Source organism: Mus musculus, chromosome 5 (assembly GCF_000001635.26).
Source record: "Mus musculus strain C57BL/6J chromosome 5, GRCm38.p6 C57BL/6J".
In the NCBI taxonomy this organism is placed as follows: domain Eukaryota; kingdom Metazoa; phylum Chordata; class Mammalia; order Rodentia; family Muridae; genus Mus; species Mus musculus.
In genome coordinates, this window is record NC_000071.6 from 122,641,244 (window position 1) to 122,712,354 (window position 71,111).

The 71,111-nt window shown below is 47.1% G+C and overlaps 2 protein-coding genes, 1 non-coding gene and 1 pseudogene across 11 annotated transcripts in view; 3 read left to right on the plus strand and 1 right to left on the minus strand.

Annotated features, from left to right (window-relative positions):
- The first annotated feature begins 2,683 nt into the window (after window positions 1-2,683).
- On the plus strand, window positions 2,684-51,093 carry P2rx7 (purinergic receptor P2X, ligand-gated ion channel, 7). 5 transcript variants are annotated; one of them, NM_001038845.3, is made up of 13 exons: window positions 2,684-2,955; window positions 11,484-11,652; window positions 12,918-12,986; window positions 15,769-15,841; window positions 17,465-17,561; window positions 22,334-22,414; window positions 23,302-23,431; window positions 24,901-25,037; window positions 29,195-29,285; window positions 32,112-32,177; window positions 32,423-32,572; window positions 35,419-35,520; window positions 50,010-51,093. In NM_001038845.3, the coding sequence occupies exons 1-13, from the start codon at window positions 2,831-2,833 to the stop codon at window positions 50,046-50,048; spliced, it is 1,329 nt and encodes a 442-aa protein (NP_001033934.1). In that variant the 5' UTR covers window positions 2,684-2,830; the 3' UTR covers window positions 50,049-51,093. The 5 variants fall into 5 exon arrangements, with proteins under 5 accessions (NP_001033934.1, NP_035157.2, NP_001033928.1 ...); NM_011027.4 differs by lacking the exon at window positions 50,010-51,093 and adding an exon at window positions 39,564-43,046; NM_001038839.3 differs by lacking the exon at window positions 50,010-51,093 and adding an exon at window positions 41,932-43,046.
- Window positions 41,354-41,472, plus strand: Mir8115 (microRNA 8115). The gene has a single exon (NR_106195.1). It is a non-coding gene; the product is annotated as a microRNA 8115 (primary transcript).
- A 4,459-nt stretch (window positions 51,094-55,552) lies between the features above and the next one.
- Gm10064 lies at window positions 55,553-58,295 on the minus strand (annotated as a pseudogene).
- Window positions 58,296-66,274: 7,979 nt separating this feature from the next.
- P2rx4 (purinergic receptor P2X, ligand-gated ion channel 4) overlaps window positions 66,275-71,111 on the plus strand; it is a 22,222-nt gene continuing 17,385 nt past the window's right edge. For 3 of the 5 annotated variants that reach the window (NM_011026.3, NM_001310718.1, NM_001310720.1), the window contains exon 1: window positions 66,301-66,544. In NM_011026.3, the coding sequence (NP_035156.2) occupies window positions 66,411-66,544 (134 nt within the window). In that variant the 5' untranslated portion in view covers window positions 66,301-66,410. Of the gene's footprint in view, window positions 66,545-71,111 lie in introns of all 5 variants that reach the window. The other 2 variants (XM_006530196.4, XM_030254197.1) reach the window with 2 other exon arrangements.

The following is a 71,111-nucleotide window of genomic DNA, read 5'->3' on the forward strand; positions in this document are numbered from 1 at the left end:
GATAATGGACTAAGCCTCCAAACCCATAAGCCATCTCCAATTAAATAACGGCTTTCCTTTATAAGAGTTGCTGTGGCCATGGTGTCTCTCCACAGCAATGGAACGCAGACTAAGACAACAGCCTTCACGGACTGTTATAGTAGTGAAAGAAAGAGCCCCAAGGGATATACCATAGAAGATCCATGGGAAAGGCTCAGCAGGGGATGCAAGAGAAGCCATATACCGATCTGCTTGTTCTGGGCATTTCTAGAGATGGGATCATGAGATGTCCTTCTGTGTCTGGCTCCTTTCACGTCTCCCTAGGCTCATCCACGCTATAGTAAGCACCTGCTCCTCACTCCTTTGCATGACTGAGTACTGCTGTTCTGTCATACGGATGTGCCACGGTTTTGTTGATGCGTTCTTTAGCGGATGGATATTTTTTGGACTTGTACGCCCATTCGTTGCTATATCCCCTAGCTCCTTAGACTCCTGGAGGGGGGGGTGGTGAAGAAATGAATGCAGGGAAGGAACTGAACCGTCAGAAGCCATGGAGTTGTTACAATATGAAGCCAGGTTTGGAAATCAGGCAGCTAGCCCTCTAGTTCTACCCACTAGACTTTACTGCTCTAATGGAAGCCCTTTGGCCTACTATTTGTTACATTCATCTTTGGTGTGTGTGTGTGTGTGTGTGTGTAGCTTGCGTGACCACCTGTGCATATTTGTGCACAGTTTTAATGGAGTCAGTTCTCTCCAAGTATTCGGGTCCTGGGGACCGAACTCAGGTCATCAGGCTTGATGGCACCTTCGTCATCTCACTGGTCCCATTTATTGAAGGTTACTGTACTCCTCCGAGTTTTGAAAGAGTAGCGACAAAGGTCAGGGCAGAGTTAAGAGAAAGCGGTAAGAGTGTGCTGGCTAGGGGCTGGCGAGATGGCTCAGTGGTTAAGAGCGCCGTCTGCTTTTCCAAAGGTCCCGAGTTCAAATCCGAGCAACCACATGGTGGCTCACAACTATCCGTAACGAGATCTGATGCCCTCTTCTGGAGTATCTGAGGACAGCTATAGTGTACTTACATATAATAAATAAATAAATGTTCAAAAAAAAAAAGTGTGCTGGCTAGAGAGGGCTACAGAGGGAAGCCCTTACCCCTCCGGGGCCTCCCGAGTAAACAGAGAGGGTTGGGAGACGCATCTAGCATCACTGCCTTCTAGTCCCTTGAACTGGAGCCAACAGGGGCAGGGGCCTTGATGTAGATCATAAGGAGGAGAAAGTACAAATTAAGTTAGGCTGGAAACATGTAAGTCTGCCTGGCCCATAATGCAGCAGGCAAGACAGCAGTAGGTTGGGATGCTTGCGGGGAGATGGTTCTTTCTCCCTAGGGAGGGATAACGCCTGAGTGACTGTTGCTTCCTTTCTCTAACGTCTAACATCCCACTTGTGCCTGGAAGATTCCAGGTCTCAGAGAAGCAGCAGCCATAGCCACGTTAGGACAGAGCCTCAGACACCAGGCTCTGCAGGTGCCTCATTTGAGGACGATCGGGTCTTTATCACCCAGGACCACCGATCCACTGTGTAAACCGTGTGGGAAAGGCCTGCTTTATACATCCTGCTTTCCTACAGCCTGTCGGAGCAGGGTTTCAGCCCTGGTGTGGTCCCTCGCAACTATAGTCCCAGAATTTGTGAGCTGGAGGTGTGGGAAAGATGAAGGCTTAAGGGTCAGTCTCAGCCTCACAGTAAGTTACAGAGAAGTCTGAGTTACACGAGACCCTGTCTCAAAACAAAACAAATAGAGAATAAAACAACAAAACCGCACAGCAAAAAAAAAAAAAAAAAAAAAAAAAAAAAATCAACCAAACAAGATTTCCTCTCAACTCCACCTTCCTCAGAATTCTACAATGAGGCTACCTCTTCTACTATTTGGAGATAGCATTGGTCCTCTCTCATGAGGTGTCTCCATGGTCAGGAGGGATACTGGATGCAGCTTTGTTCTTGGTGGTCTAGGACTGACTGGACCATGAGATGACCTCCCGGGTCCCGAGCAGGATGAAGTGTAGATGGAGGAGAGAGTGAGACAAGCGTGGATATAATCTTCCCATCCCACAATGAATCTGATCTGGCAGCCATCTTTGGCAGACCAGAGTATCCCGTGGAGCAGCGGAGGACAAAGATGCCATTCAGTCATCGGGTGCACCTGTACATGTGGACTGAACAAAGGGTTGTCCGGAAAACAAAGGGATAATCTCTGTGGGGTGCGGTGGGGCTCACCTATAATCCCAGCACTCGGGAGGTGGAGGCAGGAGGATCAGAAGTTCATAGCTAGCCTTGAGTGAGTAACAAATCTAAGGTCAGCCTGGCTGCTTGAGAACAGGTCTCAAACAGGCAACAAAAGAAATGGATGGGTCTGAGTGGGGGTGGGGGGGCTTGAGGCAGTGGTCGCATCTAGGCCCTTGTCTGAGTCACACTGGGTCTTACAACATTTGAAGGACTGCCCTTTTCTCTCAAATGAAATGAGTTCCAAAAGAGCACAAGGAAAGGGGGTGGGGAGGGGGAATTTTAAAAATGCCCATCTTCTGAACACCATCTTTGTGCGGGCGTCTGGGGGAGGCTAGCGGGGCGGGGTCATCTGCCAGCCAGGCCTGTAGGACTTGGTTCTTGTTTATTCCACTCACATTCAGGGCAGTTGCCAGGACCCGCCCCCGCTGCAGTCACTGGAGGAACTGGAAGTTAACCGTTCCTGCTGAGAAATCGGTGTGTTTCCTTTGGCTGCTCCTAGGTGAGGGTTTGCTGTGGTCTAGCCTGGGAAGTAGGTCTAGCCCAAGTCCAGCCTGAACAGAGCGAGCCTGTCGCCATGCCGGCTTGCTGCAGCTGGAACGATGTCTTGCAGTATGAGACAAACAAAGTCACCCGGATCCAGAGCACGAATTATGGCACCGTCAAGTGGGTCTTGCACATGATCGTCTTTTCCTACATTAGGTAAGCGGGGCGTGGGATGGGCCGATCTCTGCAGCACTGTACAGCGTCGGCAGCCCCACGAGGCAGCTGCTGGTGCACTGGCTGGATTCTATGTGGGTCCTTAAATCTGAGACACACTCTCATAGCCCGCTGGGAGGAAACAGTAAGAGGAAGCTGTGCTTGGCTGTAGCTGGAGGAAGCCGCAGAGAGAGAGGGTGGCAGACTGTGTGCCTCCCTTTGGCCTTTTCAACTGCAGCCAAGGCCTGCCAAGATGAGCGAGCAGGGCAGGGCATGCCCGGGGAACCTGGGAGACACAGGCCAACACCCTGGGCTCCCACAGAGATAAGGGGATTTCCCTTGTGGGCTCTGAATTATCCTCCTGCTTAGGAGAGATAGAACCAGGTTTGCAAATGTCGTTTTTAGAGCATCTTGGAGGTCCTTTAAAAACCTCTTATGAAGGTACAAAATGTGTACCCCGGACTTTCACTGATTTACAGTGTTCATGTCCATGGCTTTCCATGTATTCGTCGAGCTGTGCAGCGGTCACCAAAATCAAGAACATTTTCAGCCCAGTGTGGTGGTGCATGCCTTTAGTCCCAGCACTGGGGAGGCAGAGTCCAGCCTGTCTGTCTACAAAGCAAGTTCGAGGACAGCCAGGACGACACAGAGAAACCCTTTTTTTGAAAAACAAAACCAACCAAACAAGAACATTGTTTATCAGCCTAAAAGGTTGTCCCTTAGATCAGGGACCCACCAATCCATTTTCTGTTCCTGTGGATTTACATATGTATGTATGTATGTATGTATGTATGTATGTGTGTATGTGTATGTGTATGTGTATGTGTATGTGTATGTGTATGTGTATATGTGTATGTATACACACACACATATATTTCATATAAATAGAATCACATGGCATGCGGTCCTTTGCGACTGACTCTTCCTCTTAGCATGTTTTCAGTGTTCAGGTATGTGTTAGAGCGAGTGTGTTGATGCTGTAGACTATTTATGACTGGATAACACTCCACTGTATGTAAGTACAATACTATATAAGTAGACAGCCCTCTAGAGACTTCTTACTCATTCACCAGATTTACTTGGGGTTGCTTCTCTCTTTGTTACCTGGACATATGTCCTAATCTCTCCTGGGTTTACCTGGGGCTGGGGTGGGAGAGGGGGACTTGTTAGGTCATGTGACAACTGCATGCACCCTGGTAGGCACTGCTAGACTGTCCTCTGTGGCAGCTTCACCTTTTCACCTTAGAGCATCCGTCTCCACTCTGTCCACATCCTCACCAACGGGCGATGCTGTGGCTTTCAGACTGGAACTAACCTAGTGGGTGTGAAGTGCTCTCTCATTGTGGCTTTGGCTCCCGTTTCCCTGATGATGATAAGGATGGTGCTTTTGACGACGTGTGTGGTGTTGCTGTAGTTTACAGAGAGTGAGAGTGGCCTCTGAGTGTGTGCCTGTTGGTGTGTAAGGGGGTCTGTGTGCATGTGGAGGCTAGGGGTGAGCTACCTGAAGCTTACAGCTGGACTGGCTTGGCCATCAAGCACCCAGAATCCTACAGTTTCTGCCTCCCCAGTGTTGGGCTTACAGGCACCTGCTGCTATGCTCAGTTTTTTTACGTGGGTGCTGTGGGTCGAAGTTGTATCTTTCTGCCTTCACGACAAACACTTAGCCCACGGAGCCATTTACCAAGCTCGGAGGTGGCCTATTCTATAATCCTGGATACATCTTCCTGGCCAAGTCACTTAACCTGCCCGAGCCTCAGTTTCTCTGTCTGTTCATACACTCATTGGACAGCAATGGGAGAAAAGGTACCTGCCTTATCACCGATGCTACTGGGAAGAGGTTTTCCTCTTCCTGAGAGACCGAGCTCAGAAATATTTCAGTGGCCAAAGAAGATCGGAGAGGGCTGATCTTCTTTACATCAGCTTCCCCGGGCCCAGCCGACCTCCACCAACCGCAGGCACGGTGCTGCCCTTTGAAAGCCCCAGGCTGTCTTTTGCTGGGGAGAGGGCGTTGCTTGTGCTTATTTGTGGGTTTCAAAATGTACTCCCAGATTGGCTGGCTGTTCCCCAAAGGGTGGCCTCCTACCTGTAAGGCCGGGCCTCTTCTGTGAAGCCAAGACGTAGGTGGAGGAGATACCAGACACCAAACCAACCCTGGCACAGTCTCTATTGCCTCGGGGTGAGGGTAGTTGGGGGGAATGAAATGTGTAACTCATGACCTTGGCTCTGGATGATAAGATAGAGTCTGGGCGGCTGGAGGATTAGAAAAGACCCACTTAGGAGGAGACCCCTGGAGGCGAAGAATCCAGCCACGTGACACATAGGACAGAAAGAATGGTAACCGTAAAGACCGAAGACGCAAACAAGAGGGGCAGCAAGGACTTCCAGGATCCAGAAGCTCATGAGATGAGGGAGGAGCAGGAGCCAGGGCAGAGAAGAACGTGATTCTCTGCAGAGCCTATTATCTATCACTGGGGAGTGGAACCTTCTGATTGGTGTATCTCAAGACTCTCCGGTGGCTACCGTGTAGAGGGAATGAATGGGGCATTAGGTAGGATGAGAGCAGGGTACAAGGGGCCACTGAGAGCCTGCTGGAGTCACCTAGCTGATAGAAGATTGCAGCTTGGCCTAGAATGGAGTGGTGGAGTTGGAGAGATATGAGCCAAGTTGAGATGGCTCTGAGGAAAAGATGGCTGGGGGGGGTCCTGTGGATGAGGGTGTCTTTGTCTTTTCCATGCAAGATCAAAGAGAGGCAAGTTTACTCAGCACCGGTAGGGATGCTAAACAAGCAGTTAAAATGTTTGTTGTTGTTGGGGGAGGGGGAGGTTGTTCTGGGGTTTTTGTTGTTGTTTTCTTGGTTTTTCTTTTTTGGTTTTAGTTTTGTTTTCAAGAGAGTTCTTCTCTGTGTAGCCTGGGCTGTTCTAGAACTTGCTCTAACCAGGCTGGCCTCGAACTCACAGAGATCCACCTGGTTCTACCTCCCTAGTGCCGGGATTTAAAAAGCACGCGCCACCACTGCCCAGCTTAAAATGTTTTGCCTACGGCAGACAGTCTGTGATATCCTTTTATAACATGATAGCCCCAAAGTGTTAAAAGCAAAATCTGAAACACATAATCTCCAAAAAAGAATTTTAGCACAACCCTTTTCTCTTTTAGCTTTATGAAAACTGCCCTGGGACAGCTGGCTCCTCGGCTCCACCGCACCACTCCTGAATAGACTGCTGCATACCCACAGGGCTTCTGGAGTCCGTGCCAGCTCAGCCTCCCTGGCTGTTGACACAGCACTGGGCCAGGGATTAGCAGCATCAGGCTGGTGTTACAGTGTCTCAGAGGGGAGGCCCCGGGGGGCTGGAGAAACCAGCAGGGCCCAGGCTGCAGACAGAACTGAGCTTTATATTGAGGGCCCTGGGAAACATCAAGAGGAAGGCGACCTCTTCCTGTCTTCTAGCCACTATGTTTCCATCATGTCTCCTTTTCTGCCTGTCAGGCCACACACACACACACACACACACACACACACACACACACACGTCTCTTTCACAGGGACACTGAGCATTTGAGACTCACCCAGGTTACCTAAGGTGAACTTAAATCTCAAAGTCCTCAGTCTCATGTCCTCAGTTGCATGTCCTCAGTCACACGTCCTCAGTCACACGTCCTCAGTCACATGTCCTCAGTCACATGACTCAGTCACATGTCCTCAGTCACATGTCCTCAGTCACACGTCCTCAGTCACATGACTCAGTCACATGTCCTCAATCACACGTCCTCAGTCACACGTCCTCAGTCACATGTCCTCAGTCACATGACTCAGTCACATGTCCTCAGTCACATGTCCTCAGTCACACGTCCTCAGTCACATGACTCAGTCACATGTCCTCAATCACACGTCCTCAGTCACACGTCCTCAGTCACACGTCCTCAGTCACATGACTCAGTCACATGTCCTCAGTCACATGTCCTCAGTCACATGTCCTAAGTCACACGTCCTCAGTCACATGTCCTCAGTCACATGACTCAGTCACATGTCCTCAGTCGCACGTCCTCAGTCACACGTCCTCAGTCACATGTCCTCAGTCACACGTCCTCAGCCATGTGTCGTCTAGACGGCACTCCCTGATAAGGTACCACTGCTTGGTTCCAGAGATGAGTGAGGATCGGCAATCCTTGGGCTCCTGCTACAGGATGGGTGACTGGGAGGATCCAGCCTATTCAGAAGGCAGCTGCAGCTGAGGTACTGGTGTCCGGGTCTCACATTGTTGGTTTTGTGGGTTCCCGCTGGGCAGTGGTCCACAGAGACCTTTATTCTGACTATGCAGTGCCTAAGTGAATCCAGCCTTTGATCACATGATAGATCACATGATGAACTGTCTTTTTTAACAAGATTTACAAATCTCCTCGGTGGCCAGAGTCACATAGCCAGTCGGCGGCCGAGCCAAAATCGAACTTTCACAGTCACTAAGCTCATCCAGACTTCATCCAGAGTTCACGCTCACCCTGGAGACTGGAGGGGACAGGACCAAGACCTGGAGGGAGACTAAACTGTATTGGATCACCTGGTTGTGAACTGATGGTGGCCTGGCCTGAGGAGGTGACAGTGACAGAGGACAGGTGGAGTTGAATAACGTGAGGAAGATGAAGTAGTGGACTTTCTTTGATCTCGGTTTGCTGAGACGGGGCTTTAAGTAGCGCCATACATAGCTGTACCTAGCCTTGAACATCTACCCTCTGCCTCTGCCCCTGCCTCCACCACCACCCAAGTGGATACCACCAACCTATAGATAGTCATTGAAGCCATGGACATCGTCAATGGACCAGCAAGAGAGGTAACTAGATGAAAGCAAGAAGCTTTGAAGAGAGAGAGAGCCCTGAGTGGCACTAACATTCAAGGAGCAGGGAGATGCAGAACTTCCCAAAGCATTCTGAGACAGACGTCAGGGAGATCCAAGGAGGTCGGAAGAATGTAGACTCCTTGAGGCTGTGGTTAGAAAAAGAAGGAGAAGGAGAAGGAGAAGGAGAAGGAGAAGGAGAAGGAGAAGAAGAAGAAGAAGAAGAAGAAGAAGAAGAAGAAGAAGAAGAAGAAGAAGAAGAAGAAGAAGAAGAAGAAGAAGAAGAAGAAGAAGAAAGAAAGAAAGAAAGAAAGAAAGAAAGAAGAAGGAAGTCACTGGTGTCAGTCAGGGCATCTGCAGCAGGCCTGCTGGCCCCGGGAGGGAAGGGAGAGAGCACGGGTTGGCGAGGGAGGCTCTGGAGAAGCGGTGAGGTGGGGGTGGGAGCCAGACTGGAGTGGGTGGAGGAGTGAATGGAAGTGCGGAAATGGATGCGGTGACTCACTCTTTCAAAAGACTAGGCACCATAGGAGGAGTCAGGTCCTGCATTACGGCAGCAGAGAAGAATGGAGGGCGGGGGGTGGGGTGGGGGGGGAAGGTTTATTTTTAAGATGGGAATATTATATTTAAATGCAGAAGAGGAAAAGAGGGAGACAGATCAATGAAAAATCACCACCATCACCATGGTCATCTTCACGGGGACCAGCCAGCAACCATGGGGGGGGAGGGAGCTTGCCTGGTCCTCTTCCTTTGGTAATCACCCTTGACAGGTGACAGGTCCATCCTGCACTCTACTCCTTCAGAGGGCTCTCACAGTTGTGTCATCTGTCCTCATCTCCAGACTGATACCCAAGGTGCTGTCTGGAACCCTTCATCTCAGTCATGTCCATGTAGACGGAGCTGCCATGACCCTTGTGGTCAGGGGTGGAGGCACGTGCCTTTAATCTTAGCACTCGGGAGGCAGAGACAGGAGGATATCTGTGAGGCCAGCATGGTCTACAAAGCCAGTCCAGGACAGCCAAGGGTGCTATCACACAGGGGGCGAAGAGACTGACTTGTGAAAGGCAGTGTGCAACACTGTTGCTTTGCTGATGTTCACTGCATGAAACAATGTAGCCTTCTGTAGTCTGGCCCAAGGAACTGAGCCACAAATGTGTAAATGTGTATGCCGTTGACCTGGGAAGAAGATGCTCCTACAGATGCTGCCCGGCCCCATGAGTGAGGGTGTGAGTACAGGAAGCAAAGCCTGAAGCGAGGCCCCAGCTCTTTGAAGAGGGAGGTCTCTCTCAGAGCTTTTGCTTTAGAGTTATCTTTGCTCAGAACTCTGGGGTTCCTTTAAAAGAAATAGGCAGACTTTGCTTCGAGTCACTTCCTCCCCTGGTGGTGCTCTGAGAACCTTCTCACCATGCTGCCCGTGAGCCACTTATGCAGCCATAAATCCGGGAAAGTCCTTGAAATCCATAGCATATGGATCGGGACGCTGAAGAACACCTTCCTAGGGGCCATCTGCGTCTATATCTGGTGAGTCCAGACAGAGCCAGTCCCAGGGCTCCCTGGCCCAACCTCTTTCTCTACCTCCACTGCATCCCTGCTCCTCCAGGCTACCCCTACTTTGGCCAGGGTCTCTGGGTGACCCTAGCTTCTTCTGTGTCTGATCTCTTCTGCCTGCCAGGTTCTCCAGTTCCTCTAAATCTCGCCCATCCTACCAGGTTCAGCTAGATTCCAGCCCCTTGATACTGTGTTTGCTCCAGGGACTGGTGGCTTTGCATGCACCCGAAAGCACTGACCATCTGTTTCTTAGAGCTAAGAGTCACTGGGATTACAGACTAGAGAATTATCACACACACACACTCCCATTCATGGACTGAACCCATGGCCCAGAGAAGAGGCCTAGCTTCTCTTGAATCATTCCATGAAATCAAGAGTTGGTGACTGGGGCCTGGGCGTGGTGGCACACGCTTTTAATCCCAGCACTTGGGAGGCAGAGGCAGGTGGATTTCTGAGTTCGAGGCCAGCCTGGTCTACAGATACAGAGTGAGTTCCAGGACAGCCAGGGCTACACAGAGAAACCCTGGCTCGAAAAACAAAACAAAAAACAAAACAACAACAACAAAAAAGAGTTGGTGATTGAATTGAACATTAGACTACTCTTTTTAAAGGGCAAGACGCTGCAGTCTCTCTTTGCCTCGTCCCTCCTTTGATTCATTTCTGGAATATGTTAGTAGAATTTTCGTGTTCATTATGATACAAAGGTCTATTACATTTCCAAAGCCTTTACTAGTTCAAAAAAGTTGGATTCAATTGGAGATTATCATGTGTTGCATAATTCTAGAATGGGGATGATACATCAGACTGAGGTAGAGCACCAGTTGCTCTGGGATGAAGTTGCAAGGTATAGCTTGAAAGAAAATCCCAAGTATTTCTATGTGATTTGAGGCCAGGGTGAGACAGAGCACTCGTAATTGGATTTGTCTACATGTGTTCTATTGCACTCTGCATCAGACATGCTGAGTGGGTCCCAAATCTGGATTTCTAGCTCTAACATCTTTTTTTTTAAACTGTCTACATTTTGTGCGCAGTCACGTGCTCATGTGCCCTGGTGTCCATGTGGAAGTCAGGGAATAATGTTCAGAAGTCAGTTCTTGCCTTCGGTCATCGGGTGGGTCCTGGGGATTGAACCCGGATTGTCAATCTTGTCAGCAAGTGATTTTATGCATGGAAACCACCTCACTAGACCAATGTGTTCCTTCTTTAATCCCTCCTGCAGAAACACTAGAATATACTGTGGATAATGTGATATCAATGTGCTTCTGTGCGACTTAAGAAACAGAGTCTGATGATCCAGCTCTGCTCCCTGTAAACTTATCCTTTGCCCCATTTCACTGTTTTTCCTCCATGAGCATCATCCTGACTTAGATCTCTGTTCCTTTGTTTTGATATTTCTATAGGCATCTGCCTATGTGTGATATTCATCTCACCTATGGAGGTGAAATTCATATAGCATAAAACTGACCACCTAAAAGGGGGAGGAATGAAGGACTATTTTAATGTAAAAATGTCATTTAATGTCACCAGTGTCATTTAAGAGGTACACGATATCCTGTAATAATGCCTTTGTCTACCAATGTATTTCTGTCATCTTAAAAGGAAGTAATATACCCATTAACGGCCCCTCTCCATTTCTCCTCTCCTGGCAACTATCCATTTTCCTTCTGTATAGATTTATTGATTCTGTGCATTTCTTATAAATGGAGGGTGTGGTGGCACATGCCTTTAATCCCAGCACTCAAGAGGCAGAGCTAGGAGGGGCTTTGTGAATTTGAAGGGTGTCCCGGTGTGGACCAGGAGGGCACCAGTATAGACAGGTCCTGTCTCCCTATCTGAGAGAGAGAGAGAGAGAGAGAGAGAGAATGTAATCCCCTGAAACAAGAGCAAGCCAAGCCAGTGTGGCACTGAGTCTGGGACAGAGCCATTCAACTCACCCAGAGCAGATCTCTGAGTTGAGATTGCCATCTAAAGTAGGTAGTGATAATGGGAGAGGCAGGTACAGCTGGTAGCCCCAGTTTGTAGCAGGGAGAGTCCCAAGGAAGCAGAAGCAGACTGTCACCAGCAGCAGCTCCAGTGACACCCCTTCCCCCAAGAATCTACCGCCCAAACTGCTGTCCTCTGTTGTGAGGAAGCCACTGAAGTTTTTTCCTCTGTCCTCAGCTTTGCTTTGGTGAGCGATAAGCTGTACCAGCGGAAAGAGCCTGTTATCAGCTCCGTGCACACCAAGGTCAAAGGCATAGCAGAGGTGACGGAGAATGTCACAGAGGGTGGGGTGACGAAGTTAGGACACAGCATCTTTGACACTGCAGACTACACCTTCCCTTTGCAGGTGAGTGCCGTGGAATTCCAGGTCACGTTTCTGTCCCCATCCCCATCCTTAGGGGTCTAGGGTCTCATTAAAAAATAAAAATAAAAAAAGAGAGTTTGGGACTAAGAATATGTAGCTCAACTGGTAGAATGCTTGGCTAGTAAGCATGAAACCCTGCAGCCCCAGGAGATCAAGGCTGGAGAATCAGCTGTTCAAGGTCACCCTCAGATGCACAGTGAGTTTGAGGTCAGCCTGGAATACATAAGACCTTGTCTCAAAAGAAAAGAGACACTGGCCCTATTTAAAACCTGTGAGAAAAAAAAAATCCCAACTGAGAAAACCTAAAAATGGCAAAACTGGGTCACATCCAGCTGCATCAAAGAAGATGCGTCTTTGCTTTATCCAGTCCTACCGGGCTGCTCAAAATAGCACCGCGCGTCCTGGCGCGTTCCAAACACGATCTCATTCACTCACACTAGGACGCACAGGGCTTTAGGAGTAGGGTCACTGCCTGGCAAGCTCAGCCCGGGTTCAGAAGGGCAGAGGGCTTGTCCTCTATGAGGTTTGTGTGTTCTGTTATTGAAAAAGGTCGCCAGGAGATGATTCTCAAGTCTTTCAAAAGAAAGGATGTGGTGACGAAGAAAGAGAAGGGGTAGACCACGGAGAAGTGTATGGTTAGCTGAGTTTGCAAAGCCGAGAAAATGAAAGCGGTTACCAAAAAAGGAGAAATAAAAGAGGGGCCGAGGAGTTAGGAACAGATGGTGGGGAAGGAACAAAATGGCCCATTCGCCACCCTGGGGAGGTAGGGCACTTGGCAAAAGCATCAGGCCCAAGCTGCTATTTGTTTCCAGCTAGAAACCACAAAAGCCACTGATTGCCCAGGTAGTGGGAAGCCCTGTGGCCTTCCATTAAGCCTTGAGAAATCTGAACAGCCTGCCCAGGGTGCAGCCCACACCCCACCTCCGCATCCCTGGCTCTCCAGAGTCTCGATTTAATGGGATTTTTACTGTGTCAGAAAATGAAACAGCTGCTTTTGAGGCTGGCTCAGAAAATGACTGCTCCCCCTCCTTTGAAATCTCCTCTGCTCCCCCTTGCCCAGTGGGAACAGTTCCTGCGGCTTTGATATTAAGCCCTCAGCAGAGTCCTTGCGCTGCCCACGGCTGGTTTCAAAAGGCTTCCAAGAGTACAAAGGCTCGCCCCCCTAGCACTTAGCAAAACACATTATGACAGCTTAAGGAGTTCTGCTCCCTAAGGCCTGGCCTTTGTCCCTCCATTTCTCTCTGCAGGGGAACTCATTCTTTGTCATGACAAACTATGTCAAGTCAGAAGGCCAAGTGCAGACGCTGTGTCCTGAGGTAAGCAGGGGACCCACTCTGATAGGACGCAGGGCTGAGATGCATTCTGGGAACCAAGAAGTTTTTGTCTGCCCACACCCTGGTCTCGGGCTGCAGCCCAGGGGCCAGTGTAAACACCTACTCTTTCCTTTGCCGGCGCTCTGTGCAACAGCTCACAACAGTTCTGATTCCTGGCATGTGTGTGATCTAGTTCACATCTCACTGAAGCCTCACAAATTCAGGAGGATAACTGGAAGGCCCTATTTTATACCAGAGACTACTTAAGGCATAGCCTCACGGTACACCGTGAGCCCTCAGAAAACATGCTGCTGTTGGAACCAAGAGGATCACCCACAGCAGATGAAACCCAAGGCCTCCACAAGGCAGCCAGCCTGAGGGCACCACATGACTCTGGGGAGGGGAATTTAGTCTACACTACATTCTGGCCTGGACCATTCCACCTGCATGAGTGTCTCCTCTCATTTGTCCATACTCTTATCTCTGGTCCACTCAGTAAACGCATCCACGCCCTAATGTGCATCCGAACATACACAGTGTGGTCTAGCTATTCAAACTCCTGTGGACCTGAAGGGCTTCACACAGCTGGGGTTGTTGTCGCAGTTCTGTGGTGGACTGAGCCCTGCTGGGTGGGTTTTCTGTTGTTTTGGCTTCTTTCTCACAGAGCTGCCATTAGGCTCCTTTGGAGGCTCAAAAGTGCAGGGCTCCTCTTCCCTTCCAGGGACTCTATTAAAGAGTTTTTCTCTCCTCAGGATCTTTCCAACCTCCAGGAGAGTAACCAGACTTCCAAACCACTGCTCAGGAATCCCAGAGCCAAGAAGGAAGAAGGCTTAAGCCTGGAGCTGGCCTAAAGTTCTGCTGCCTCCTGGTAGTTCTGTGATCGCAGAGAGGCCCAGCTCAAAAGGGAGGCAGATACTTGGTCTGTCAGCCAGGAGAATGGTCAAAAAGCTCCCCAATCCATGCAACAATCACAAAATTAATGTTAGAGTTTCTTTTAGAGATTAAAAAACAAAACAAAAAACCAAAGAAAACAAAACAAACCCAGAATTGGTTTATTTCCTGGGAGATCCTTCTAACTGATAAATGAAAATCACAATAGCCCAAGAGCATTAGTACATAATAACTCATTCATTCACTCATTCATTCATTCATTCTATAATTTTCAAGACCTATAATGAACCCAGCAGGTAGTTAGGCTACAAAGATGTGACTTAGGATTTGCAGGCAAAAAGATTCATAGTTGCACCTAGGGGTTACTTAGAGAAGAACCCCGGGGCCTGGTGGGTCACAGAAAGGAAGCAATCCAGGCAGTAAAGAGAAAATGAGTCTGAAAACTGTGTGAGCTATCCCCTGAGCAAGGACTACATGCTAAACCCATTCCCAAACCCACTCCACCCTCACATGGGCCATGCCAGACAAAGCAAGTCACCCTCCTTTAACAGAGGGGTCAAGGCTTAAAGGATGTGAAATGACTCAGCCAAGGTAGCATGACCCACATAGAAACCTGATCTCACATGACCCAGGAGTACCTGGACTCAAGACCTAGAACCTTGGCCTGGATCTTAGACACAAATGCCCAGATGACAATGGGCAGAGGCTATTGTGCACCGGTATTTGCTCTGTCTTTCCCGAGACTGCTGTTAGACCGGCTGCATGAAGCCAAACATGCAGAAAGTAAAATGCTCTCTTCCCTCTCCCTTTATTCTGCCCTGGAGCCCCCAGACATAGCTGACCCATTTTTCTTCAGCCAGGAGCGTGCTGGCGCGTGCTGGCTGAGTCCTTTCCTTCCCACATTGCCCCCTGCATCGTGGTACCTGTCTGCTCACTTGGTTCTGTGGTGGCAAGGCCACTATAACCCTCAACTTCGCCACCTGCTCTCCACCCCAGAGACCATCCCGGAAAAGACCTCTTGGCTGCCTTGACATCTGCTGTTTACATTTTGATTTATTCTTGTTTTTAATTGAGATAGAGTCATATACTCTAAAACCCATGACTTCCAAGTATACATCATGCAAACCATCGCCTAAGTCTAGAAATTTTCTATCACCCCCTCCCCAAGGAAACTTTGACTCCCCAAAACAAACTATCCCCATTAGCGATCAATCTCTTCCACCCTCCCAAAAGCCATGGACAGCCATCAATCTGCTCTCTGACTCTGTGGATTTGCCTATTCACGTGCACAGGACATTTCCCATCTAGAGAACCACACAAAACGTGGCCTCTTGTGGCTCGCTCCTTTTGTCCCACACCATGGTTTGAAGGCAGTCCATAATGTAGCATGTGTCAGGGCCTGGCTGAATAAGACACCACATATGGGGGCCTGGGACGATGGATCAGTCTAATCTGCTTACTATCAAGTGTGAGGATCTGGGTTTGATCCCCAGCATCCACATAAAGAGCAGGGTACAGCTGTGCACACTTGTAATCCTAGTGTTGGGGAGACAGACTGGTGGAGCACTGGGGCTTGGTGGCTGGCCAGCCCAGCCAAATAGGTAAGCTACAGTCTCAATGGGAGACCCTGTCTCAAATATATATATGGAAGAGTGATAGAAAAAGACAGCTGATGCTGACCTCTGGCCTACACTGAGAATGCATAAGCGCGTGCACACACACACACACACACACACACACACTCCACATATGAATGTACCATCTTTTCTTGTCTCCTCTCACACTAACGGATTCGGTCTGTGTTCCCTTTCTGGCCACTGTGAGTAGTGTTGCAATGAACTGTGGAATCTTGATGGCTCACGGGTCAGTATTTACTCTCCGTTACTTCCTGCAGTATCCCAGGCGCGGTGCACAGTGCTCTTCTGACCGGCGTTGTAAAAAGGGGTGGATGGACCCACAGAGCAAAGGTACTTTGCTATGGCTTTCCCTGGGCTGCTGAAAGGGGGTGGTCTTGCATCTTTGTGACACTCTCTTTGTGACACTCATGATGTCCAGTTTCGGGTCCTTAGTCTCTGGCTTTCGGTTGTCTTTTGCTCTACCAAATCACAGGTGAGACTGTGTCTATTCCCTGATTTGTCCCCCACAGACCAGCTGAAGCCTATAAGCAGGACTTCAATTCCCAGTAAGAGAAGCCAGTTAAGGGTCTAATTGTTGGAACACTGCCCCAAAAGTGGAGGAATATGAACTTGAACCTCCAAGGACCTGGGGACTTAACTTTTCCATTTTACTTCTCTTTCCTTCTTCCCTTTTTCCCTCCCACCCTCTTTCCCTTCTTCCTACTTTCCTTTCTTTCTTCATCCTACCCAGATTGAACTCAGGGCTCCATGCAGGCTGGATAAGCATTGTACCACTCAGCTACAGCCTCAGCCTTGCAAAAAGACATTGCTTCGTGTTTTATCTTTAAAAGGGCAGTGATTATGCAGGTCTTTAATCCCAGCTCTCATGAGGCAGAGGCAGAGAGGCAGAGGCAAAGGCAAAGGCAGAGAGGCAGGCAGATCTCTATGAGTTTGAGGCCTTCCAGACCAGCCAGAGCTTAAATAGACAGATCCCATCTCAAAACCAAAAGAACGACCAGAGGTTACAATGTATACACTTACACTCACAGAAAGACACCCAAGTGTTGACTTTCACTCCATACCATGGGTGTATGAGTTGCCATGGAAATCACTGCACTGTGGCCTGCCCTTTAGGAAGCTTTCTACATTCCTCAGGCCTCAGAAGGATGCTCCCTAGTTCGTCGTGGGGCTTTGTTTTTTTTTTTAAAGATTTATTCATTATATGTAAGTACACTGTAGCTGTCTTCAAGACACCCCAGAAGGGGGCATCCGATCTCATTACAGAAGGTTGTGAGCCACCATGTGGTTGCTGGGATTTAAACTCAGGACCTTCGGAAGAGCAGTCAGGGCTGTTATCCGCTGAGCCATCTCTCCAGCCCCTCGTCGTGGGGCTTTACACATCCCCAGATAAGCTGTGTACCCTGGAGGCTATACTTTGGGTCCATGTATAATAGACATTGAATGTAGAACTCGTCTCTCAGACATCTCTTCCTGCAAAGAAAAAAACAAAACAAAACAAAACAAAAGGCGGGCAAACTCAATCCAGCATCTCTCTGCAGCATCTTTCCATCTCTGGGCCTTACTTTCTTTCTTTCTTTTTTTTTTTTTTTTTTTTTTTTTTTTTTTTTTTTGGTTTTTTCGAGACAGGGTTTCTCTGTGTAGCCCTGGCTGTCCTGGAACTCACTCTCTAGACCAGGCTGGCCTCGAACTCAGGAATCTGCCTGCCTCTGCCTCCCAAGTGCTGGGATTAAAGGTGTGCACCACCACCTCCCGGCCCTCTGGGCCTTTCTAAGGATGTACTGTCAAGTGTTCTGTTTGGCTTAGGGTGCCTATGTGATGAGGGTGAGGGAGCTGCTTGGGATTATGAGTGCAGAGTCTATACATGGGCTGAGCGCATGGTAACCCCCTCCCCCGAACATATTCCTCTCCCGGTACATTCACAACTGTGGTTCTTCAACCCCTTGGGACTTGTAGGAATCCAGACTGGCAGGTGTGTTCCATATGACAAGACAAGGAAGACCTGTGAAGTCTCTGCCTGGTGTCCTACTGAGGAGGAGAAAGAAGCTCCCCGGTGAGTTGTATGGTTGGGGTGACAAACCTGTCCAGGGTTCCTAAGCTTCTCTGATCAACATAACCCTGGCTGCAAAGCCCGGGCTTGGAGATCTCTATGCCATCTCTGGGAAGGCTATGCCAGCTCTGCAGTTCTGCGTTCTGCCTCTTCCGGATGCCCCAGGTATACCAGCTCAGAGAGGATAGGGCAAAGTCTGGAACAAGTGGGGTCTATAGTCTTCCTCTCCCTCCAGGGCATCATATGGTGCTGTATGCCAGACCAGAAAGGGTAAAGTGAGGTCTGGGATGAAAGGGGTAAAGGGGCCCATGGAACTCTGGTTTGGCGGGGAATGGTGTAAGTGTTAACAGCTCTTAGAAAAGGAATAAAGAGGGGCTGGAGAGATGGCTCAGTCATTAAGAGCACTGACTTGCTCTTCCAGAGATCCTGAGTTCAATTCCCAGCAGCCACATGGTGGCTCACGACCATCTGTAATGGGATCTGATGCCCTCTTCTGGTGTGTCTGAAGACAGTGACAGTGCACTCATAAATAAAGCAAATCTTAAATTTTAAAAAAGGAGGAAAGGCATAAAGAAGTTCAGGTGGCCTGCGAGGGGTAGGTGACAATGTCAAGTGCTGGTGGTCCGATGTGAGCCTCTGTGAGTGATGGGAGCCTGGCCAGGCAGGTGGGCCCAAAAGCCCAACAATGAATATTTTGGGGTGGGGGGAGAGAGCCTTCCCCCAAGTGTTACAGCTCAGTAAAAATAGCCAGTCTTAGACGATCCTTGGTGAAAGAACTTGTGCGCTTTATTCCATGTGGACAGGGGCTCTATGAACCTTGGGGAGTGGGGTGGGATTTGGGGGGCAGTAAATACATTCTATTGGCTGAGGCTAAGATGCTGGCAATGCTCTATTTGCACGGGGAAGACTTCCACGTGTTGTGCTACATGACTGACCACTTGTGACCACCCGGTTGGTTATCTCTGGCACATGTTCTGATGCAGCCATGGAAACAGGGAGGGAGTTAGCTCGACTCCTGCTGGTCTCAAGTCTGAGATTTCCAGGGTTTGAGCATGCTCCACCTCACCAACTCTACGCCAGTTCCTCTGGTGGCACGGTTCATATGCCCCGCAGAGCCCTTAACATGTTATGGTAATCCTGACCCAGGAGTACCTTTGGGTGACCCTCGGCCATCATGGCTGCCCTGAGAGCCTTCCCAAGAGCCAGAGCAGGGTTGGTTGTTTGTTCTGATGCATAGGCGTTCATATAAATGACAGAAGATATGAGGAGGGCGAGCTAGACAGGGCTCTCAGTGAGTCCAGTGCTGTCCAGCAAGCCTGATGGCTGTAGTCCCAGCGGAGGAGGCAGTGTGAGGAGTGTCCATGGGCTGCTGGACAGCTACTCTAGCCAATCAGTGAGCTCCAGGTTCAGTGAGAGACACTGCGTCAAAAAATAAGGTGGAGAGTGACTGAGGAAGACACCAGTCTCTAGCTTCCACACACCTGAGGATTCTAAGACCCGCGTACCTGTATACACATGAACAACACACACACACACACACACACACACACACTCCTCCTAGAAGAGTAGCGGTTCTAGACAGCTCTGTCCAACAGAACTTTCTTCAGTGATGGGAACGTTTGGTACCCAGGTGGTGTCCAATATGGTAGCCACCTATGGTGATTGAACACATGAAATCAGGAATGGTATTTTAATTGAAAGTACACTTAACTTTTAATTTTTTATATTTATACTTATTTACATTTGTTTGTTTGTATATGTGCCATGCTATGCATCTGGACCTCATGAGGTAACTTGAAGAAATAGATTCTTTCTTTCCACCATGCGGGTCCCAGAAGTGAACTCGGGCCATCAGACTTAGGGGTAAGCACCTTTACCCACTGAGCTGTCTCACTGGCCCTAATTTTAATCCCATAGCCACTTGTGCTTTAAGGCTCCCCCGACGTTCCAGGACTCAGGACCACTTTATATGTGGGACAAAGTGATTCCCCAGCGGACATATAGGTGGTCCAGGCCCAGATCCACCCCAGCATCCAGTGCCAGGGTGCAGGCAGTAGGCTGTACCAACCCCCTCAGGCCTTCGGTTACCATTCCAGTTTCATTTCTAGGTTAGGAAAGTTTCTTTGTGCAGAGGGTACTGCGGGGTAGGTGGGATCCTAGCCTATACACAGGACTGCTTGGCTCCTCCCAGAAGACTCTATGGTTGTAACTTTCAGCTTTGCCACCAATTCATTCATCAGACAAGCCCTGTGCATCTCCACACGCCTGTCCCAGGGCTACGTTCTTCATTCCTTTTGTTGTTACTGTAGTTGTCTTTGAGATCGGGTCTCACTATGTAGCCTTGGCTGGCCTAGAACTCACTCTGTAGACCAGGCTGGCTTCAAACTCACAGAGAGACTCTGCCTCCCTCAGTACTGAGATTAAAGACCTGTACCACAATACCCGCTGAGGGTTGTTTGTTTGTTTGTTTGTTTGTTTATTCTTATTACTTTTTGAGACGAGGTCTTACTGTGGAGTTGAAGCTGGCTGCATTTTGTAATCCTCCTGCCTCAGTCTCCTGAGTTTTGGGGATTACAGGCATAAACCACTAAACCAGCTTCCTGGGTAGCATTTTGATAGGACTTTAGGCAAGCAGTCTCCTCACATGGTATGTGAACCAGGTACGATGGTTCAGGTAACTCTCCGCTCATTCAGGATAGCTATCAAGGAGTTGACTTTCTTCAGTTACTTCTCCTGCATGTCACCTCATATAAAATGAAAATCTAAAAAAAACAAAACAAAACAAAACAAACAAACAAAATCAGACAGGGATCTTGCTCTGTAATGGATGAGGTAAGATATGCAGAGAAAGCATAATTCAAAATAAAATGCTATAAATGTCGTATGTGATGATGCTGCAGTCTTTGGAGTCTTAGTTTTTATATTTAATTCTTTATATATACACACTCATTTTTAAAACTTATTCTGACAATTTCATACATATTATGTATAATGTATTTGATAATATCTAACCCAAATATCACCTCCCACTCTCCCTGGGTCCCTTTCTCAAATACTTTCTTCTTTTGACTTCATGCCCCTCCCCCTTCGTGCCCCGCCCCCTTTACAATAATTCACTGTGTCCAGTTAGCTGTGTCTGCATGAACACTGGTGTAGGCCTACTCACCTCAAAGTGGGTAACGTAGCATGAGGAGAAAGGACCCCTCTTCAGGCAGTCGTCCATGGTTTGCAAACAGTTCCTCACCTGTGGGTGGAGCATCCTGACCCCAGCTCCCCTCTATGCTGGGATGCTGACTATAGATCTTGTGTAGGGAACCATAGCTGATAGGAGTTTATAAATGCAACAGCCACACCGTGCCCCGGAGACAGCTCTGGTCCCCGTTCTCGACTTCTTCACATTCTTCCCACGCCCTCGTCCCTGATATGTCCCGAGCCTTCGGGGGAGTGGGTGATATAAATAGCCCATTCAGGGCTGATTGCTCAACTGTTATTTTTCCTTAGCACCTTGACCAGTTGTGAGTCTGCATTCGCTGCTGTCCACTGCAAAAAGAAGCTTCTCTCACTGAGGATTCTGACTTCATGCCCCTCCCCCTTCATGCCCCGCCCCTTCGTGCCCCGCCCCCTTCATGCCCCGCCCCCTTTACAATAATTCAGGAACACTCACTGGAGTAGAAGCAAATACATAGATGGCGGTTTGACATGTTCATTTAAAAAAACAAAAACAAAAAACAATAGTAGGGTCTCCCTAGGGCCTCTGACTTAAGCCATGAGCTTTTAACCAGGTTTGCAGTACCAGACAGGAAGTCCCTCCTGTGCAGCGGCCTCACCTCCAATCAGAAAGCGCTTGGTTACCCCCATAACTTCCATGCCACTATGTTGCAAATCTTGCCGGGAAGGTTGGTGTTGCAACACAGAGTTCACTGCTGGGTAATACTGCTGAGGACTTTGCTCCCTCAGTGGGCGGAATAGCACTCTTGGGCACTAGCAGGCAAGGAGGGACTCTCCAGGTCAGTTCTCCATGCTCAAAGGGTGTCATCATTTCAGTAAAATGCGCTTATCAAATACTTATGGGGAGCAACCAACAACTACGGCAAGAGCTTATTTTGAAGGCCCCAAGGTCTCCTTCCTGAGACCTGGAATTTCAGTTCCTTTAACTTGGTAGAGAACTAAATACTCCCCAGCCTCTGATGAATGAATGAATGAATGAATGAATGATATAGACAATTCTGTGTGTGGTCCTGTGATAAAGGCTGGGCATACCAAAGTAAAATTATTATTCAGCCTTGTAGGGACTTCAAGCCGATTCAGGAAGCAACAAACATGGCTGCTCAAGAGCTGACCAGCACTGGCTCCAAGCTGATTAAGCTCGTTCAGTATCAGTTTCAAGGTTTACCAGCGTGTGTGTGTGGGGGGGGGGGGTGGGAATTGACCCCAGCCATGGTATGGGGTACTTCTGCCATGGCAATCACCAAGTGCTACATCTGAGGCTCTTTCCAGCTTCTCCCTTGCAGAGCTAGCTGTCAGATGTTAACATGCCACCACCCACAGACACGGTTGTATTAGTATTGGACATGACCCCATCATTGCCATGGGGGGGGGGGTCTCAAGAAGGGAGGAGACTTCTTGGAGAAGCTACAGGGTCATGGGGAACTTTGGGACGTTTTACTAAGTTACTCATTTCTCTTCACTCAAAAACACAAAACCATAACTCTCCTGTCCATTCTGGTCCATGCACTCTGTCCCTGACATCATGGTTCCTCGTCTTTCTCTCCCAGACCTGCACTCTTGAGGAGCGCCGAAAACTTCACCGTACTCATCAAGAATAATATCCACTTCCCCGGCCACAACTATACCACGTAAGCATCTCCGATGCCTGGCTGTCCGTGTCATCCATGATCTGCCGTGAAACAAATGATTCCAAACCTAAGAGCCTAAAACTACAAAAGCTTCTTCTATCTCTCCCACCTATGGATCAGGAGTCTGGAAATGTCTTTGCTGGGTGGTTCCAGCTCTCATTCTTTCCAGAGCTGTCAGTCAGAGCTATGCTTGGCTCTAGACTTGATTAGAGCTGAGCCCCTCTCCAGCCTCCCCCATGTAGCTGGAGCAGGAGGGCTAAGTTCCTCACCATGTTCATCTCGTCCAAGGAACGTTTTGAGCATCCTTAGGACACAGCGGGTGCTCCACCTGGGCAAACAATTTGGATAGCAGTGGATTATCAAGGGCAACAGAGATGGAAGCCACAGGCCTAGGGAGTGATAGCCCACTACAATATGCTATTGGTTCAAAGATTTTTCTTAGCACGGTGTTTTGTTTTGTTTTGTTTTGTTTTGCTTGGGTTTTGTTTTTTGTTTTCTGTTTATTTAAGACAGGGTTTCTCTGTGTAGCCCTGGCTGTGCTGAAACTCACTCTGTAGACCAGGCTGGCCTCAAACTCATAAATCCGCCTGCCTCTGCCTCCCAAGTGCAGGGATTAAAGGCGTGTGCTGCCACTGCCCGGCTTCTTAGCACAGTGTAAGAGGACATTGTACAAAGGACCCTAGCAGACAAGGGGGCTGCCATGTAACTCACATAAATCTGTTTGTAGTTGATCAATGTCAAATTCAGTAATGTCGAGTTGGAGCTTGATAGCAGCTGGGGTGGAGGGATTTACACCTCGGTAATCAGCAGGCCTTATGTATCAGGCTTTTGTTTTCCTTTTAGAGAGATGGTTGTTAAAGTATCCATTTGTTTGCAATTCTGCACAGGAGAAACATCTTGCCAACTATGAACGGCTCTTGTACCTTTCACAAGACTTGGGACCCTCAGTGTTCCATCTTCCGACTAGGGGACATCTTCCAGGAAGCAGGAGAGAACTTTACAGAGGTGGCAGTTCAGGTTGGTGAGGTCTCTGTACAGTGGTTTTATGGGGGGTGGGGTGGAGGGTGTCAAATGTCAAGTGACAGCATCTGATGGTAGAGGCTGACATTCTGGGTTCTGAAGTCACGACTCAATTTATATTCGGTCAACTATACCCAGTGCCCAGGGCTTTCCCTATATTCTTTCAAGGAATCCCACAGTCCTGAGTGAGCTACTTGTGAGGTGCATTTCTCCCCCTGATTGTGGTAGCAACTTACCACTAACATGCCAGCTTAAAATAACATATGTTGGGGCTGGGGAGTGGCTCAGCAGTTAAGAGCCCTGATTGCTCTTCCAGAGGTCCTGAGTTCAATCCCTAGCAACCACATGATGGCTCACAACCATCTTTAATGGGATCCGATGCCCTCTTCTACTGTGTCTGAAGACAGGGACAGTGTACTCACATATATAATATAGATATATAAATCTTTTTTAAAAAAATAGTAGCATATGTCTTTTCTCTGTGTCTGGAGTCAAAGTCCAGATTCGGCTGACCTCCAGGTGTCAACAGCAATGCACTCCCGCTGGAGGCTCCAGGGAAGAGCGCTTGTTTGCATTTCCACCCTGGGGGGGAGGGGATGTCCTGTATTTATGTATTGGTTGGCAGTCACTTCCTCCATCTTTAAAGCCAGCAACCAAGCATCTTGTTTCAGTGGCCACAAGGACTTATTGTTTTCGTTTGGGTTTTGTTTTGTTTTGTTTTTTGAGATGGGGGTGAGTGTGTGGTCCTCTGTGTATACCTGGTTGTTCAGGAACTCACTCTGTAGACCAGGCTGGCCTCAAACTCAGAGCTCCTCCTTCCTCTGCCTCCCTCGGTGTGCTGGGATTAAAGGTGTGCGCCACCACTGATGAACTGACCATTTTCAGTTCTTTGAGAGCGGGTCGCGTTAGGTAGCCCAGGCTGGCATGGAATTCTCTAGCCTCCCAAGTGCTAAGATTCGATGTGTGTGATACAGTATTTGCCTGATTGCTCTCTCTTATTTAGAAAACAAACAAACAAACAAACAAACAAACCACTTTATCTTTAGGAGAAGGGCATTCATAGGAAGGGCACATAAGACCAGGGTCCATCTCAGGAGCCCTGAAGCTTTTCCTAAGGGAGTTCAGACAGAGAGCAGAGAAGGCCTTTCCTGCAGCCACCTGGATTCCAAGCTAACCAGTTCATCTTAATCTGGAATGGGGAGGAGTCAGGAGGGAAGGTTTGAAAGTTACATTTTAAGAGTAAGTGTGGGGCTCCAGATGGGCAGCATTGGAAGGCATGCCTGCTGCCACCATGGGTATGCTGGCCCACGTTTATGGCACTGAAATCTTCTAATGGGTATTTTCCCCAGAGAGGAAAACCTTCCTGGAGATGATTTCGGAGCAGGACAGTGGCTGGTGGCTGCATAAGCCACACCCAACAGACTTAGTGACCTCTCTATTTAACTGTCCCCACCCCCGTCCCCCAGGGAGGAATCATGGGTATCGAGATCTACTGGGATTGCAACCTAGACAGCTGGTCCCATCACTGCCGACCCAGGTACAGCTTCCGCCGCCTGGATGACAAGAACACGGATGAGTCCTTCGTCCCCGGCTACAACTTCAGGTAACAGTATGAAACAGTGCCCGTGGGCAGACATCAGCAGACAGAGCAGGCAAGGTGCCACGTCATGCTTGGTGCTATATTTGAATCAGGGCACACGGATGAACATGTAAGTAAATAAAACACCGTAGCTTATCAACCTTCCTACCCACTAGGGAAATGTCAGTTAAAAACCACAATAAGATGACATTGCGGAGCCAGGTAGATAGCTGGGCGGGTAAGGGTGGTTTGCTGCCAAGCCCAGAAACCTAACGTCGAACCTCAAAACACACACAGTCTAAGGATAGAACCGACTCTCACAAGTGTACTCTGACTTACACACACACACACACACACACACACACACACACACGTGCACGCACACGCGAGTGCATAGATGTGTCCGTGCCTGTTAAGATTAACATTGAAAAAAGTGATTCGACTGTACATCCACTGGAATGGCTATCATTTTAAAAGACAGGAGCTGGAGAGACGGCTCAGCAGTTAAGAGCAGTGGCTGCTCTTTGAGAGGACCCAGGTTTGATTTCCAGCAACTACATGGTAGCTCACCATCTATATATCCAATTCCAGGGATTAATCTAAGACCTTTTTCTGACCTTTTCGGGCCCCAGGCATGCATGAGGTATCCATCCATCCATCCATCCATCCATCCATACATACATACATATGAAACACTCATAAACATAAAATAAAGATACATTTTTAAATACAACATCATAACACAAGTATTCCTCTTTGGGGGCTTCTCCCTCTCTCAAGACTTTTCATTTTTCCTTACTAATGACCTTCTGAATATCAAGCACAAATGAGTGGACACCCTGCGGTATATTGGTACAGGGCCACGACACTCAGTGTGAATGAGAAAGGAGAGACCTGGTGACACATGTGCCACCTGGGAGTTGGTTCTACAGGCATTATGTTGAAAAGCCAGACCTCAATGGTCTGTGCTGCAAGACATGATGCTGCTCAGATGACGTTCAAGAATAGGCAAAACACGGCTGGAGATGGCTTGGTGGGCGGGGCACTTGCGGCCACGCCTAGTGACTGAGTTCAAGCCCCAGAATCCATATGATGGAAGGAGACAAACACCCCCTGTAGACATCCTTCCTCAGTTAGAACCATGGCATGCACACAGACAGACCCCACTTACTTGCACTCGAGTTCTCTCTCTCTCTCTCTCTCTCTCTCTCTCTCTCTCTCTCTCTCTCTCTCTCTTTCACTTAGAGCAATACTTTAAAAACGTAGGCAAGACTCCTCTATGAGAAGACAGAATAGTGGGTTCTGGGCTTTAAAAAAATAGAGAGTTTTCTGAGAAAAGTTTTCAACTCTCTTGAGTTGTTTGATGATACAGGTTTTCGCTTGTCAAAACCCATTGCCAGGCATGGCAGTATATGTCTTTTTAAGCCCAGCATGCAGAAGCAGAGACAGGCAAATCTCTGTGAGTTTGGGGACAGCCTGGTCTACATGGCAAGCCCCAAGCTAGCCAGAGCTACTTAGAGAGACCCTGTCTCAAAAAAAAAACCCTAAAATAAACAAACAAGCCCCCTCCCTGCTGAATAGAGCCTTTAAGACATACGCATTATAAGACATGCACATGGTATCTCAATAGAACAAGCAGATAAATTGAAGTATTGTGCGTCTAACGATGGAAAAGTGCTCTGAAAAAAAATTCAGCAAGATAAAGGGATGGGCAAACGTGGCCAGGAAAGCCTCTCAGAGCAGGCACTCCTGCAGACATGGCTCCCTTTCTTAGTGAAGAGAACAGGGCTCTGAGAAGCAACTTGTAAAATCTGTGAATGAATGCCTTTCGTGTCTACAGCGTGGACTAGCTGCTCTCCAAAAGCAGCCCTCATCACCAGCAACACAGTGAGTCAAAAACACACATTCCTGGGCCCAGCCTAGATGCTCAGCCTGTGTGAGACTGTATAGGGGCCCAGTCCATGACCTGTACTATCACAGGTCTCCGTGGGGCTCTGCTCTTAGCTCGAATTTGAATACTGCTGAGCCAGATGCCTGTCCTCAGAGCTCTATCCTGGATCCTGGGTCATGGGCCTCCCCTGGATGCTTGCTTATATGCTGAGGGTCATAGTGCCCTACCTCTCTATCCCGACTTAGCAAATACCATCACTGGAACAAGATCCCCTGGAGATTCCGGTTTTAGTTTTTGTTTCTGTTTTTGCATGTACAGAATGTTTTCAACTTTGTGATATTCTACACAAAGATCTGGGCTCTTCTTCCCGAGAAACTGAAGTATCTGACAAAAGGTTTACAACTTTTAATTATGCTGGGCTCCTATCCCATTACAACAGCACTGCTGGGAGCTGGAGATCAGCCCCCCTGAAGAAAGAGCATACAGCTTTTGTGATGTCACTGTCCTTGCCACTCCTTTCTGTCTTTATATGTCACTGGCATGCTTTATGCCCAGCCCCTCTGGAGACCCTTGACTCAACCTGCAAGCTGGCTGAGGCTTTCTGCCTCCTCGGGGTTGGTGAACTCTCATCCTGGGCTCAGGAAGAGGCTCTTAGTTCAGATATCTTTTTGATCATCCTTGCAGAACAATGTGATGTGCTGAATAGGCTATGGCCAGAATGAATGGTCCCCTGGCTGTCCTGGGCATTTTAATTTATCAAGCAGACAGAGCATGCAAGGACAGTGTACCAAGCAGACATTAGCTGTCATCTGCCGCTCTCAGAGCTAAACCTAAGAACATTCGGTCCTGGTAGGATCTGAGCTCTCCTGAGACCCGAAGGCACTGTGACGTCAGTATTCCTTTAGAATAAAACGTTAGCCAATTTGTTGTTGAATGAGCACCAGGAGAAAGCTTTGGACAAAAATAAATTATGGAGATCTGATAGGCAAGAGGACAAGTTGTTTTCAAAGAGCATCAAAAGAGAGAAGGAAATGACTGGCTATATGAGGTATGGGGGGAAAATATAGCTTTCTTTTTTTTTTAACAGGAAGTTTAAAAGTTCACATTATGTAACTTAGTCCTCAAGAAAAAGATTTATGGGAGCTGGGGAGATGGCTCGGTCAGAAAAGTGCTTGTCACGCAAGCGAGAGGACATGAGTTTGGATTTCCAGCATCCGTGCAGAAAACCAAGCCTAGTGGTGTGTGCCTAGAATCCCAGTGCCACACAAACAGAGACAGGGGGATTCCTGGGGCTCGCTGGCCAACTGGTCCAGACAAGCTGGTGTTCAGAAGGTTCAGAGAGAGAACAGGTCTGATGAAATAAGGCAGAGAGAGTGATTGAGGAAGATTCCTGATACAGACTTCTGGTCTACACACACACACACACACACACACACACACACACACACACACACACTAAAATGAAGAAGATACACTACAGAATGTCCTTTGGTGAGCGCCCGATTCCGTTGACTCACGTATGATACAGGGGAGATAAGATGCACTTCTTGGCTCCAGAACATGTTTGGGTACATATTAGTTTCCTTTGGTGCTATAGCAGATTACTATAAATTGCATCAGGCTGTAGACATTCTCTCATAGAGACTAGAAGTCTGAGCAGACCAGGTGTCAGAAGGGCTGTCGCTCTCTGAAGGTCTTCTCTTGCCTCCTCCATCTTTATCTGCTTCGGGAATCTCTTACCTCATAGCTGAACAACCTCTGCTTTCATCCCTGAAGGGTTGAAAAAAATAAATAAACCTTATAAATTAAGGTTCTCCACTTAATTTATAAGGATGCCTGCTTAATCATGGGATGTAGGACCTCCAGGAATCTCATCTTGAGAGTTTTATTTACATGTGCAAAAACTCTGTTTCCAAATAAGGTCATCATTGTGGTGCTGGCCTGGGGTTGGGGGGTGACTTGAGCCTATCTTCTTTCGGGGAGGACATTATTTAATCCATTATGTGAAGAAAAGCACCTTGTCCAGTGCCCCTCACCAACTCACCACCTGCCTGTACCAAGGTGGAGCTACTCAGACCTTCCGAAACCCCTCTTTGGCACTCATTCAGGTCCAGAGGCCCCTTTTTTGAATAGCCTTCCCCCACATAATCTTTGCCCTCCATTAAGATCTAGAATGGCATCAAGAGCAGACAAGGAAGACTGGAATGCCTACTAGTTTGTTCTTTCTCCCCATAAGACACCAGCACTTGTCAGAGAGGATGCTATAAAGATGGCTGCTTTTCTCCCACAGATATGCCAAGTACTATAAGGAGAACAATGTGGAAAAGCGGACGTTGATCAAAGCCTTCGGCATCCGTTTTGACATCCTGGTTTTCGGCACTGTAAGTCTCTCCTGGTCCCAGCATCTCCATCCTACCACTACTCACAGATATAGTGAGAAATGAACACTAGCAGTAGCTGTCAGTCATTGGCTCTGTGCTACCCACATGGGGTATGCTAGGAGGAGGAGATGTGATTGGGGGGTCTGCTGATGCACAAACCATCTGAAAACATAGAATGTGACTGAGGAAGAATTCAAAGATTCAAGCTTGCTTTTATTTTTCTGGGTCAGGCTTTCGCTGCATAGCCAGCTGGCCTTAGATTCTCAATCTCCCTGACTTATCCCTCTATATGTGTGGCACCACCACGCCTAGCTCTGCTAGTCAACTTTTCAAATACTTTAATACTGAACTGGGGAGATGGCTCAGTGGACAAAAGTGAAGACCTCAGTTCAGACCGCCAGAGTCCAGGTAAAAAACTGGGCGTGGCAATGCATGCCTGTAATCCTAACACAGGTGTTGACACAGGAGGAGGAACCCTGGGAAATCAATGGCTAGCCAGGGTCACTGAGAGACTCAGTCTCAAAAAAACAATCACCCAACTGATCAGCTGAGGAAAGACCAAAACCAGCCTCTTTTACACGCTTGTGTGGACAAGCACCTGCACATATATGCATGTGCATATTATAGACGACACACACTAGATGATGGATGGATAGTAGATAGATAGATAGATAGATAGATAGATAGATAGATAGATAGATAGATAGATAGACAGACAGACAGACAGACAGACAGATAGATAGATAGATAGATAGATAGATAGATAGATCTGATACGGAGCTGAGGGAATGTGTGTTTATGAGAAGACCTGGGTTTGATCTCCATCACCACATAAACTGGTGCGCATCTGAAATCCCAGCCCTTGAGATTCAGAGGCAAGAGGATGTGGAGTTCAAGACCACCCTAGACTATGTGAGATTCTACCTTAAAAAAAAAAAAAAACAAGCAAACAAACAAAGAGAGAGAGAAAGAGAGAAAGAGATGAAGAGATATCTCAGCAGCTAAGAACAGTGAGTGCTCTTCCTTCAGAGGATTTGACTCAATTCCCAGAATCCACATGGGAACTCCTTTTGTTTTTGGTTTTGGTTTTTTTTGTTTGTTTGTTTTTTGGTTTTTTTCAAGACAGGGTTTCTCTGTGTAGCCCTGGCTGTCCTGGAACTCACTTTGAAGACCAGTGAACTGGTCTTCGAACTCAGAAATCCGCCTGCCTCTGCCTCCCAAGTGCTGGGATTAAAGGTGTGCACCACCACGCCCCGCTTACATGGGGACTCCTTACCATCTGTAATTCCAATACCAGGTAATCTGATGCCCTCTTCTGGCCTCTGTGGGCATAGGTACCCAGGTGATGTGTAGACATGTAGGCAAAACACCCATACACAGAAAATAATAAATCAAAAATAAATAACCTGGGGCTGACGAGATGGCTCAGTGGTTAAGAGCGCCAACTGCTCTTCCAAAGGTCCAGAGTTCAAATCCCAGCAACCACATGGTGGCTCACAACCATCTGTAACGAGATCTGATGCCCTCTTGGAGTATCTGAGGACAGCTACAGTGTACTTACATATAATAAATAAATAAATCTTTAAATAAATAAATAACCTTTGATACTTAAAAAAATAATAAATGAATGAATGAATGAATGAATGAAATTCTCTGCAAAATATTTTGTAACAGATTCTAACTCAAACAGGCTCAGGGAGAAGTCCTTCTTTTGCCAGGAGGACTACTTAACAGAGAAATGGAGTCAAAATTGCAGGCTTCAGATGCGGTGGAATTTAGGTGTTCAGAGAAGATAATCAGGAACCTGCTTCTGCTCTACCATCTGCTCTGTTTGCTACTCTCCCCAGGCTGGTCACTTATCCACAGTGGCGTCCCATAGCTTCTGGCATCTAGCAGGTTAGCAACTTCCATGGAAACAAAGTATCGCTTTGCCGGAAACAAAGTATCGCTTTGCCAGAAGTCTCAGCAGAGTCTTTAGGCAGAAAGCACTGGTTCTGCTTGGCTCTGTGTGGGTCAGATGGCCACTGCTTCACCCATCACTATGATCAGAGCCATGCTATATATTCAGTGGCTGCTCTTGGACCAGTTCAGACTGGGGCAAGGGGCCAGAGGACAGGACTAGGCATGTACTAAGGATAAAGACGTTCTCCAGAGGAAAACTGGGATGAAGGAAGGGAGAAGATGCCCAGGCACTCACAAACCATCAGGTGCCACAGCACCCTGCTTGGCAGCACATGATTGATGTCACATTGTAGGATAGGTGTCAACGAAATGTAAAGCTGGGTGTGGTGATCCACACTTTTAATCCCAGCACTCTGAAGGCAGAGGCACATGGATCTCGGGAGTTTGGGAGCAGCCTGGCCTATATACCAAATTCTAGGCCAGTAAAGGCTAAATACATACATGAAGACCCTGTCCCTAAATAAATAAATAGAAAGGAAGGAAGAGTAAAGAACCCATAAGATATAACAGAAAGGCTACTGAGAGGGGACCTTGAAGAGACCAAAAAGAAGACAGACACTCACGAAGACATCTCTGCTTCCCAAGTAATCAAACACTATGGGAGAGTTTGTCTGAAACTCCCCATCTCATACCCTTCGGTGCGCCTCCCCTTACTGACCACATCTCTCTAAAGCATTCTAGATGGCAGAAAGGGAAAGCGCGAGATCTCACGGCCTCTTTGACAGTGACAGTGAGCACTCCAGTGTGTGTATCAATGCTGTCCCCAGGCTCTGCATGCACTAGTACAAGTTATTGGGGGGGGGGAGTAGGGGAAGAAAGGCACCACCCCGGCTCCACTGAGTTATGCTTCCTGCTCTGTTTCAGGGAGGAAAATTTGACATCATCCAGCTGGTTGTATACATTGGATCCACCCTGTCCTACTTTGGCTTGGTAAGAGGTTCTCTTCTCTATCCTTTAAGACAGTGATCTTGCTTGGGGCAGGTGAGGGGTTGTCACACTCGGGAGGGCGAAGGCAGACAGATCTCTGTAATTTGAAGGCCAGCCTGGTCTATGTGATGAGACCCAGTCTCGAAAGCACGGTAACAAAACAAAAAAAAAAAAAAAAAAAAAAAACAACGAAGAAATACCGATTTGGGAAGAGTTGTCTCACAGTCAGGGTGCTTGCTTCCCCACAGGCCACTGTGTGCATTGACTTGCTCATCAACACATACTCCAGTGCTTTCTGCAGGTCGGGGGTTTACCCCTACTGTAAGTGCTGTGAGCCCTGCACAGTGAACGAGTATTACTACAGAAAGAAGTGTGAGTCCATCATGGAACCCAAGCCGGTAAGGCAAGCTGCCGCTCTCAGACGCCCACACACAGAGTCTTCTAGGAGGCTAAGACAAGTGGGAAAGAATAAGCTGCGATCACGGTTTGGTCCCTAAGTGGGTGCGTTCCTTGACAACCCAAACAACTGAGTCTCTGATGAGTCCTTGGTTTTGAGAAAGAAGAGAGCTGAAGATGGAGATGCTCTATATCCAGGGAGACAAACTGCTATGTTCCGGTTCCTGTCATTTATTACATTGGCACAGCCCCCCTCCCCCACCTCCCCGAGCCACCCATAAAGCACAATGGCTTCAGGGAAGAAGTCATTTGGCAGTGACCAGTAATATTTAAACAGGGCTGCTTCATGTCCTGGTTTCCCCATTTTCCCCCATACTGTTCTAGAGAAACCTTCACCTAAGACATGCACAGAATGTGTGTTCAGGATGTTCATTGATGATGGGGATTTGCTCAACCTGTGTGGGGCCTGAGCTTGATCCCCAGTATTGCAAAGTAGATAAATAATAAATAGGAAGAACAAAACAAAACACATCTACCCAAATGGGTGAAAGATGGCATGAAAAATCCATAGTAAACAATACTAGTCACCACTCGGGTAACTGATTGTAACAAAGAAAAGAAAGCCTTCATATGGCGTGCGTGTGTGTGTGTGTGTATGTGTGTGAGAGAGAGAGAGAGATGGTTGCATATGCCTGTAGTCCCATTGCAGGAGGTTAAGGCATCCTGGAGATCTTGATTCAAATAGTAAACATACCTAAAAAGTTGGATACAGTGGCTCATGCCTATAGTCCCAGCACTAGAGATGCTAAGGCAGGTGAATTGCCTTTAGTTCAAGGTTAGCCTAGGCTACATAGTAAGACCTTCTCTCTCTCTCTCTCTCTCTCTCTCTCTCTCTCTCTCTCTCTCTCTCTCTCTTTCTCTCTCTCTCTCTGTGTGTGTGTGTGTGTGTGTGTGTGTGTATGTGTGAGAGAGAGAGAGAGAGAGAGAGAGAGAGAGAGAGAGAGATTGAGATTAAACATGACTTTGCCCAAAGTCATACAGACAATAAACAGTAGAGCCGAGGGCCCACCTGAGGCTGGCTGGCCTTGGAATCTGTTATAACTACTCAGATATAGCTAATGACATGAGCAAATATCCAAGATGTTTTTGTTTAGAGGGGGGGAAAAGTAAATAAAAGAACCATATGTCACCGACTGTAGGTTAAAAAGATAACTGTTGCCGGGCAGTGGTGGTGCACGCCTTTAATCCCAGCACTCGGGAAGCAGAGGCAGGTGGATTTCTGAGTTCGAGGCCAGTCTGGTATACAGAGTGAGTTCCAGGACAGCCAGGGCTACACAGAGAAACCCTGTCTCGAAAAACCAAAAAAAGAAAGAAAGAAAGAAAGAAAGAAAGAAAGAAAGAAAGAAAGAAAGAAAGAAAGAAAGGAAGGAAGGAAGGAAGGAAGGAAGGAAGGAAGGAAGGAAGAAAAAAGAAAGATAACTGTTTACATACATCCTCTGTATGTACATTTCATACATACACATACACATGTTTACATGCATAGGTGGGTCCTGGACACACAACACAGGAGTGCTGGCAGTCATGGTTGCTGGTGGTTCTGGCAAAGAGCCTAAGGTAGAGGAGTAGGCACATATGTATTGTTTGATTTTACTAACTTGGACTTTGTGGGGCAGGTCCACTCCACGCACTTCCTTGACACCCCCCCGCCCCCAGAGAAACCACTGGCTCCGTGAAGGCTTACTTTGCTCTTCCCTCACCTGGCACATCACTGTCTTTTCCAGCAGCAGGATGCACAGTTCACTGTTTATTGTCCATTGTCCTTGAGCTCATGATGGAAAGAAATGTTCAGCCAAGCTCGGTGTGGTGGCATTGGCCCGCAACGCTGGCAGTAGGTAGCCGGAGGAAGGAGGATGGCACCTGTGAGGCTAGTCCAGACTAGAGAATAAGACTGAGCCTCAGAAAAGAAAATCAGAACCAGGCAGTGGTGATGCATGCCTTTAATCCCAGTATTCAGGAGACAGAGGTAGGCAGATCTGTGAGTTCGAGGCCAGCCTGATCTACAGAGTGAGTTCCAGGACAGCCAGGGCCACATAGAGAAACCCTATCTCAAAATAAAATAAAATAAAATAAAATAAAATAAAATAAAATAAAATAAAATAAAATAGTAAAATAAAATAGAGAAGAGATGAAGAAAATCAGGAGAGAATAAGAAGGAAAGAAAGAAGAGGAGAGGGGGCAGGGGAGGAGGGAGGAAGGGGAAGAGGAAGAAAAGAGGAAAAGGAAGGTTAGCTCACTGTTTAAACTATACTCTCCACAGCCTGCCTGGATGAGTAAAATTTATCACCCTCCCGAAACTGCATCTGGGTAAACTGAACTGAGGCGAGCTCAACACAGGCCATTACACCGTGCTGGGGTCCAGCTGGACTGTGGACGGGGTGACTCTCCAAGTCAGCGTGTGTGTGTGTGTGTGTGTGTGTGTGTGTGTGTGTGTGTGTGTGTGTGGTCTGTGTCTGAGTTCCCTTTGGGACTTTAACCTGCCTTGTCCTGTGGTAAACGTGATTAGCAGATGTGTCCACGCATGTCGGAAGAGGGGGTTCTTGAGACTTCTGTACAGAAGCAGACACACTTTTTTTTTTTTTTAAAGATTTATTTATTTATTATATGTAAGTACACTGTAGCTGTCTTCAGACACACCAGAAGAGGGAGTCAGATCTTGTTACGGATGGTTGTGAGCCACCATGTGGTTGCTGGGATTTGAACTCTGGACCTTCGGAAGAGCAGTCAGGTGCTCTTACCCACTGAGCCATCTCACCAGCCCCAGACACACTTTTTAACCTTTGTTTCCTAGACGTTGAAGTATGTGTCCTTTGTCGACGAGCCGCACATTCGCATGGTGGACCAGCAGCTGCTTGGGAAAAGTCTGCAAGTTGTCAAAGGCCAAGAAGTTCCAGTAAGTGAAAACACTGAGGCTTTTTTTTAGGAGACTTTTTTTTCTCTTCAATATAAACACTTGTAGATCTTTATATAAATCACAGTTGATAAATTTTAGCAAAATAAACATACCCGTGAAACCAACATCCAGATGAAAAAAAATCAGTTCTTTGGGGACTGGTCGGATGGCTCAGAGGGTAAAGGCGGTTGCTGCTGAGGCTGATGACCTGAGTTGGATCCCTGGGACCCACATGAGAAGGGGAAGAACCAGTTCCAGCAAGTTAGCCTCTGATCCCCCTACATTCGCTGTGGTACACACGCAAACACACACACACACGCAAACACACACACACACACACACACACACACAAATCTAAAATGATTTAAAGTTAAATGGCTAGGGTATAGCTCATATTAGAGGGCTTTTTTTGGGGGGGGGGGCAGGGGGCAGGTAGGAGTTAAGTTTGTTTTGTTTTGTTTTGTTTTGTTTTGAGACAGAGTCTCTCTATGTAGCCCTGCCCGCCCTGGAACTCACTCTGTAGACCAGGCTGGCCTTGAACCCAGAGATCTGCCTGCCTCTGCCTCCTGAGTGCTGGGATTTTGTAGAAGAGTATTTTATCCAGAGAAAAGACAGAGAAAGACTGAATATTCCAAAAGTCCCTTCTATGCCTCTCCTAAATTGCCATCTTCCTTAAAAATGCCCTCATCCTGCATTTAAGGATTAGGTGTTTGTTGCTCCTCTTTTGAGACAAGACTGCACAACCTTGGTTGGACTGGAACTTTTATGGAGACCAGACTGACCTAGAACTTAAAGAGCTCTCCGGAGGGCTGGGATTAGAGGTGTGTGCCACCACACCATCTTAAGGATTATTGATTCTGGAATTTTATAAAAGTTGACTTGTGCAAGCTGGGTACAGCTGTCTACACCTATAACTCCAGCACTTGCGAGGTTGAAGCAGGGAGGTCACTTGGACCCAGGAATTCAGACCAGCTTGGGAAACCAAATGAGACCGAGTTACAGAGGAAAACTGAACTGTATCTAAAGTCTCCTTATGCACGAGGTGGCAAGTCTGACCTGTCACTCAGTATCATTTTAGTGAGCTACCTGACACTGCCTATGGGGGTACTTCATTCTCACTTTTGTATAATTTCTACTTTGTAAGCATTCAGTTTATTTACCCATTTCAGCACAGAAGGGCATTTAGGAAATTTTGAATATTGGTGGTTGGGGGTGGGGGTGGCGACAAATGCCAATCACTTCATGATGTTTGCAGACATCCAGCATGCTGTCCGGTGATCACTGGAGAGTCTCGGCTGGCATATGTGCAGTGTCGGAGGCTACGAGCGAACAGCCACAAAGCGGCTGCATTTGTTCATCTGTGCCCCCACAGTTCCGGTCCTTGGGCACCTTTGCCAGCCATATTGATTTCCTGTGGCCATAACCAATGACCACAAATGAAAGTATCATAAACCGTCAGAGCTTACTCTGCCAGTCTGGAGGGTAAGCAGCTGAAGCTAAGGTCTTCTCAGGGCATTGGTTCCCCCTGGAGGCTTCAGGGGGGAATCCTTTCCCCCCAACCCCCCAGTCCCAGCACTGGCTAGGCCCCCAGCAGGCTGCCTCAATAGTGTGAAATCACAGGATTTTGGTTCATTTCCTGTCTCAGCAGACAGCCTGTCTAGTTCACTCTCTGCCACAGCGTTTTGGTGAGCTTTTTTTTTTTTTTAAAGATTTATTTATTGTTATATGTAAGTACACTGTAGCTGTCTTCAGACACACCAGAAGAGGGCACCAGATCTCATTACAGATGGTTGTGAGCCACCATGTGGTTGCTGGGATTTGAACTCAGGACCTTCAGAAGAGCAGTCGATGCTCTTAACCGCCGAGCCATCTCACCAGCCCTTGGTGAGCTTTTAAGAATGTGGTATCAGATTCCAGAAAATTCCCTTTCATGTTTAGTTTGTCAAAAATTCTTATTACGAATGGATTTGGAATTTTAAATTATTTTTTTTCTACTTCTTTTGAAATAATCGGTGAGGTTTCCTTTTTTCCCCTGTGATGTCATGAATTTCAAGGACTGATCTAAGTTGGGCAATACTGGGGCTTGAGCCTAGGGCCTTGCATATCATAGGTAAATGTGGCACTACTGCGTCACGCCCCTCTGCGTGTTATTTGGGGACAAAGTGTTGGCGAATGGCTAGGGATGGTCCAAATTGATGAGCCTTGGATTTCCAGGCTGCTGGGACTTACTGACTTACAAAGGCTAAGGTATGTGTGGAGGTATGTGTGAACGTCTGTACAAGTGTGGTGCACACCAGAAGCTGACACCCCTAGTTTTCCTCAATTGCTCTCCACATTATTGTTTCAAGACAGAGACTCTCATTGAACCTGAGGCTCGTTAATTCCACTAGACTGGCTGGCCAGACCGGGATCCTCCTGTCTCTGTGTCCTTGGCACTGGGACCTGAGGTGGACCAAGCTTGGCTTGGGACCTAACACAGGTCCTCATGCTTGCATGATCCTACACCTTTCCATTTTAATGTGATGTGCCGCTCTTTGTCGTTACTAATGGATTTGATGGCATGACTTAGGATTTTTATAGCTCATCTTGGGGAGAACCTGATCAAAACCTTCCTTTCTTATAATATCCTTGTGGAATATGGGTAGAAAGAGAACTACTTAGCTGAGGGTCCTGATAGATCTCTGTAGTCCAAGCGTTTGTGAGGTACAGGTGGGAATACCAGGAGATCAAGACCAGCCTTACATAGTTTTTGGGATCAACCTGGGCTACAAGAAACTGTCTCGTTTGAATCTGTAACCATTTACCATTTTATGGTGCATAGTTCAGTGATGTCCCATATGTCACAATGCTATTCAGTCAAGGCTACCAACTCCTGTATCTTCTCAGATAGAAATCCTTTACCCATCAAGCAGCCACAGCCCATTCCCAGTTGCTCCTGTTAACCACTCGCCTACTTCCTACTGGGCAGCTTCCTCTCGAAATTCTGCATAAGATGGGTCCTATACCATGTGACCCTTTGTAGCACTCCTGTCACTTAGCACTGTTTTTTCCAGGCTCATCTACATTGCTTTGGGTGCCTATTTCAGTCTGTTTTGTGGCTTGATAGTAGTATTCCTGGATAGACAGGCTGCCTGGATAGATCAGGGTCTGCTTACCCACCCACTGGCTGGTGGATGCTGGTGTTGTTTCGACCTTTTGGCTATTATGAACGGTGCCGCTATAACTATTCCCATACACAAACTAGACAGTTTGAATGTATTCGACTCGAGTCTTCATCCAGGGAATAAAGGCATATGTCACAAAGACCAGGCATGGCTATTCTGGCAACTTCTTTGGGAGATGACAGATGGCTATGCCAGTAGAGAGAGTCTGGCAGGCATGGAGAGTGTAGGAATGAATCAATGATGTTTGCTATCTACTGTGCTCTGCCCGGGGCACCAGGGAAATGCAGCAGATAAACAGAGTTCCTGCTTTCCCACGGAAGACAACAGTCAACGAGCAGACATACTAACTAGTTAGATCTTTTCAGAAGGGGGCCAATCCCATGAAGAAGGCAGTCCACTATCTTTTTTTTTTTTTTTTTTTTTTTTTTGGTTTTTCGAGACAGGGTTTCTCTGTGTAGCCCTGGCTGTCCTAGAACTCACCCAGACAGGCTGGCCTCGAACTCAGAAATACGCCTGCCTCAGCCTCCCAAGTGCTGGGATTAAAGGTGTGCGCCACCACTGCCGGGCTGCAGTCCACTATCTTGACGTGAGAAAATCTCCCAGGAAGAGCCGCACCCTCAGAAGGCAGCCGGGGCAAGAGGCCCTGTTCCATTTGATAGCGGCCTTTTCTGAACTTTCATTTTCCAAAGATAAACATCTATACTACAAGAGGTTCTTAGCAGGCTTAACAGCAGCCCAGCCCTGATACAGACATTTGATAAGTGGTAGCTGTGCCAGATACCTTAATACTGACTGCGATTATGTCGGTTGATAGAGCTACGGAACCTATCACTTGAGGGGTTGTCATTGCTGATGGGTCTGGAAACTTGACTTTTTCAGAGACCCCAGATGGACTTCTCCGACCTGTCTAGGCTGTCCCTATCTCTCCACGACTCACCCCTGACTCCTGGACAATCTGAGGAAATTCAGCTGCTCCATGAAGAGGTGGCCCCTAAGTCCGGGGACAGCCCGAGTTGGTGCCAGTGTGGAAATTGCCTCCCGTCTCGCCTACCGGAGCAACGCAGGGCCCTGGAGGAGCTGTGCTGCCGGAGGAAGCCGGGGCGGTGCATCACCACCTCCAAGCTCTTCCATAAGCTCGTGCTGTCCCGAGACACCCTGCAGCTCCTCCTGCTTTACCAGGATCCCTTGCTGGTGCTGGGGGAAGAGGCCACCAACAGCAGGCTGCGACACCGTGCTTACAGGTGCTATGCCACCTGGCGCTTCGGCTCCCAGGACATGGCCGACTTTGCCATTCTGCCCAGCTGTTGCCGCTGGAGGATCCGGAAGGAGTTCCCCAAGACCGAGGGGCAGTATAGTGGCTTCAAGTATCCCTACTGATGGTACGGCTGCCACATCATGGTGGCTCACAATACAGCTTCCCTTGGAAAGACCTAGAGACACGTTTTCAACCCACTGGAACTTAAGGTTTGCCCCTCGTAAGCTGTGTTGAAGAAGAGAGCTGATTAGACCAATGGCGAGCTCGCAAACCATTCTCCACGTGGATGAGAACCGGATGCACATCTGAGCCTGCAGCCTGACCCTGGTCTGCGGCGCCACCCTCAGCTTAAAATGTGTACATAGGCTCCTCATATCCCAACCTCCCCACCTACTTTCTCTGAACTAGCATTGCGGAGGTGGTGAAGGTGTTCTCTCCCGTCCACGTTTACACAGCTCCATGGATGCAAAGGTGCAACCCTGAAAACCAAACCTTTAGAGATTCGAGAGTACTCTGAGAAATTAAATATGGCCCCAAATTCTTTGACATCCTCCGCAACCCAACCCATAAGACCCAAAGGTGTTTTTTTCTCTCCTCTCATCCCGTAGCAGATGTGATGTTACATCTATTATTTGGGGCCCTTGTTTTAAGAGGCTAGCAACTTCTGATTCCTATGCTTGGAACTCTTGCTGAGAGGAAGCCAGCCCAAGTTAAAAGTCTGATAATAAGAGCTTCTCCGCTGTGAAGAAGTCCAAGCAGCTTTAGGACGAAGTACCCAATCCGAGCCAGCTCATCACCTCTAAGTGCAGTCACCACACAGGGAAAGAAGCTGCCACTTTCAGGTGATTTCAGACCCATGACTTAAACTGCAGGAGACGACTGCCCAGTCAGCCCCGAGGACCACTCTGCTGCCTTAAGTCATTACATTTGGGAGAGGCGGGTTGACACACAGCAATAGGCAACTGGGACAAGAGATGCTGACTGAGGCCCAGAGTCACTACAAAATATAACAGCTACTTCTATTGGGCAGCTGTAAGAGGTCACATTAACCAGACTAGAAGCCATCAAATCTAACTGCATACAAGTTACAGTCTGACCTGCCTTGCTCTCCTATGGTTCCAAGTCACTAGTACTGTGAGAAACCGGTTGGTAAAAGCTGCCTCTGTGCCTTTCACGTCCCGGACTGTACAGCCAACGAGTCCGAGGCAATCTGAATGCTCCTTTAGAAAGTAGCCCAAGCTGCCAGGAGAGGCGTCAACCCATGCTCAGAAGGCCGACTCTAGGCCAGCCTGAGCTACATCGCAAGACCATGTCTTTATTTTTTATTTTTGTAAGATTTATTTTATGTTTGAGTGTTTTGCCTGCACCATGTGTGTGCCTGGTGCCGGTGGAGGTCAGAAGAGAGTGTTGGACCCCCTGGAACTGGAACTGCAGGTGGTTGGGAGCCACCATGGTGGTGTTGGGAAGTGAACTTGAGTCCTCCGCAATAGCAACAAGGGCTCTTAACTACTGAGCCATCTCTCCACCTTCAAAACCACGTCTTAAAATCATAATCTTGATAATTAGAAAAGGGAGGGGGAAGAGAGGCTAGGGAGATGGTTCTGTGGGTTAGAGCATTTTCTCCTCAGGCATGAGGACTGACCTACGTTGGGATCACAGCAGCCACATAAAGTCTGGATGTGGCCTGTCATGATGGCTTGGCAGGGGTAGGGGTGGGAAAAGAGCTTGCTTTGCAATCTGATGACCTTGAAAGCCATGGTGAAACTGGAGAGCCATGTTCTCTGACTTCCACATGAACCACACACATACTCACACACATACACACATATAAATCATACATGCACACTAGTAATAAATAAAATAGATGTAATTTTTAAGGGAAGCCAGTGCCCTTCATCGTTTTCTACAACCACTAAACATGGAAGAGGGAACCTTTACAGGTTTGGGGTCCTGCCTCGGGATTTCATTTTGATAGTTTTCTTTTTCTTCTAGACCTAGATACTTGTTTCTCACAGAACAGAGACTTTGAGTATTATGAGATGCTTTGACTGACTCTAAGACTTGCCATTTTAAGGCGTCTAAGATCAAGAAGCCATGCTCTCAATGGAGAGGGTGGGGCTGAGGCACCTTCATGAAGGAGGCCCATGCTCACAAGCCTGACGGATGACCTCAGACGGATGACCTCAGACGGATGACCTCAGACGGATGACCTCAGACGGATGACCTCAGACGGATGACCTCAGTTCCATCCTCGGGACCCACACAGTGGAGAGAGCACTGACTTCCACATGCAAGCATGGCATGTGTCCACCCCCAGTCTCCCAGTAAATGAATTTAAGTCCATTTTCACTGTATTTTTGTTTGTTTTTGGTTTTGTTATTCTTTTTCAAGACTGGAAAGCCCTGGCTGTCCTGGAATTCACGTGTAGACCAGGCTGGCCTTGAACTCAGAGATTCCACCTGCCTCTGCCTCCCGAGTGCTGGGATTAAAGGGTGTAGCACCACCACCAGGCTCGGAGATATTTTTTTAAAGTAGACTGTATTTGACTTCAGAGTTGAGCTTTTTACTCCAAGCATTCTATGGAAGAGCTACAGGCTTCCCTCCCTGTAGCCTCCCAGTCTCTACACCTTTATCTTTGATGCCTACTTCCAAGTGTACTTATATCGCCTTGCTAAGGCTTCAGACAGTGACTGACCACTGGACTCTTCTAGTGTTTCCTTGTGCCTTTGGCCACTGGTGCTCTCCTGAGGGTGACATGCCACTCTGTGGATAAAAATGACGCTTTCTTCAGCAGCAATGATATTTGCATCTTTATTTTTGGTCTACTGCGTGGGCAATGCCGTGGTCTGAGGCCGTGAGCAGTTCATTTCTCAGGGTAAAGTTCTTGTTGTTAGATGCATTCTGTTCTGTCAGTTGCCCGGTAGCCATGCCTTCCTTGGTCAGAACTGAGAGCAGCTTCCTGACGCAGCCCGGCTGACTTCCTGGACGACTGGGGGTGGGTTTTCACTTCTCTCTTTAAAGGGAACCATCTTCTAAACTCTTCCTAATTTCGTGTAAGGGTTTTTTTTAAAACTATTTCATAATAAAACTTGATTTCAATTCATTTATTTAAGAATTCTCTTTGATTCCTTCGTTTCAGAAGAGTCCCAAATCTTAATGAGTTCATTCACTTTCCCAGTGACAGGTGACATTATTCCTCCCAGGAAATAAAGAGCACAGACAATGACCAGATGATTTGAGCAATGAGAACTTGTAACCTGTGATGCATATCATGATCAGGGCAGGTGATGCTCCAAGGTCCCTTAATGGGAGAATTTGACATTCTGCCCTAGCCAAGGCAGGGACGATTTAACTAAAACATGCAGAGAAACTCCTAGTTAACTAGAATTCTAAACGGGGCAGTAGAGCATTCCAGGTAGTGATAACAGCTTGTGTCCTACCTGGCGTCCTTATCACAAGCCTGATAAAGAGTATGCTAAAATAGAGTGGTAGCCATGCAGGGTTTTAATCTAGAACCTAGTAAGATAGCATTTAACATGTAAAAGCTCACTCTGAACCAGGTAGCACACTCACCTCCAGCACCTGGAGACAGAGGAAGGCAGATCTCTGAGTTCGAGGCCAGCCTGGCCTACATAGACAATTCCGGGTCAGGCAAGGGAACACAGTGGACCCTATCTAAATACACACACAAACAAATAAAAAATAGATCAAGCTAGAGCCTGTTGGAAGAATGTATCTTGTGTGTGTGAAGCCCCAGGTTTGAGATTTAGTACTAAAAGGAAAACACACACACACACACACACACAAAACAAAACAACACTGTAGAAAATGTGAGTGAGCCGGGCATGGTGGCATGGTGGCGCACACCTTTAATCCCAGCACTCGGGAGGCAGAGGCAGGCTGATTTCTGAGTTCGAGGCCAACCTGGTCTACAGAGTGAGTTCCAGGACAGCCAGGGCTATACAGAGAAACCCTGTCTCAAAAAAAAAAAAAAAAAAAAAAAAAAAAAAGAAAGAAAGAAAGAAAGGAAGAAAGAAAATGTGAGTGAATGTAGATAAAGTTTTAGTTTTTATTTCAGTCTTTCCTGAAACTTTTTCCACTTCTTACCGTGCTCCTCTCAGAAAGCCACAATAGGGCGAACATCCAGAGAAAAGGAGGGACGGCTCTAGTGTGCTTTGATTTTAGAGATGTCCCCATCCTGGGCTGGTGAGGACACTGAGTTTCAGGCCAGGGATGGACACGTGCATCACGTGGAGAAATGAAAAGCAGTCAACAGAACCCCCCCCCCAGTGCATTCCTGCTCACTGGTGGAATTGGCCAAATCTCATTCTCCCTCAGAATTGGGTCTCTTGTTGTAGTTAGCATCATCAGTTGTCAAGGGGACACAGCAAAAAGTCATCTGAGAGGAAAGCCTCAATCCAGGAATGGAGTAGATCAGACTGGCTTGTGGGCTTGTCTGTGGGGGACTGTCTGGGTCACTAGTAGATGAGGGAGGGCACAGCCCACTGTGGGCAATACAATCCCTAGGCAGGTGGTCCTGGGCTGTACAAGAAATCTAACTAAGCCTGAGCCTGTGAATGTGGGAGCCAGAGAAGTCAGTAAGCATTGTTCCTCCACGGTCTCTGCTCAGGACATCGTTTTCTGATGGATCACAACCTCCTCAAGTTGCTCTTGGTCAAGAGCATTTTATCACAGCAACAGAAAGAGACTGGAACTGCTCTTCACCCTCTAGATACTGCAAACCCTGCTTTAAATAAAAAAGGCCCACGTGGCCCTAATGGCATGTGGTGACCTCCTCCCTTGAGTTGTCCTGTGAGTACCTGTGGGTAATGAACTGTTGCTGATCTTAGCCGTCCAATGCTGGGTGTTGTGTGGTTGTGGGTTTTTTCCCTATTATCTCACAGAGCATGTGATCCCAGTTTTCAAAACGGAAGCTCAAAGAGAAGCACACTGTGTATATTCAACTATAATCTTGGGAGCTTAACAGGCCTGTGAGATGTGGGCAGGCCCCACTAGCTGGAGTAAAGGAACACATCTAAGCAAGAGAAGAAGAGTTGTTCCCATCCGCACCATGGTGTGAGCCAGGTGTGATCCCACCGGTACCTGACCCATTCTCCAGACCGGAAAGAACATAAATGAAGACCGAACGGGGGGGGGGGGGGGAGATTGGAGAAGAATCTTAAAAGAGAAAGGACTGAGGTACTTGAACAAGTTGTAAAGCTACTGAGAGCCACGCCTGGGCTGTCAGGTATCGAGAGGAGAGCTGTGACTTAGGCACATCCTTGGGTGAGATTTGCTAGCACATCCCTGCAGTCCAAGCATGCAAGAGGCTAAGGCAGAGAAACTCAACGTTAAAGCTAGGCTAAATTACATAGTTGGGCCTGTCTCAAAAGAAAAGGGGGTGGTTCGTAGCTGGGATGTCTGTAATTCCAGCCTTGGAAAGTAGAGACAGCGGGTTCCCGGAACAAGTGGCCAGTGAGACTGTTTCAGTGAGACTTGGGTTTGACTGAGATGCCCCACCTCCGTGAATTAAGATAAAAGGGAAGCCAAGGTTGAGTCTCCACACCAACCCTGGGCCTCCACCGGCTTAAGCACGCACACAAATGCCTACAAGCATGCAAAATATGCAAAGACACACATATAAACACACACACAGAAGATGGAAGAAGGGAAAGAGAAGAACACTCTTGGGCTGGGGATTTAGCTCAATGGAAGAGAGAAAGAGAAAATACCATATGGAAAGCCCTGAGTTCAAGTCCCAGCACTGCAATTAACAGCCCTAGGGACACTGGTGGAAGGGGGAACCCTAGAGAGGAGACATCACTTAGAAGTCTGCTGGGATCCGGAGGAACCTCTCCTCTGCTGGCAGCCAGGAGGCGGCCCTGGATCACACTGGCCAGACTTGAGCATATATATGAGACCTCAAAGCCCCTCCTCCATCCACAGTGACACACTTTCTCTAACAAAGCTACACCTCCTCCAGTCAGGCCACACTTTCTAATACTGCCACTCCCTGGGCCAAGCATATTCAAACCACCACATTCCACTCCCTGGCCCCCATAGGCTTGTTCACATACATGAGTCTGTGGCGGCCATACTTAGCCATAGCATAATGCAAAATACAGTTAGTTCAGTTTCAAAAGTCCTCATAGTCTATCGCAGTCTCAACAACGTTTAAAAGTTCAAAGTCTCTTCTGAGATTCATGCAATCTCTTAACTGTAATCGTCTGAAAATCAAAAATCAGGTCGCATACTTCCAACATCACAGGATATCTGTTACCATTCTAAAATGTCATAGTGAGGAAATACTGGACCGAGAAGCAAGACCCCCAAACCAGATGTGCAAACTCTAAACTCTGCTTTTCCATGGCAGATGTTCAACTCCTTTCATCTTTGTTGACTGCAGCACAATTCCTTCCCTTGAGCTGTTTCCACTCCCTGTTAGCAGCTTTCCTTGGCAGGCATCCCGTGACTCTGGCACCTCTAACATCTTGGGGTCTCCAAAGCAACTTCAACTTCACAGCTTCTTGTTCCAATGTCTGGGATCCACACATGATCTTCTGGGTTTCTCCAAAAGGCTTGGGTCACTTCTCCACCTCTGCCCTCTGTAGCACTTTGGGCTCTGCATGTCTCCACTCCACTGCTGCTGCTGTTCTTGGTGGTCATCTCATGGTACTGGTATCTCTAAAACACTGCAACTAGGCTTCACCAATAGCCTCTCATAGGCTCTCTTCATGGTGTCAAGCCTCAACTTCTTTGCATGACCTCTTCAGTCCTGGGCCTTCAACTCCCACTAAGGCTGCACCTTCACCAATGGCCTCTCCTGGCCTCTCACAGTGCCAAGCCTCAGCCACTCTTCCTGGCCCCTTCATGCCTTCAAAACGAGTACCACCTGGGTAATTTTTCTACATTATCAAGTCCAGCTGCCAGCATGAAGTTTATCTCTGGAACACAGCTTCTTTGTGCTCTCAGAAAACACTTTCCAGAAGATTTTACCTCATCGATGGTGGTCTCTTCTTAATCACCAGTAATTTCTTTTTTTGTTGTTTTGTTTTGTTTTTGTTTTTCGAGACAGGGTTTCTCTGTGTAGCCCTGGCTGTCCTGGAACTCACTCTATAGACCAGGCTGGCCTCGAATTTAGAAATCCGCCTGCCTCTGCCTCCCAAGTGCTGGGATTAAAGGCGTGTGCCACCACCACCTGGCTTCACCACTAATTTCTTAGCACCAGCTAACCAACATCAATTGTCCCAGTAACCCTCTCCCCCTTCTATTTGTGACTCTAAAGCCAGAGCCACATGGCCAAAGCTGCTAAATTCTGCTGCTTGCTGGGGCTGGAACATGGTCCCCTTGTTCTATTACCTCTTGACCAGTTTTAGGTTTTCTGTGATTTCCTTTACTGCCTACGCCTGGCTGTCCTGGAACTTGCTCTGTAGACTGACTTTGAACTTCTCCTCCTAACAGTGAACAATACCTCCTAATAGTGCCACTTCCCATGGGCCAAGCACATTGACTCTATCAGTGCTGGTAAATCTGTCAGCAAGGCCAGTCGGGGACACATAGTGAGGCACTGTATTTAAATAGATAACTAAAAACACAAAGAAAGAAAAAAAATCATATCTTTAACACTTGAAATGACTATTCTTGGTTGTCAACTTGACTACATCTGGAATTAACTAAAACCCCAAAGTGGAGGGCACACCTGTGAGTCCTTTTTAGTTTATGTTGAAGTAGGAAGCTCTACCTCTACTCCGGATCTTTGAGACAGAAAGCCGCACCTTTAATCCGGATAATTTGAGCTGGGCAAACCAAGCTCTAATCTGGGCCACGCTTTCTGCTGAAAACCTATTAAAAAACCAGGAAGAAGGAAGTTTTGTTCTTGCCTGCCTCGCTAGCTGTACTGCGTCGTTCTCATAGATACTTTACATAGAAGGGCGGGGCAGTCTGTAAGTCCTGTTACGGTAGAGGACTCCGACTAATTCAACACTAAATACACATTTCGGTGGATGAGGAAACAGCCTGGCTCTTCATTGGCACATGAATATAGCATGGAAAGGGACAAATTCAATCCTCGAGAGATTGCAGAAAAGGTTAGTGGATTCCTGTATCCAGACGTCAAACAAAGGCTCTCTTGCAAATTTTCCTATATGAATTTGGTTTGTGTAGGTCAGCAAAATTGTGCTGAGCAAGCACTGTTTGACGGAACTGCATCCTTACCCTTAGTTCTTATTGTCCTGCGTGTTTATATGTGTGCTGTTCATGTGTGTGGCATAGATACATATACACACTCAGGTGCTCCTGGAGGCCCCGGGATTGAGGCTGTGTCCTTGCTCTCTACCGAGCTCCCTTGAGACAGGATATCTATCTCATGGAGCCGTGACTTGGGCTGGCTACCAGTAAGCTCCAGCAATCCCCCTCTCTACGCCCATAGCACTGGGTTTACAGGCCCAGCTGCCACCATGCCTGGCTTTTTTCATGGCTTTTGTGGGTTGGCCCTCAGGACTTCACACTTGCTCAGCCAGAGCCCAAATCTGCTGAGCCATCTCCCCAACCTCGAGACCTCTGCTATGTAGCACAGGCTAGCCCTTGAACTCGGGCTCCTTGTGACTCATGCTCCTGAGTGTTGGGGTTACAGACATGAGCCATCGCAGCCTGCGGTGTGACAAATAATTCTAAATACAAAAATCTAACACTTGAGTTTAGTGATCCCATAAAGAACTGTAGAATTGTCTTATGAGTCATCAGTTCGGCTTCTAGGTACATATATGCCCTACAGCTGAAGGAAATCACTCTGGACTATCTGAGCAGCAATAGCCACAGCAGCTAATAAGTAAAAACAAGCAGGATCAGGGAGGAGCTGGGGAAGGGAACCATAAGGTGAAAATATATTATAAAAAATTATTAAAAAAATAAATAACAATTTTTTAAAGTAAAAACAACCTAAAGGAATGAGGGGACTTTCTTTTTGAGACAGGGTGACACTATGTAGACCAGGCTGGTCCATAACTCACTATGTAGATCAGGCTGGCCTTGAACTCACTATGTAGATCAGGCTGGCCTTCAACTCACAGGATACTACTACTTCTTCCTCCTCCACCTCCTCCCCACTTCCCATTCCCTTCCTTTTCTTTTACATTTTCTTCCTTTTCTTCCCTTCTGAGTCTCAATCCTGGGTTTGGCTCAGTTTGAATACTCTCTATGTATATTGCACATTAACATATTTCATTGGGAAAATAGTCTACTGGAAACTACGTCTCTGTCAGGAAGCCAGAAAAGGGGGAGAAATGGAACATTTTAAGAAAGACAGAGCTGGAACTTAGAGATGGGCTAAACCAGTGGTGAGGGAAGTATAGAAACTTTACTTTTGGCTTTGTTGGTGTGGATTGCAGGCTCACCCTGAGGTACTGATTCGGTCCTCATCCTGCAATTCTTCAGATAAGATACAAAGGACAAAGTCCGCAGAGGTCAGCTCACTGTCTGTGAGCCAAACTGGTAGGCAGATGTGTTCTGTGGACTCCTGCGATTATCTGGAGTAGTCTTTGTTTGCTAGGGCTCACCTGGATTGGCCCCTGTGACCCTGCAACAGCAACGTGACTCAGTAACCAAACACAAAGGAATCCCATCTCGAGAGCACAAAGCCAGAATACCACAGTCGAGACTTGAAAGATGGGAGGATTCATTGCCTGAGGCAGGCAAAGAGACCACATGGTTGTTTCCAAAATGATACCCTTGTGGGACAAAGATGTATAAGGTTGGGCTGGTGAGATGGCTCAGCGGGTAAGAGCACTGACTGCTCTTCCGAAGGTTTTGAGTTCAATTTTCAGCTGCGTCTGAAGTCAGCTACAGTGTACTTATATATAATAATAATAAATAAATTTGGGGGTCAGAGAGCCAAGGAGTACATTCTTAAATATACTCAGTTTAAGGTCATATCTTTAAAAAGAAAAGACAGTAGAAGAAATTTAGAGTGTGCTCACTTTAAAGTCCTAGAGAACCATGTAAAAGATCAAAGGGCTGGACAGTAATGCCTCTGACCATGCTCCCTGAAGTTGTCTGCTTGGTTTTCATTTTAGGTACGGGTGCTTTGCCTGCATGTATGTATGCGCACCTGATGCCATCAGATGTCAGAAGGAAGGGGTCGGATCTACTGGATCTGGAGTTACAGATGATTGTAAACCACGATGTTGGTGCTGGGAACCAAACCCAGGTCCTCTCAAAAACAGCAAGTGGTCGTAACCATTCAGCCATCTCTCCAGCCTGGTTTGTTCTTGTTGTTTTTTGTTTTCATTTCACTTCTTGAGTGGATATGGCTATCTTGCCTTGCACACGTATCTGTGCACTGTGTGCATCGTGTGCATGCCTGGCGCCTATGGAAACAGCATGGGCATCCAGAAGACAGCATGGCTGGATTCCCTGCATCTGGGGTTATGGCCAGTTGTGGGCTCCCATGTGAGTGCTGGGAACCAAACCTGGGCTCTCTGGAAGAGCAGCAAGTTCAATTAACGACTGAGCCATCTCTCCAGCCCCATTCGCGTTTTGTTTGCTTTTAAGCATATCTTATTTACATTGTGTGTGTGTGTATTTACATATACCATGGTATACACACGTGGAGGTTAGAGGACAACACATGGAGTCGGCTCCCTCCTTCCACCATGTGGGGTCTGGAGGCAGAACTTGGTTGCCCAGAACTTGGTGACAAGTGCCAGAGATGACCCTGAGCCATCCCTCTGGCCCTGCCAGAAAGTCTTAGCTAAAATAAAGAAGAGGCCTCTTCGAAGGTGCATTAGCAGCAGAGGCTGCCCCTAAAGGCGCTTGTCTTGCTTGCTTGGCAGGTTGGGAAACTGCTGCACCAGTCAGTACACTGGGTTATTACTGTGTTTTGCCAGGTGAAGACTTTTGAATGGGGCCCAAAGGCCTCATCAAAAAAGGGCTGGGATGGACTGTCCTGGAGATGAAGGAGGCACCTTGGGGAAAGCAGGGATGGCTGAGGCAGCTGTCTCAGAAACAAACCCACACAGGCAAAGGAAAAGATCACAGAAAGGGGTGATCAGAGCCAACAGAAGGTTTTAGAAGAAGGGGGAGACCTTTTGGGAAATTGACTTCAAACTAACTTGGATCTGTAAAAACCTACAGTTACAAAATAAATAATTGGATGGGTAAGTGGGTTTTGTTTTACAATGGGATTGATGAGACAAATTCCTTTCAATCGCATTTGAATATACGTCTGACTTTTCTTCCTTTGCTTTGAGATAGACATCAAGACCACAGCAACTCTTACAAAGGAAAACATTCAATTGGGGCTGGGTTACAATTCCAGAGATTTAGTCCATTATCATCATGGTGGAAAGCGTCTGGCATGCCGACTGACCTGGTGCTGAGGGAGGAGTTGAGAGTGCTAGATCTTGATCTGCAGGCAGCAGGAGACGGCCATACTAAGCCTAGCTTGAACATCTCTTACCTCAAAGCCTTCACTGTGACACACTTCCTCCAACAAGGCCACACCCACTCCAACAAGGTGATTTTTTTTTCCTTCCTAATAGTGCCACTCCCTATGACCCAAGCATTCAAATACATGAGTCTATTGGAGCCATTCCCATTCAGATGCACACACCATGTAACCCAGAGTGACCTGGAACTCGCTGCCTTGCTCAGCCTGGTCCTGAACTCACAATACCCCTTCAAAGACAGAGGAGCTATCCAGAGCTCTGCTCTGAGCTACAGAGACCTGTCTATAGAGTTCATCTTGGTTTTCTTATTTGTGAAAGGGAAAGTCCTTGTCTGAATATGATCTCTTGGGTATTCTTATCCTAAAATGTTCTCTCCACTGGGAAAAAAGAGTTCTAGTTATACTTGACACACACACACGTGTGTGTGTGTGTGTGTGTGTGTGTGTGTGTATCATATCAAAGATGATGAAAACACTATAAGTCAAAACCAGTAGACTAAAGCGGTGCTTCCAACGGCTCTACAGAGTTCATCAGGAAACTGGAAAGCTGAAAGATATAATCTCATTATTAGCTTCACACACTAAAGAACAGTGGGACGACTGTAGGAAATCAAAGGGAAAAAAACTAGGGAGGAAATCCGTGAAATAAAAATTTCATAAAACAAAATTAAAGCTGACCTGATAAAAGGGCAATTACGGTAGAAGGCTTGTAGAGTTATGTCTAGGGAAAAACACAGAAGAGACTTTTTTAAAGTACCAAGACTTACAAACACTCACAGTGAGGAACCTGAGTGGGTTTTCCCTGGCGACTCTGATTTATCTGCATTGTCTGCTGTCTGCCTCTTGGCACTGGAAGAAAAGCTCACTCAGACAAGGCCCTTTTGTCTCCTTGGTTCACAGAGAACCGAGGCCCAGCAGTGGCTAGCACGGGCCACCGCTGAGCATCTGTTGAATGCATGCACGAATGTCTCCACGAGGCTGACATACTGAGGCTGTGCGGGCTCTTCCTAAAGGAGCCGTTTCTGTTTGTCCCTGGCAGCTCCACCCAACTAGAGCAGAAAGTGAATTATGAGAAAGGTCAAAGGATCAGAGCCCATCAAGGGCTCATTGTCACCAGACCTTGGCTGTTGCTCAGAGCCACTCAGAGAACTATGAATGCCTGGCTCAGAGAGACACAACTGGGCATATCATAAGTCAGAGACGCAAAGAAGGAAAATAAGAGGTTTCTGAAATTTTTTAAACACTGAATTACTATATAATCAAGTAAATGTATGCCCAAGCAGATACCAAAGAGAACAAAAACCGGATTCAAGGGCTTCCGTGGGCTGTGCTCATAGCAGCATTGCTTACAAAGCGGGGAAACAAGCCAGTGTCTATCAGTGAATCACTGGATAAACAACCTGTGATGTAGCCACCCAATGGAATGACATTCAGTCCTGTAAAGGGCAGAATATTGATTCATACTAAACTGTGGATGAATCTCAAAACACAGTGCTGAATGAAAAAAACATGCCAGGACACACATCACAAATCTATTTATAGGAAAAATCCAGAATATTCAGAACAGATAAATCCACGGGAACAGAGAGAAAGCATATTGTGGGTTGTCAGAACCCAGGGGACAGGGAAATGGGAACTGACTGCTCCATGGAACTGAGGCTTCTGTTTAGGGTAACAAGGCTTAGCTTGGTGGCACGCATTTGTAATCTTAGCACTCAGGCCAAGGCTAAGGCAGGAGGGTTACAAGTTCAAGGCCAGCCTGGGACACATAGAGAAACCTCATCTCAAAAAAAAAAAAAAAAGCCTAATTTAATACTTACATTCTTACCTCTCCTGGGTATATATCCAGAAGATGTCCCAACCGGTAAGAAGAACACATGCTCCACTATGTTCATAGCAGCCTTGTTTATAATAGCCAGAAGCTGGAAAGAACCCAGATGCCCCTCAACAGAGGAATGGATACAGAAAATGTGGTACATTTACACAATGGAATACTACTCAGCTATTAAAAAAATGAATTTATGAAATTCCTAGGCAAATGGATGGACCTGGAGGGTATCATCCTGAGTGAAGTAACCCAATCACAAAGGAACTCGCACAATATGTACTCACTGATAAGTGGATAATAGCCCAGAAACTTAGGATACCCAAGATATAAGATACAACTTGCCAAACGCATGAAATTAAAGAAGAACAAAGACCAAAGTGTGGACACTTTACCCTTTCTTAGAAATGGGAACCAAACACCCATAGAAGGAGTTACAGAGACAAAATTTGGAGCTGTGATGAAAGGATGGACCATCTAGTGACTGCCATATGCAGGGATCCATCCCATAATCAGCTTCCAAATGCTGACACCATTGCATACACTAGCAAGATTTCGCTGAAAGGACCCAGTTATAGCTCTCTCTTGTGAGACTATGCCGGGGCCTAGCAAACACAGAAGTGGATGATCACAGGCAGCTATTGGATGGGTCACACGGCCCCTAATGGAGGAGCTAGAGAAATTACCCAAGGAGCTATAGGGAACTGCAACCCTATAGGTGGAACAACAATATGAACTAACCAGTACCCGGGAGCTCTTGTCTTTAGCTGCATATGTATCAAAAGATGGCCTAGTCGGCCATCACTGCAAAGAGAGGCCCATTGGACTTGCAAACTTTATATGCCCCAGTACAGGGGAATGCCAGGGCCAAAAAGGGGGAGTGTGTGGGTAGGGGATTGGGGGGGTGGGTATGGGGGAACCTTTGGGATAGCATTGAAAATGTAAATGAGGAAAATACCTAATTAAAAATATATATAAAAAAAACAGAAAAATAATCTACCATGGGAAAAAAAATACTTACATTCTGAGGAATGGGTAGTAGGAAAACACTAGCCCTTGTTTCGCATTATCAAACCATCATGTTTCTGTAGGAGCAGAATTCTGTGTTTACAGAAAAAAAAAAAAACACACCGAAATTTATCATATACAAGAGCTTCTCGTCTAAGATAGTTCAGGCAGTTGTTCGTTTGCACCAAATGGCTCCAGGGCACTTGAGGGGCTTCCATGAAGCCGTGCCAAGCAGCAACATCTGATGCTGCTACAAGTGCCTTGGATCCTAACGTGATTCTTTTGAATTAATTTGGCATTGGCGCATGCGTGTTCAGAAACCTTCTGCTGTTGCCAAATATTTACAAACCCCACATTGAACTCTGCAATTCCTGTAGAATAATGACCATAGTTTAAGAAGCTAGAGTCTAGAATGTAAATTCTTCTGATAGCCTGTTAATATTTTTTTTTCGTTCAAGTGTTGAAAAGATCGGAGTTGTTTTGAAAACAAAGGTTTTCAACCAAGAATTGCTTATTCTAGTTCAACAATAGAAAAATCTAAATGCCATAACTACTGATGAAATTTTTTAAAGATTTATTTATTTATTTATTATATGTGAGTACACTGTAGCTGTCTTCAGACACCCTAGAAGAGGGCGTCAGATCTCATTATGGAGGGTTGTGAGCCACCATGTGGTTGCTGGGATTTGAACTCAGGACCTTTGGAGCTGCTGAGCCATTTCTCCAGCCCCCTGATGGAATTTTAACATATTAAGTATTAGAGCTCTCAGCTGGGCAGTGGTGGTACATGCCTTTAATTCCAGCACTTGGGAGGCAGGCAGGCAGATTTCTGAGTTCAAGGCCAGCCTGGTCTACACAGTGAGTTTCAGGACAGCCAGGGCTACAAAGAGAAACCTTATCTCAAAAAAACAAAAACAAAAACAAACAAAAAGTATAGGACCTCCATGTTCTGTTCCAGTCATAGCCAGAGTGATCACCTGCATGCAAGACTGAACAATGCTGTTAGCAGCAAGCCTCTTGCATATTGCTGACTCATTTGGTGGTGGCTTATATGGTGCCACAGCCACTGATGCCAGCAGGTGAGAGATGCCAGAGCTGGGTCTGAATGGAGCAGGCCTGTGATCACTTGGCCTCCAGAGGCTGAGGATAAAATCTTTAAAGCCAGGGTCAAATGGAAGGCTGAGGCCAACTACGTTCTATAAAGAGGCAAAAGACAGAAAGGGAGGAGGCTATGGGAAGATAAACAAGACTGATAACGCTCTTGGCAGAAAAGAGGCACTTTCACCCTCTACTGACCCAGGGAAAATTATTCCTCACTGTCACCCACTTCCCATTCCCTACGGAATGGAATTCATGGGAGGGAAAAACCAGAAAAAGGAAGCAGCTATGGAGAGCTTGGAAATGCTGCTGTGCACAAACACCTCCCGATGACCTTCATAATCGAACATCATGCATTTCCTGTATCTTAGTACAGTCTGCACACTGCAGTTGTACAAATACTCAGGTGTTGAGTGTCCTCTGCCTCTTCAGTGACTACATTCAGAAGTGGGGAAAGAGTTGGATGAACCTGGATGGGCGCCTAAAATTTCAGCACTCGAAAGGCTAAGATGGGAGACCCGTTGGGAGCTCGTGGCTAGCGTGAGATACATAGTGGTTTTTTATTTATTTGTTTATGTACTAAATACTGCAGTTTTGTGGTTTTATTTAAACACAAAACATGCATGCCACCCACCTACTCATTACTTCTTCAATCCGCAGCCTGGTGTTGGGATTGGTGACCCTGATGGCCAGCTGTGTTGCTCTTTGTATGATGGTTTTTGGTTCTTAGAGGAAGGGAGCACCGTGAGCAATCTCAGCACGGTAAGATTTGTTGCACATCAGCAGCACCTCCAGCTCCTTGGCATTGTGGACCAGGAACTTGCTGAAGCCGCTGGGCAGCGTGTGCTTGGTTTTCTTGTTGCTCTGGTAACCAATGTTGGGCATCGGGATCTGGCCCTTGAGTCTTCTCTGCACCCTGTTGTCGATGCCTCTGGGTTCCCACCAGTTTCGCTCCACTGTGACATATCGGTCTGACTGGTGCCTGGGGAACTTCTTGGTCCTCTTTTTGATGACCTTGGGTTTCACCAGAGGCCAGAGGCAGCCATGATGCCACAAAACAGACGGCAGCCACCTTGTAGGCAGCACAGAGGAAAAAGGTGGGTTTTGTTTTATCTTAAAAAATTACATAGCCCTGGCTGGCCAGGAATTCTGCACGTAGATCAGGCTATTCTCAAACTCCTCGAGACCAGCCTGTTCCTGCCTCCAGAGTACTGTATTTAAAGGCATGTATCACCATACTGGGCTTCCATGGTGATTTTTAAGACTCTGGGCTACTGAGTGAGATTTTTGTCTCAAATTAAATAAACAAACAGGAGCATTTCATTTGGTAAAGTGCATATAGGGAACAGAAGGACTTGAATGAATGAATGATTGATCGATTGACTGAATGAATGAACAAAAAGAGCCACAATGTCATTAGTCCTGTCTTTAGACATTATGGAGTTCGAAGGGATGGCCACACTCCAGTACTCTGTGTGTGTGTGTGTGTGTGTGTGTGTGTGTGTGTGTGTTCGGATTCTAAGTACTCACATAGAAAGCCAAGCACAGAGGGGCATATGGGCATACACAGCTGACAGGGGAAGCTGACAGGAGGATCCCTGGGGCTGCCTGGCCAGCCTTTCTAGCCAATCGTTGAAAGCAATTGCTGAAGACGCCCAGTGTTGACCTGGTCTCCACATTCACGCATGTGCATGTACCCTCCCAGAGATTTCAAAACCTTAAGAGAATTCTTCGTGACTAGCCTGTGTGGGCTTAGGGGTTATTCTTACCCACATTCAAACAACCGAAACCCCAAAATAAAATGTGGTAAACATGACGGTTGGTTTCAGAGTCTGGTGATCCTTCTCTCTTGGCTGCAAGCTTTATCAACTCTTATCTCAGGACAGCGATCGAGGGAGGCCCAAGACACAGGAAGAGCAAGGCAACCCCTAGAAAAAGGCTCATCAGGTAGAATGCATTTGAGCTTTTTTTAGTCAGCTGTAAAGCAGGAGTCTGAGTACCACACCCATGATGCTTTGCAAACAGAAACTGTTGCTTAGAGCCAACAGAGCCTGGGTCCCCAGTGTGTTGAGTTCAGGGCAGTTCGAGGCTGTTTATTCTGCTAACAGTGGCTGAGGGACTGGAAAGGCTAACATGGTCTTCATTTCTATTTGTCTTCAGACCGAAAGCAAACAAAAAAGAAAAAACAGATTTTTTTTAAAATAAGGAGACGAGCCACGTCAGAGGCACACCCTTGACAGCCTTGCTTTGTTTTGATTCAAATCTTCCCTTAAGTTGGAAGCTGTCCCGTGACAAGAGCACAAGACGTTCACCCTGAGAAGTTACGTTTCCTGATGCCTCTTGCAGCAGCCCTTCTTTCCCAGCAGACCTAGATCAGCTTTAAACAGTCCGTACTTAGCTACCATTTCCAGAAGGAAGGCGAGAAACACAAATGCTTGGGATGGACAAGGGGAAGTGGCGTAGGTGGGGCCAACCAGTTGCTCCCCACCTTATTTTTTGACACAAGGTCTCTCCCTGAACTTGGAGCTCACTGGCTTGCCTGAGATGGCCAAAGAGCGCCAGGGATCCTTGTGTCTCTGCCTCCCCAGTGCTGGGTTTGCAGACACTCTCCGTCCTTGGCTCTTCACATGGATGTTAGGGATCTGAACCTATGACGTCATATGTTCAAGACAAGCACTTTGCCAACTGAGCCATCATCTCCCCAGCCCCCCAAACTCTGGATTTTTAAACCCTATCTCCCTCATAAAGAATACATTCTTCTAGGTGCTTGCTTGAAGTTGGCTAGATTAATCAAAATGTCAGCAATTGATTCCGTTTCTATTTAGGTTTTCTTTTCTTTGGAGGAAGTGGGCTCTCACTATGTGTCCAAGCTGGCCTGACTAGCTATCCTCTAACTCAGCCTGCAGGGCTGGAACTGTAGGCATGTGCCACACACCTGGCCTCGGCATCTGCTTTTCCGGCGTGAGCACTAGAAGCCCCCATAGCCCAGGGGAGGCTAGACAGCGCATCACCTCAGAATGTACCTCACTTACAGCTGCACCTTACACCACAGGCACAGCCTAAGTGGGATCAGCCCTGGGAGTTTTCAAGGTGAGTCTGGGTAGTTTGCAGCCTTTGACTCTGGGCTGGTCCCTCTTAGAACTTCATTTCCTCCATTACAAGGATCTGTAATTCCCCACCCAGCAGATGGGATGCTGGCAGAACAGAAATCCAATGATGGACTTCTGTCTACAATAGATACGGAACTTTTACATCATAAAAGGACAACCTGCAGTTGGGCACTTGGGAGGCAGAGGCAGGCGGATTTCAGAATTTGAGGCCAGCCTGATCTACAGAGTGAGTTCCAGGACAGCCAGGGCTACAGGGCTACACAGAGAAACCCTGTCTCGGGGTTGGGGGGGGGGGAAGGAACATGAGAGGAAGTATCACGTGTGTCTGTCCTTATGATATATTCCACCACTATAAGAGGGCAAATCAAACATATAAACACATACATATTAAGTGTTGGTAGATTATATCCATGTTAATTTGTTTCAGAGCAACTAAGGGGTGTTAGATAGTGGTTATATATTTAGCCTCTTTGTGCCAAGTGAGTGAACCTTCCTCTTTAAATACCCAGACATTTCGATATTATTTTGGGAGAAATACTTCCGAACACGGGTGATTATTTCATTTGACCGGCCCCGTGGCTGAATACCACTGTGGCAAATGCCAGTCTTATCATGCTTATAACCAAATGACACCCTAAAGCACACCTGGGTGTGTCACTGCTGGCCTCTTGACTAAACGGCCCCAGACAGTTGAGCTTTTCCGAGTTCTTGGCTGTGCTGTTTATAGAGACTCATTTCTTTTTAAGGTCTGCTAATTTATTTATTGCTGTTTAGTATTAGCTGCCTCGGGCTGTGCCTCCCACTTCTGTCTAATTTTCTGCATTCATACAAACATTTGTTCTAACACCTACATTTCTGGTGACATTTTCAATCTGTTGGATCCTAGCACCATAACCAAGGTTTTTGTTTTGTTTTGTTTTGTTTTTTTGAGACAAGATTTTTTTTTATAGCCCAAGATAGCCTCAAGCTTCGTTAAGATAGTCAAGGATGCCCTGAACTCTGGATCCTCCCTACTCTATCTCCTGAGTGCCAGGATCACAGATGTGTGCCTTGATACCCAACATCATGTTTACGCAATTCTAAACGTTAGAGACTTAAGTTTAGAAACAAGCACTCAGCCCACTCTCCTTTGCTAATCTGTTCCATTTTGGCCTCTGCAGCCGACCTTTCATAACTTCTCGCGTGGGTGATGTTTATGTTCGAGATGCCTGTAGAGAACAAAGAACTGTCTATACCCAATGCCACAGACCAAGAGACTCTGATTGGTCAGGATTGGGGCAAGCTGCCATCTATGGTCCAATCAGCTGTGGCCAGGGGGATAAAGACAGATAGCAATAAAAATGGCTGCTGGGCCACCCATGGGAAAGGGACGAACTAGAAAAGGGAAGGAAGAAATGGCTTAACAGTTAAGACAGAAACCAGATAGTCATACTATTTAAACTGTGTTATCTAAAATAAACACACTCTTTGTGAGGTCTTCCGGGTCCTCCCTGTGAGTAAACAGAGTTCTGGGGCCACTGTTTTAAATTACCTACTTTTTTTCCCCCTCAGGTCTTGACTGTTTACTCCTGACTCCTTTATTATTGTATATTACACAATGCCACAACATTTCATCTCTTAAAAGGTATTACTTGGCAGGTGAGGTGATATGTACCTGTAATCCTGGCCCTTGGAAGGCAGAGGCAGAAAGGACAGAAGTTATCCTCAATTATATAGCAAATTTAAGGCTAGCCTGGGCTACATGAGATCCTGTCTCAAACAAAATATATAACCTTTTAAAAAATTATTTAGGAATGTAGAAAGATACCTCAGTTGATAAAAATACCTGCCCTGAAAACATAAGGACTTGAGTTTGGTCTCTAGAACACACACATAATACTAGATATGGCAGTGAGCCCCTGTCATCCCAGCACTTGGAAGGTGGAGGCGGGTGGATTCTTGGGGCTCACTAGCCAGCCAGCTTAGCCAAACTGGCAACTCTTCAGCTGTAGTGGGAAACCTTGTCTCAAAAAAAACACCCATGTGGGACACCAGGCAGTAGTGGTGCACGCCTTTGATCCCAGAACTCAGGAGGCAGAAGCAGGTGGGTCTCTGAATTTTAGGCCAGCCTGGTCTACAGAGAGTGTTCCAGGATTGCCAGGGCTACGCAGAGAATCCTGTTTCAAAACAACAAAAACAACACACACACACACACACACACACACACACACACACACACACACAAACAAAACCCAAAAACCACAAAGAGAAACAAACAAACAAACAAACAAAAACCAAAAATCAAAGTGGAGTGGCCAGGAGTAGTGGTACATGCATGCCTTTAAAATCGCAGCACTCAGTAGGCAGAGGCAGGTGGGTCTCTGCAAGTTTGAGGCCAGCCTGGTCTACAGAGTTCGAAGACAGCCAAGAATACATACTGACACTCTGTTTAGAAAAAAAAAAAAAAGAAGCAAAGTAGACAGCTCCTGAGGCTGATCTCTGGCTTCCACAAATACACACATGTACTGACAGAAACAGAAACATACCATGTATGTACACACACACACACACACACACACACACACACACACACACCCTTGCCCTGAACTCGTGATCCTCCTCCTGCCCCAGCCTCCCAAGAGCTGGTGTTACAGGCCTGCACTCCCATGCCCAGCCAAAGTACAACTTGGCAGCTTTTAGAGTCCCCAGAAGCTCCCATCGCTGGCTCGTTTCAAGAATATTTTCCTCTTTCCAGAGGGAAACTTTCTACTCAGCAGTTTCGTTTCCTTTTGTATCTCAGTATTATTCTAATAGACGGCTACAGGGTACGCAACTTTTTTCCCCCAGAGTCTCACTGTGGCTGACCTGGAACTCACTGTGTACAGCAGGCTGACCTCAAACTCCCAGAGATCCTTTTGAGTACTGGGGTTAAAGGCATGCGCCACCATGCTTGGCTGGATATCTACACTTTATCTATCTATTATTATTGTTGTTATTCTTATTTTCATCCTATGCACTCCTCCTTGATCTCTTGCAAACTCATACCCTTTTCTCGTTACACGCATACATGGATATCTATCTATAGGTAGTTAGATAGATATAGATAGATTCCTAAATATAACCTGATTGGTTTCTATCCTGTTACTTACATATATGTTTTCAGGGCTAACCATTTGTTACTGGACAGGCAACCGCTGCGCTCCTCCTGGGGGAAGACTGTTTCTCCCACCCTCAGCATTACTTAGTTGCCTGCAGTTCTTTGTATAGGGTTGGGAGCTCGGGGTCTTTCCCCTGCCCATTTGGGCATGTCTATTATTGTTGTACTTTTTTGGGTAATGTTTATGCAGTCATAGTGTGTGTACCTTCTGACGTCACTAGGAGGCACAATCTTACAGCAACCTCCAGATCCTCTGGCCCTTACAACCCCTCTGTCCCCTCTTCCACAATGTCCCCTGAGTCTTAGGTGCAGAAATTGCTCTGTAGCTGCATCCATTAGGGCTGGGCTTTTCTTCTTCTTCTTCTTCTTCTTCTTCTTCTTCTTCTTCTTCTTCTTCTTCTTCTTCTTCTTCTTCTTCTTCTTCTTCTTCTTCTTCTTCCTCCTCCTCCTCCTCCTCCTCCTCCTCCTCCTCCTCCTTCTTCTTCTTCTTCTTCTTCTCCTCCTCCTCCTTCTCCTCCTTCTCCTTCTCCTCCTTCTCCTTCTCCTCCTTCTCCTTCTCCTTCTCCTCCTTCTCCTCCTCCTCCTCCTCCTCCTCCTCCTTCTTCTTCTTCTTCTTTTCCAACTCATTTTGATTTGTTGTCATTTTCTGTAATGATCTCCATCCATTGCAAAGAGAAGGTTCCTTGATAAGGGCTGTGGACTACACTTACATCTGAAGTGTTGGAACTAGAATCCTCTGAGAGAGAACCTGTGATGTGGATTTTTCTGGGACTGAGCTATGTTTTGCCTGCATGTGTGTATGTATACCACAGGTATGCCTGGTGCCCACTGAGGTCAGAAGATGATGTCAGATCCAATGAGATTTGAGTCTTGGTGGCCATGAGCCTTTGTGTGGTGCTGAGAATCAAAGAGTCAAAGCTCTATCTGCTGAGCCAGCTCTACAGCCTGAAAGTCTATCATTGTTATAAAGCCTTGCTAGTGTAGATAAAATGGTATCTCAATGTGACAGTTTATCTTTTTGTTTCTCTGATGACAGTGTGTACCTCTCAGATTCCTTACATATTTACATTTATTTTTTAATTTACTTCCCCCCATTTTGGCTTGAGATAACTCTGGCTGGGCTCGAACCTGTTATGTAGCCAAAGATGATCCTGAACGCCTGGTTCTTCTGCCTCCACCACCTTCCAAGTGCTGAGACTACAGGTGTATACCTGGATAGGGAGAGGCTCGTTCAATTTTCTTTTTTTTTTTTCCGTTCAATTTTCTTTTGCCTATTTTTATATTGTGTTACCATTTTGAGTAACAGTACTTGAAATATTCCAGGTCCCGAGCTTTTATGGGATGTGTGCTTCCTCTGTTTTACAGGATCTTTATACTGACCTGCCTCTTTTAAGGACAAAACTGTAAATCGTGACAAAGTGCAGTTACTTTTTTCCCTTTTGTTTTCTGTGTTTCTCTGTTTTATCTTTTAAAAAGAAAAAAAAAAACCCACTGACTTACTCAAGGTTCAAAGTTCTTTCCGAGACAGGGTTTCTCTGTACATCGCTGGCTGTCCTGGAACTCACTCTATAGACCAGGCTGGCCTTGAACTCAGAAATCCACCTGCCTCTGCTTCCCAAGTGCTGGGATTAAAGGCGTGCGCCACCATTGCCCGGCTTCAAAGTTCCCTATTGAGGAGGTTTATAATTTAAGCTCATATATTTGTGCCTTTTGTAGTTGTTAGACAGATTTAATTTTCTATAAGATAGGAGCGGGCGTTCGGCTTCTTTTGCGAGTGGCTATACTCTGGCTCTAGAGTCATCTATTGAAGCCTGCTCTTTCTTCCTTGGATTGTGTTGCCACCCTTACTGAAAAACTCTTACTAAAAATCCCCAAGTTGCTCAATACCAACCACACTCAGTCAAGCACATGACAGCAAAAGCAACTGAACCCGATTAAAATCTGAGATGTGGGGGCTGAAGAACTGGCTCAGTGGTTAAGATGACATGCTAGTCCTGCAGAGGACCAAAGTTCAGTCCAAGCACTCAGGTCAGGTGACCCACAACAACGCTCCAGCTCCAAGGGATCTGATGTCTTTTCTGGCCTCAGTATGAGCATGTACAACCCCCCCCCAATAAAAAGCCGGAGATGTGGTTTGGTAATAGCCTATCACTCTTCCAGAGAATCCAAGTTTTGGTTTCCAGCACCCACATCTGTAGGCATAATATTTTTTGTTTACTGTGTAAAGATTATTCTTGTAATATTCAAATGTCGATCTCTTTGCTCTTATATCTGTTACATGGCAAGCAGGGTACTGTAATGCTTATTCAAAGACATGCTGTCGCAAATTTGTGCAAACATTGCTCCCCATTTATTCTATTTGTCAATAAAAGCTCTATTAACCAATAACTGACTAGAGGAGAGAATAGGGCGGGACTTCTGCCAGTGGCGGTGGGGGCTGGGGGGTGAGGGGAGAAGGAAAGAAATATTCACCAAGTAGAGAGGGTCCAGGAGATACCATGAGAACAGACTGGAGCAGAGAGAGCCAGACTGATATTAAACTGCAAGTTTCTAGGCGGTTTTGGCTGGTTGACAGCCAGATTACCTTAGAGAATTAGAATAGATTAAGAGCTGCTTAGATCTTATACTGTAAAGCCTATTAAATAAATCTAATAGTTTCAGTCTCATTTATTTGAAAGCTAGCTGGGATAGAGAAAAAAAACTGTAAGACTTATAAAACTACTCATGACACACATCAAGTAGCTCACAACTGCCCACAACTCCAGTTCCACGAGATCCGGTGTCCTCTTGCACATATGCATGACACACGTCACATGCACACAAGTACCCATAATTAAAAATAAATCCTTTAAAGATGAATACATTTAAAAAAAATCAAGCCAGGCATGGTGGCGCACGCCTTTGATCCCAGCACTCTGGAGGCAGAGGCAGGCGGATTTCTGAGTTCGAGGCCAGCCTGGTCTACAGAGTGAGTTCCAGGACAGCCAGGGCTACACAGAGAAACCCTGTCTTGGGAAAAAAAAATCAAATAGGTATTACAAAATAAGAAGCAGTCAGGGCTGGAGATGTCACGCCAGAGCCTTTGTCCTGCGTGTGAGAAACTCAGGATGATGACCCAGTAAGACATAGAGAGTAGTGGTCAAGAAGAATTAAGGAAATATCACATGGCTTATATTTATTCTTTTGTCTCAGAATTTTCTCAAACAATGTACTAGGAGGGGGGCACGCACACGCTGGAGGACAATCGTGGGAGTTTGTTCTCTTTTTTTCCACCACTTATGTTCTAGGGATTAAACTCAGGTTGTCAAATTTGGCAGCATCTATCCTACTCACTGACTATAGACGGAAACAAGGTCTCACTCTATAGTTAGAACTAGGTATATAAACCAGGCTGGCTTTGAACTTGTGCCAATCCTCCCAGCTCTGCTTTCGGACTGCTGGGATAACAGGCATGTGCCACCACACCAGGCTGGCATGTTTTCCCACTAGGCCTTAGATTAAAACTCAAAATCATTCAAATCCCGTGATGAGTCGCTGGTAACAGGGCACTATGACTTGTGTATGAAGAGTTCTTCCCAAACCTTCATGTGTTGAAGGCTTCTTCCCTACGTGGGAGATAATGCTGAGAGGGGACTGGATGCTGAGAGACCTTAACATTGGGAGCTATGACATAACGGCAAATCTTATCTTAGCATTGGGAGGCGGTACAAAGGAGGTGAAGCCAGCTGGAATAACTAATTCCCTGGGACCTGGTGGTGGAAAGACACACCTTGTCCCCATGCCTTTCTGTAAGGTCCACCATGCTCTCTCAGATCCATGGAGCCAAGTGACCAGAAGCTGAAGCTAACTCAGATGAAATAAAAGATGCATGGAGCAGAAAATGAAAAGAACCGCGAGGAGTCTGATTAGAACCTCAAGCCTTGTGTATATTACCTGCTATATTTATACTGCACAGGGCTGAGATGCTCTCACTATGCTTGCTGGACAGTACCTGGTATAAGGGTACTTGGATGTATCTGTTACACTTAATATAAAACGCCTATTAAAAAAACTTCGGAAGGGAATGGATATATGTGACCTTAACAATGGTGTCTCCCCACGGGCTTGAATTTTTCCAATTCTCCCTAAGCTTGCGGTAAGCCATTCTCAATAGCAAGATGGCTACAGGGACCCCCCCCCACCCCCCAGGTGCTGGCTGTTGCCTCCTCTCAGGTGCAACTACGACAGTTATCTGACTAGGGGTAGGGACATGGATCGGCTTCAGGCCTAAGAGGGGTATATGGTGGCATTTGTGGCTGACTTCTGCAGACATCCTAGTACACCAGGTACTTATTCACCCACCCTATAGTTTCATAAAGCAGCACAGCGGGGCTCCCTCCACTACATCCAGATCAAGTTTGCCTCCTTCAGTCAGGGGACTGACTCTTCAGCACTCGGGTCCTCTAGGAATGTAACTCCTATCCAAGTTCCCCTGGCGCACGGCTCGTTATCCTATATCTGAACCGCAGAGCTGTCCTTTGCAACAGAACTCAACTGTCTGCCTTTCAATCCTAGGCCTGAGGGCGTCATTATCCTTGTCCCTCCGGGAGCTGACCTTGCTCCCTGCTCCAGAGGTAATTCGTCCCTTAGTGCTATACCACTCTTGCTTTTTAGATCGTCCCTTTGAGAGGGTCACGAGTTGGGGCGTCACCCTGGGGTGGCAGAGGGGGAGGAGACGCGCTCCTCAGGTCGCGCGCCGCCTATTTCCGGGCCGAGCTGCTGGGCGGGGCTGCTGCCCGGACCCGGTGGTGGTGGTGGCAGCGACAAGGCGACCCGCGGTGGCCACGACGCGGAGCAGCGGGCGGCGGAGCCATGGCAGGCTGCTGCTCCGTGCTCCGGGCTTTCCTGTTCGAGTACGACACGCCGCGCATCGTGCTCATCCGCAGCCGTAAAGTGGGGCTCATGAACCGCGTGGTGCAGCTGCTCATCCTGGCTTACGTCATTGGGTGAGCGGGCCTGGGGAGGGGCCGCGGCTGGGGGCAACCCAGACTGTCGGGACCTGGCAGCGCCCCCTTGCTCGCTCTCTGGGTCTGGGGCAATAGCTGAGCCGGCCAAGCCCCTCCTCCCCGAGTTCAAGGGGCGGCGACACGCCCTCGCCGGGCTCTAGCCAAGCCACCTGGAACCAGCTTGAACAGGACACTGGGGACTACTGGACGTCCTGGGAGCTAAGCCTCGTCTTAGCTAGACTGTCACCCCATCTTTCTCGCATCCTTCCCTCCCGACTTGCTTCATGCTGCGCCTTGGCTTGGTGGAGGGGCAGGGCAGGGAAGGCTTAACTCTGTGCGTCACGGACTTCTCTTCGGTTCCTTTTCAAACTCGGACAGAAACCAAGGCTTGTGGTTTTCATTCGGTACTTTCTGGGTCTGTGGTTTCTGTTACCTTAAGAAGCTTCTGATAACCCAGTACCCTTGAGATGTCACACTTCCCAAAAGTGTCCCAAGGTCACTTCCTTTGTTTTGTTGGATTGGTTGGGAATATGAGTACCCGCCTGATTTTGATTCTAAACTCTGCTCTTCATTACTGTTTATATATACCCTCCCATCACTAGGCGTTATGAAACGTTTAATTTTAATTGGATGCACCTGTAAGGCTGTAATACACCCCAGGAGAGATGGTGAACCTTACCTTGCCTCCTGGGCCCAATTTCAAGGTATTCGAGTGTCAACAGCTGCTAGCGTGACAGGTGGATCTGTTTTCTTACTAAAGGGCCTAAAGCACGGGTCCCCAAACAACACATTGGAGTCACTTAGGAATCCACAAAAAACACAGATAGATTGCCAATTCACAAACTGACTCAGAGCTGTAAGACCTCTGTGCCTGACCACACTCACCTGAGAAAGCTTTGTGTGGCCTTAGGTATATGAAATAGGTACACAGGTGGCTGGAGAGATGGCCCAGAGAGATGGTTAAGAATGCCTAAGATACAGCCTTTAATCCTAGCACTGGTGAGAGACAGGTAGGCAGATATCTATGAGTTCAAAGCCAGCCTGGTCTACATAGTTTCAGGACAACCAGAATTATTACAGTGTCCCAACTAAATAATAAATCAACAGGTCTCCTGCTTTGGTGTTAGGTCTGGAATCTGTTCAGACCGCCTAAGGGCATTCAAAAGAATGCAGAGGAGTTTCCGCTCACAAGGTTGTAGCTTCCACCATATGGAAGCGGTAGACACTAGATAAGACTCGCTGAAGCTGGAGGAGGCAGTAATCAGTATGTCTGCAATCCCAGTATTCATGGGGCTGAGGCAGAAGAATGCTCGCCTGAGCTATGTGAGCCCCTGTCTCCAAAAAACGTCCTCTTTAGCATGAGGCCTTGGAGTCATTCAGTCACCAGTACCTGAAAAACCCCTGGCCAGTATCTATTTTTTTTTTAAGATTTTTTTTTATTTTTATGTATATGAATACACTGTAGCTGTTCAGATGGTTGTGAGCCTTCATGTGGTTGTGGAGAATTGTATATAGGACCTCTGCTCGCTCCGGTCAACCCACTCCCTCAGTCTCTGACTGCTCCAGCCCAAAGATTTATTTATTATTTTTATTAAGTACCTGTAGCTGTCTTCAGACACACCAGAAGAGGGCGTCAGATCTCATTACAGGGGGTTGTGAGCCACCATGTGGTTGCTGGGATTTGAACTCAGTACCTTCGGAAGAGCAGTCAGTGCTCTTAATCGCTGAGCCATCTCTCCAGCCTGAGAGGCCAGTATCTAAATGCAGATTAGATTAAGTCTCTGGAGTGAATAATTCCAGTGCTCGGGATGGGCTCTCCAGTACTGAGCCCTGCTGCTAGCTCACTAAATAACTTGGATTGGAGTATCTGGAATCAGGGGCTCACCAGTAGCTTTGAGCTCTCGGCTTTTGTTTTCCTGGGATAATCTGTTCACCCATAAGATTCTGTGGCTGTTGTCATTGGAAGAGGGCCACATGCAGCCACTGAATGCTCAAGCTGTCTCAATTAAAATGCACTCAGACTAAAACAAAAACAACAAAAAAAACACACGAGGTTTTATATTTGATATAGTACACCAAAAAAGTAAAATTCCATATCAGTACTTTTTCCCCTGAGGTACCAAAGGCCTTCTGCATACCAGACAAGCTTTGTGCTATTGTTTGTTTAAATGTTGATTTTATTTTTGGGTATGTATCTGTGTATGAGTGCGGGAACATGCCACAGCACACAAGGATGCCAGGGGACACCTTTTAGAAGTCACTTCTCTCCTTCTATTGTGGGTTCCAGGGATGGAACTCGGGTTCTTAGACATATGTGGTGATCACTTTTACCCGCTGAAACCATCTCACCAGCAAGGAGGTTGTGGGGCTTGTGGGTAGGACAGGTTCATGTAGCCCAGGCTATCCTACTCAGTCTGTAACCAAGGATGACGAGACTGGACTCCCAATCCTGTCTCCACCTTCCAAGTGAGGGGATTACAGGTGTACACTACCAAGTCCAGTTCCAGTCTAATACTTTAGAAATTGATGATGTCTCAGGGTGGTGGTGGCACAAGTCTTTAATCCCAGTGCTCGGGAAGACAGAGGCAGGATCTCTGAGTTCCAGGACAGCCTGTTCTACAGAGTGAGTTTTGGGACAGTTGGGGCTACACAGAGAAATCCTGTCTCATCCCGTCCCCTATTCCACCCCCCCAATTTTTTTCCTATATTGGACCACATAAAATATGTCATTAGTTTTCCTGTTCCTTCTTTTTTTTTTTTTTTTTTAAAGACAAGATCTGTGATTATCTGGCCAGTAACTTCTGTAACCTAGGCTGGTCTTGAACTCAGAAATCTGCCTGCCTCTACCTCCCAAGTGCTGGGATTAAAGGCATGCGCCATCACTGCCCGGCCAAGTGCCGGGCTTTATAAGCACGCTTCATCACACCTGGCTTTTCTGTGTTAACTTCCTGATTTCATTACTCTTGGTGAAAGTGCAATCTCTTTGTGCGTGAGGGAATTCTGCGGAAAGACTTGCCCAGAATTCCCAGGGATCTTACTCATGTGATGAGGAAATAAGCCCATGATGATGGTGTCATCTCTCATTCCTGGATTCAGCAACTCGGTGCACTGGGTCATAAAACCCACAGTCTTTCTGCCCTCACCTCTCCATCATTAGCGCCCTGCAGAAGAGGGCTCGGTGGGAGAGAAACCATCTTTAGGATGGGCAGAGGATCGGGGATGGCTTATATCAAACAAACCCAGGAGGAAGTAACCCAAGAGCCAGGCAGTGGTGGCACATACCTTTCATCCCAGCACAGAGTAGGTAGAGGCAGGTGGATCTCTGAGTTCAAGGCTAGCTTGGTCTACAGAGTAGGTTCCAGGACAGCCAGAGCCACAAAGGGAAACCCTGTCGAAAAGAAAGAAAGAAAGAAAGGAAGGAAGAAAGAAAGAAAGAAAGAAAGAAAGAAAGAAAGAAAGAAAGAAAGAAAGGAAGGAAGAAAGAGGGGTGGAGAGATGGCTAAGCAGTTAAGAGCACTGACTGCTCTTCCAGAGGTCCTGAGTTCAATTCCCAGCAACCACATGGTGGCTCACAACCATCTGCAATGTCATCTGAAGCCTTCTTCTAGTGTGTCTGAAGACAAGACAACTACAGTGTACTCATATACAATATAAAATAAACAAGTAAATCTTTTTTAAAAAAAAGAAAGAAAGAAAGAAAAGAAAAAATAGAAAAGGTAAAAACAATACCTATTTCTGAAGTCTTTTGAGGGTGTATCTGAAACAACATAGACTGGTGTTCTGTAGCAATGTGACATCAGCTCTTGGCAGTGTTTAGATTGCTCTGCACTGATTAAGTAAGGTATTACCCTTGCCTTATTAACTTATCTCACTGCAATCCTGTGAAGTCCTGTTATCCTTCTCAGTGTAAAGGCAGGACAAGCTGAGACGCAGAGCAGTTAAGTGACCCAGTGACCCCAGCACTCACACAGGAACCTTCAGGTTTGTAGTTAATCAGGCCAGCAGCAATGCCCTTACTTCAGAAGGAAGGAGCAGAAGAAGATGACCTGAATAGAATTCCTAGGAAAAAGGAACACAGGACTGTAAAAGTTTCCCGAGGGGGTGAGGAGAGCTCAGACAGTGAAGTCCTCAAAGCACAAGCTGGAGGACCAGAGTTGGACCCCCAGAACAAGGTGCTGGATCACACACCTGTAATCCCAGCCCTGGGGAGGCAGACACAGGTCCCTGGGGCTCGATGGCTAATCTAATCATCCAGCCCCAGTAAGATCCTGTCTCAGAAAAACAAGGTGGAAGCCAGCCATGGGGGTGGCACATGTCCTTAATCCCAGCACTCAGGAGGCAGAAGCAGGTGGATTTTAGGGAGTTCAAGACCAGACTGATTTACATAGGAAATTCCAGGCCATCCAGAGCTACGTGATAAAACTGCTCAGTGGGTTAGAGCACCGGACTGCTCTTCCGAAGGTCCAGAGTTCAAATCCCAGCAACCACATGGTGGCTCACATCCATCCGTAACGAGATCTGACTCCCTCTTCTGGAGTGTCTGAAGACAGCTACAATGTACTTACAT

Excerpts from the sequence above, each read along its gene's own strand:
- P2rx7 (NM_011027.4), top strand. The coding sequence starts at position 2,831 with ATGCCGGCTTGCTGCAGCTGGAACGATGTCTTGCAGTATGAGACAAAC. Across the intron at positions 11,653-12,917 it reads ACTACACCTTCCCTTTGCAG|GGGAACTCATTCTTTGTCAT; the intron begins GTGAGTGCCGTG and ends TTCTCTCTGCAG. Across the intron at positions 23,432-24,900 it reads TTACAGAGGTGGCAGTTCAG|GGAGGAATCATGGGTATCGA; the intron begins GTTGGTGAGGTC and ends CCCGTCCCCCAG.